Genomic DNA, 72,089 nt, shown 5'->3' with positions numbered 1-72,089 from the left:
ATCCACAAGTCCCACATGCCTAGCGGAATCGCTCAGTTTTAGCTCCTCTTTCAATCTCTCCAGCTGCTTTTGCAAAAGCATGATAAGGGGAATGACCAGGCTGGCAGTGTCTGAACTGACTTCACGTGTGGCAAGATCAAAGGGTTGCAGAACCTTGCACAACGTTGAAATCATTCTCCACTGCACTTGAGTCAGGTGCATTCCCCCTCCTTTGCCTATATCGTAGGCAGATGTATAGGCTTGAATGGCCTTTTGCTGCTCCTCCATCCTCTGAATCATATAGAGGGTTGAATTCCACCTCGTTACCACCTCTTGCTTCAGATGATGGCGGGGCATGTTCAGGAGTGTTTGCTGATGCTCCAGTCTTCGGCACGCGGTGGCTGAATGCCGAAAGTGGCCCGCAATTCTTCGGGCCACCGACAGCATCTCTTGCACACCCTGTCGTTTTTAAAAGAATTCTGCACCACCAAATTCATTGTATGTGCAAAACATGGGACGTGCTGGAATTTGCCCACATGTAATGCACGCACAATATTGGTGGCGTTGTCCGATGTCACAAATCCCCAGGAGAGTCCAATTGGGGTAAGCAAATCTGCGATGATCTTCCTCAGTTTCCGTAAGAGGTTGTCAGCTGTGTGCCTCTTATGGAAAGCGGTGATACAAAGCGTAGCCTGCCTAGGAACGAGTTGGCTTTTGCGAGATGCTGCTACTGGTGCCGCCGCTGTTGTTGCTGCGGGAGGCAATACATCTACCCAGTGGGCTGTCACAGTCATATAGTCTTTAGTATGCCCTACTCCACTTGTCCACATGTCCGTGGTTAAGTGGACATTGGGTACAACTGCATTTTTTAGGACACTGGTGACTCTTTTTCTGATGTCTGTGTACATTCTCGGTATCGCCTGCCTAGAGAAGTGGAACCTAGATGGTATTTGGTACCGGGGTCACACTACCTCAAGAAAGTCCCTGTGAACTAACGGTGGATACCGGACGCACATCTAACACCAACACAGTTGTCAAGGCCTGAGTTATCCGCTTTGCAACAGGATGACTACTGTGATATTTCATCTTCCTCGTAATGGACTGTTGGACAGTCAATTGCTTACTGGAAGTAGTACAAGTGGTCTTCCAACTTCCCCTCTGGGATGACGATCGACTCCCAGCAGCAACAACAGCAGCAGCGCCAGCAGCAGTAGGCGTTACACTCAAGGATCCATCGGAGGAATCCCAGTTAGGAGAGGACTCGTCAGACTTGCCAGTGACATGGCCTGCAGGACTATTGGCGTTCCTGTCTAAGGAGAAAATTGACACTGAGGGAGTTGGTGGTGTGGTTTGCAGGATCTTGGGTACAAGAGGAAGAAGGGATTTAGTTGTCACTGTCAGTGGACTGCTTCCGCTGTCACCCAAAGTTTTTGAACTTGTCAATGACTTCTGATGAATGCGCTCCAGGTGACGTATAAGGGAAGATGTTCCTAGGTGGTTAATGTCCTTACCCCTACTTATTACAGATGACAAAGGTAACACACGGCTTGACACCAGTTGTCCGCATTTCTGTCGAAATAATTCCACACCGAAGAGGTGATTTTTTGGGTATTTTGACCAGGCATGTCAATGGCCTTATTCATTCCACGGACAACAGGTGTCTTCCCGGTGCCTGACTTAAACAAACCACCTCTCCATCAGAATCCTCCTTGTCAATTTCCTCCTCAGCGCCAGCAACACCCATATCCTCATCCTGGTGTACTTCAACAGTGACATCTTCAATTTGAGTATCAGGAACTGTATTGTGGGTGCTCCTTCCAGCACTTGCAGGGGGCGTGCAAATGGTGGAAGGAGCCACCTCTTCCCATCCAGTGTTGGGAAGGTCAGGCATCACAACCGACACAATTGGACTCTCCTTGTGGATTTGTGATTTAGAAGAACGCACAGTTCTTTGCTGTGCTTTTGCCAGCTTAACTCTTTTCATTTTTCTAGCGGGAGGATGAGTGCTTCCATCCTCATGTGAATCTGACCCACTAGTCATGAGGAACATATGAGAGGGCCTTAGCCGTTCCTTGCCACTCCGTGTCGTAAATGGCATATTGGCAAGTTTACGCTTCTCCTAAAATGCTTTTAATTTAGATTTTTGGGTCATTTTACTGAACTTTTGTTTTTTGGATTTTACATGCTCTCTACTATGACATTGGGCATCGGCCTTGGCAGACGACGTTGATGACATTTCATTGTCTCTGCCATGACTAGTGGCAGTAGCTTCAGCACTAAGTGGAAGTGGATCTTGATCTTTCCCTATTTTACACTCCACATTTTTGTTCTCCATTTTTTAATGTGTGGAATTATATGCCAGTAATATATCTGAAATTAGACGGCAGTAATGTCTGGAATTAGATACCACTAGATAGATACCAGATACCACTGTGACTGGAATGATGATGACCTATGCACAGTAGAGATGAGCGGATTCGGTTTTACTCGGTTTTACTCGGTTCTCAAAACCGAATCTTATTGGCTATCCAAAACACGTGACATCCGTGAGCCAATGAGATTCGGTTTTGAGAACCGAGTAAAACCGAGTAAAACCGAATCCGCTCATCTCTAATGCACAGTGACAGGACACTACCACAGCACCCTACAGCAGCAAGATGCAGCACAAGACACTGGACTTTTAGTCACCACAATGTAGCACTGATAATAATGAGCACAGATACACTGTGCACTGTTCAGGATAATAGAACTGAGTGACACTGGGCAGCGAGAACAGCACTGGACTACTGTACTGTACTACCATATACTGGTCAGTGGTCACCACAATGCAGCAATGATAATAATGAGCACAGATACACTGTGCACTGTTCAGGATAATAGAACTGAGTGACACTGGGCAGCGAGAACAGCACTGGACTACTGTACTGTACTACCATATACTGGTCAGTGGTCACCACAATGCAGCAATGATAATAATGAGCACAGATACACTGTGCACTGTTCAGGATAATAGAACTGAGTGACACTGGGCAGCGAGAACAGCACTGGACTACTGTACTGTACTACCATATACTGGTCAGTGGTCACCACAATGCAGCAATGATAATAATGAGCACAGATACACTGTGCACTGTTCAGGATAATAGAACTGAGTGACACTGGGCAGCGAGAACAGCACTGGACTACTGTACTGTACTACCATATACTGGTCAGTGGTCACCACAATGCAGCAATGATAATAATGAGCACAGATACACTGTGCACTGTTCAGGTTAACAGGATTTTAATACCTACCGGTAAATACTTTTCTCCTAGTCCGTAAAGGATGCTGGGGTCCACTTCAGTACCATGGGGGTATAGACGGTTCCGCAGGAGCCATGGGCACTTTAAGACTTTTTCAGGGTGTGAACTGGCTCCTCCCTCTATGCCCCTCCTCCAGACCTCAGTATAGGAACTGTGCCCAGGGAGACGGACATTTCGAGGAAAGGATTTACTTTTAATTTAATGGTGAGATTCATACCAGCTCACACATCAACCATGCCACACAACATGGCATTCAACATAATCCATGCCAACGCGCATGAACAATTGCAGCAACATGCTGAAAATAATTGTAACACAACACTTGTGTAACTACAAAACTAACCACTGCAGGTAAAGTACGCACTGGGTCGGGAGCCCAGCATCCTCTACGGACTAGGAGAAAAGGATTTACCGGTAGGTATTAAAATCCTGTTTTCTCATACGTCCTAGAGGATGCTGGGGTCCACTTCAGTACCATGGGGTTATACCAAAGCTCCAGTACGGGCGGGAGAGTGCGGATGACCCTGCAGCACCGATTGACCAAACTTGAGGTCCTCATCGGCCAAGGTGTCAAACCTGTAAAACTTTGCAAACGTGTTTGCCCCTGACCAAGTAGCTGCTCGGCAAAGTTGTAATGCCGAGGCCCCCCGGGCAGCCGCCCAGGATGAGCCCACCTTTCTAGTAGAATGGGCATTTACCGAATTCGGTATCGGCAATCCTGTCGTGGAATGAGCGTGCTGAATCGTCCCTCTGATCCAGTGCACAATGGTTTGCTTAGAAGCAGGACACCCAATCTTGTTGGGAGCATACAGGACAAACAGAGCCTCTGTTTTCTGTATCCGAGCTGTTCTAGCGACATAAATTTTCAAAGCTCTGACCACATCAAGAGACTTTGACGCAGTGAAGGTGTCAGTAGCCACTGACACCACAATAGGTTGGTTTATATGGAAAGACGAAACCACCTTCGGAAGAAATTGCTGACGAGTTCTTAACTCTGCCCTATCTTCATGGAAGATCAGGTAAGGGCTCTTGTGAGACAAGGCCCCCAACTCAGACACCCACCTTGTGGATGCCAAGGCCAACAGCATGACCACTTTTCAGGTGAGAAACTTCAATTCTATCTCCTGTAGAGGTTCAAAGCAATCCGAATGAAGGAACTGCAACACCACATTAAGGTCCCATGGTGCCACCGGAGGCACAAATGAAGGTTGAATGTGCAGCACCCCTTTCACGAATGTCTGAACTTCTGGAAAGGAGGCCAATTGTTTTTGAAAGAAAACAGATAAGGCCGAAATCTGGACCTTGCTTGAACCCAATTTTAGGCCCGCATCCACACCCGCCTGCAGAAAATGGAGAAAATGTCCCAACTGAAACTCTTCCGTAGGAGCCTTCTTGGATTCACACCAAGACACAAACTTTCTCCATATATGGTGGTAATGTCTAGACGTTACTCCTTTCCTGGCCTGAATAAGAGTGTGGGATGACGTCTTTGGGAATACCCTTTCGGGCTAGGATCCGGCGCTCAACAGCCATGCCGTCAAACGTAGCCGCGATAAGGCTTGATACACGCACGGCCCCTGCTGCAGCAGGTCCTCGCGAAGAGGAAGAGGCCGAGGATCTTCTATGAGCAACTCCTGAAGATCTGAATACCAAACCCTCCTTGGCCAGTCTGGGACAATGAGGATCGCTCGAACCCTTGTTCTTCTTATGAGCTTGAGAACTTTTGGTATTAGTGGAAGTGGAGGGAAGACATACACCGACCAAAACACCCACTGTGACACCAGTGCATCCACTGCTATTGCTTGAGGGGCTCTTGACCTGGAACAATATCTCTGAAGCTTCTTGTTGAGACGAGACGCCATTATGTCTACTTGAGGAACTCCCCAAAGACTTGTCACCTCTGCGAAGACTTCTTGGTGGAGGCCCCACTCTCCTGGATGGAGATTGTGTCTGCTGAGGAAGTCTGCTTCCCAGTTGTCCACTCCCGGAATGAAAATTGCCGACAGAGCTTCTGCATGTCTTTCTGCCCAGAGGAGGATCTTTGTCACCTCTGCCATTGCCACTCCGCTTTTCGTTCCGCCCTGACAGTTTATGTACGCGACTGCTGTTACATTGTCCGACTGGATCTGCATGGGTTGATCTTGAAGAAGATGCACCGCTTGCAGAAGGCCGCTGCAGAAGGCTCTCAGTTCCAGAACGTTTATGTGAAGACAGATTTCCTGACTTGACCATTTTCCTTGGAAGCTTTTTCCCTGTGTGACTGCTCCCCAGCCTCGGAGTCTTGCATCTGTGGTTACTAGGACCCAGTCCTGAATCCCGAACCTGCGTCCCTCTAGTAGGTGAGAACTGTGTAGCCTCCACAGGAGCGAAATCCTGGCTCTGGAAGACAGGATTATCTTCTGGTACATGTGTAGGTGGGATCCGGACCACTTGTCCAACAGATCCAACATACTGTATGGCCTTGTATGCCGCTACCATCTTTCCCAACAACCGAATGCATTGATGGATCGACACTCTTGTTGGTTTCAAAATTTGTTTGACCATTCTCTGGATTTCCAGAGCCTTTTCTACTGGAAGAAATACCCTCTGTACTTCTGTGTCCAGTATTATCCCCAGAAAGGACAATCTTGTCGTCGGTTCCAACTGCAACTTTGGAAAATTCATGATCCAACCGTGTTGTTGGAGTATGGACAGGGAGAGTGCAATGTTCTGCACCAACCGTTCCCCGGATCTCGCTTTTATCAGGAGATCGTCTAGGTAAGGGATTATATTGACTCCTTGCTGTCGAAGGAGGACCATCATCTCCGCCATCACTTTGGTGAATACCCACGGTGCCGCGGAGAGTCCGAATGGCAACGTCTGGAAATGGTAATGGCAATCCTGTACTGCGAATCTCAGATAAGCTTGATGAGGAGGATAAATGGGAACATGTAAGTAGGAATCTTTTATGTCCACTAACACCATGAAGTCCCCTCAGAGATTCCATCTTGAACTTGAACCTTTTCAGGTAGAGATTCAGAGATTTCAGGTTTAAAATTGGTGTGACCGAGCCGTCCGGTTTCAGAACCACGAAGAGGCTTGAATAAAACCTTCTCCCTGTTGTGACAAGGGCACCAGGACCATGACTTGATCCTGACATAATTTTTGAATTGCAGCTGTTACTACTGCTCTGTCCGGGAGAGAAGCTGGCAAGGTCGATTTGAAAAATCGGCATGGGGAGACGTCTTGAAACTCCAGTTTGTATCCATGGGACACTATTTGTAAGACCCATGGGTCCAGGCCAGATTGAACCCAGAGCTGCTGAAAAGTTTCAGACGTGCTCCCACCCGAGCGGACTCCCGCAAGGGAGCCCAAGCATCATGCTGCAGATTTGGCAGAAGCAGGGGTTGATTTCTGCTCCTATGATCCTGGGGACGCTGTAGACTTTTTTCATCTTCCCCTCCCTCTACCTGCAAAGAAAGGGGAGCCTTTACCCTTTTTGCAGCTAGTGTTCAGTACCCTTCAGGATCTCCTAGACAAGTGTACGGGGGTCTCATCTACATATGCACCAGAGGATACGTCTATCGCCGAAAGCAAGGATTTCACTCCTCTGGTGGCTGCAAATGTCTCACCTTCTGGAGGGCCGCAGGTTCAGGATTCAGGACTGGATCCTTCTGACCAAGGATGCGAGTCTCCGAGGTTGGGGTGCAGTCACTCAAGGGGAAACCTTCCAAGTATGGTGGTCAAGTCTGGAATCCAGTCTTACAATAAACATTCTGGAACTAAGAGCCGTGTACAACGGTCTTCTTCAAGCGGCACATCTTCTGCGAGATCGTGCCATTCAAGTCCAGTCGGACAATGTAACAACGGTGGCCTACATCAACCGACAGGGCAGAACGAAGAGCAGAGCTGCAATGTCAGAGGTAACAAAAATCATCCTCTGGGCAGAAAAACACGCGTTGGCGCTGTCAGCAATCTTCATTCTGGGAGTGGACAACTGGGAAGCGGACTTCCTCAGCAGACACAATCTCCATCCAAGAGAGTGGGGACTCCATCTAGAGGAGTTCATGCAAGTGACACATCTTTGGGGGGTTCCTCAGATAGACATTATGGCCTCCCGCCTCAACAAGAAGCTTCAGAGGTATTGTTCCAGGTGAAGAGACCCACAAGCAGTGACGGTGGATGCTCTGGTGTCTCTGTGGGTGTTCCAGTCGGTGTACGTGTTTCCTCCACTTCCACTCATTCCAAGGATTCTAAAGCTCATAAGGAGAACAAGAGTTCAGGCAATCCTCATTGGGCCGATCACTTATCAAGACTTACCACAGCTACGTTTGACGGCATGGAGGTAGAATGCCAGATATTAGCTCGGAAAGGCATTCTGAACAAGATTATTCCTACCCTGATACAGGCTAAGAAAGGAGTGACGTCTAAACATTACCATCGCATTTGGAAAAAGTATGTATCTTGGTGTGAATCCAAGAAGTTTCCTTTGATGGAGTTTCAACTGGGACGGTTTCTCCTCTTCCTGCAAGCAAGTGTGGATATGGGCCTGAGGTTGGGTTCCGTAATGGTCTAGATTTCGGCCTTATCCATTTTCTTCTAGAAACAGCTGGCTTCCCTTCCTGAGGTTCAGACTTTTTTGAAAGGGGTTCTGCACATCCAGACTCCCTTTGTGCCGCCTACAGTGTTACAGTTCCTCCAATCGAAGTGGTTTGAGCCTCTACAGGAGGTTGAAGTCAAGTTTCTCACGTGGAAGGCTGTCACTTTGTTGGCCTTAGCTTGTGCTCGACATGTGTCGGAGTTGGGGGCTTTGTCTTAAAAAAGCCCCTATTTGATCTTCCATGAAGATAGAGCTGAGCTCCGGACTCGTCAGCAGTTCCTTTCCGAAGATTGTGTTGGCTTTTCATATCAACCAACCTATTGTGGTGCCAGTTGCTACTGACTCCTCAATTCCGGCAAAGTCCTTGATGTTTTAAGGGCTCTGAAGATCTATGTGAAGAGGACTGCTCGTCAAAGAAAATCGGACTCTCTATTTGTCCTGTATGATCCAAAGAAACTTGGGTGTCCTGCTTCTAAGCAGACGATATCTCGCTGGATCAGATTCACTATCCAGCATGCGTATTCTACAGCAGGACTGACGTGTCCAAAATCTGTTAAAGCCCACTCTACTCGTAAGGTGGGTTCTTTCTGGGCGGCTGCTCAGGGTGTCTCGGCTTTACAGCTTTGCCGAACGGCTACTTGGTCTGGGTTGAACACGTTTGCAAAATTCTATAGGTTCGATACTTTGGCCTCTGAGGACCTTAAGTTTGGTCAATCAGTTCTGCAGGAGCCTCCGCGCTTTCCCTCACGTTCTGGGAGCTGTGGTTCATCCCCATGGTACTACTGTGGACCCCAACATCCTCTAGGACGTAAAAGAAAATAGGATTTTAATTACCTACCGGTAAATCCTTTCTCGTAGTCCGTAGAGGATGCTGGGCGCCGCCCAGCACTTTGTTATCCTGCAAGTGGTTACATGATTCATTACAGCTTTGTTCTTAGTTAAGTACTGCGTTATTACTGGGTTCAGTAATGTTATTCAGCTGTTGCTGAGTCTTGAAGCTAGTTAGCTTGGTTTGCCTTGTTGGTGTGAGCTGGTGTGAATCTCGCCACTATGTGTGTTAAATCTTTCTCTCAAAGTTGTCCGTCTCCTCGGTCACAGTTTCTAGACTGAGTCTGGTAGGAGGGGCATAGAGGGAGGAGCCAGCCCACACTGTTAAACTCTTAAAGTGCCAATAGCTCCTAGTGGACCCGTCTATATCCCATGGTACTAATGTGGACCCCAGCATCCTCTACAGACTACGAGAAAAGGATTTACCGGTAGGTCATTAAAATCCAATTTTACATTACCTTGGAGCAATACAAGTAACGCCTCAGATTGACCTTTATCTAGGTATGATCTACTCACATCTCATACAATGATGTCTTCCTATGAATTATAGCATGTACAAGCATATACAGGTTGCCTATAGAATCAGAATCAGCTTTACTGGCCAGGTGTACTCATGTACACTAGGAATTTTTTTTGGTACAATGCATTGCCAAGCAGCAACATGAAGGAGTAATACATACATTACACACATGAGTTCATACTGCACATTGCAACTGTACGATAGACTCGACATATTAGACATATTATACATGTAAGACTAAAAATGAAAGCAGCTTGGCAGAGCAGCACAGAGGCAGCCATCCGCGGCGCCAACTAGAACTCAAACAATGCACATAATACAGAAGATTAAAGTAATAAATCAAAAGAAAAACCACACAGACAATAAAAAAAAAAAAAAAAAGTTGAGCACACAGAAAGCATAATGCATGATTAGTGTAGGCATTTTGGGTAATAACCTCCAAGGGTTGTGCATTCCACCCTCACAAGGTACCAGGTGTGGCAGCCATCTTAGGCACACTGCGTAGGATTACCCAGGGTGGAATAGTCCACCCCTAGAAGAGAACACAAAATGGGGAGCTTGCAGGGTCCTAAAGTTCAGAGTAGGGTTCCAACAAAACCATCAGGTCCATGTATTTTTCATCCCATCCTCAAGCACACCAGATAAAGCAGCCATATTGGGCGCACTACGAAGGTTTCACAGTGGGAGATGAACCATACAAGGGCCAAATGCATGTATGGGAAACTGACACGTGTGTAGGAGTATGCTATACCCTGCATGGAAAGATACAAATGAAGCACACCCTGCCCACGGAGGAGCTGTCCGAGGCAGCCATGTGGGGCACACTGCGTAGGTTACTGCTGGAAGGGTGTGCAACCAATGGAGGTAAACATTACAGGAGTAGCACACAGTAGGGTGGAAGTACGCTGTAAGGAGAAAGAGAAGAGAAAAGCACATTTGCAGGAAAACTGTACTAACATTATTATAAATGTCCTGGTCTCATGAGAGCAGTGCGGGTGGGTGTGAGAATGTGGGGTGCACATTAATGTCCAATGGAAATGACCCAGCAAAGTCTGGTCCTGGTGCGCACGTCCCTCAGTTCCCTGCTCAGCTTGAGGGGTAGTCCCGGGGGCAGTCATGATGTTCTTGGACAGAGGAGTAGTAGGCATCGGTCCTGGTGTTCTCAAGGCAGAGGTGAGGAGAGGCCACATAGTAGTCCTGAGTTGCAGTGTTTGGGGAACTAGTTTAATTAGAGATTTTAGCGTAGTCCAAATCCAGTTCAAACTCCGGTTCTAACTTCATCCTTAAAATACATACTTAACAAATGCATTCTTCACAGATGCAAGTAGGCCAAGTCCTGCAGTCCTTGATAATATTGCTCTCAAATGCTACAACTATGGGGGTTATTCTGAGTTGATCCCTAGCTGCCGTTGTTCGCTGCGTAGCGATCAGTGAAAATGCCGGCTAATCTGTGCATGCATATGCGCTGCAATGCGCACGTGCGTCGTACGGGTACAAAGTCCATTGTGGTTGTCACGATCCGGGTATCTGGACGCCATTTCTTACCTATCAGATGCCTCCTAAGGCTGGCTCAGCGCTCCAGGACCGGATCCCATCTGTTATCCTGAGGTGCACATTCCCGCATCCTCTCCTGTCTCTCTGGACGCAGTCACAGTAACGCCTTATACATCTGGCATGGCGTCTCCCGCGGCCTCCGCCGCCGTCCCTGAGCTTCTGCATTCAGAGTGGCGATTACGTCAGCCGCGGCCTCCGCTGTGTCCGCGTGGTCGGATGTGCATCTGTCAGTCTGACGTCTCCTGTCTCCGGTGGCCGGCGCCGCCATTACTGTTTTCCAGACCACATGGATTACAATCCAAACTTCCCTCCAAGTGTCTGCATGGGCGCAGCCATCTTGGATTCTGTCAGCTGATCTTTCCTACCAATCCGTTGTCAGTATTATTAATTTGCATAATTGCCTAGCCAATGCCTTCCTTGCTGCAGGTATAAATACGTTGTGCCTGAGCAAGGAAGGCATCAGTGCTTTGGTTGTCAAACCTAGTTCCAGTTTGTCTCTCTTCTGTGAATGTCTTCCAGGTTCCAGCTCCTGTCTCCAGACTTCTGCTATAGAGACCCGCACCAGCATTCCATCTGCGGTGTAGCCTGACTCTCCGATCCGTTCTGGACTCACCTGTTTCTAGCTACAACATCACCTGCTTCCAGCTCAGCTTCCAGCAGTGTACAGCTTCTCTTAAAGGGCCGGTGTCCTTTCTGCAGTTTACCACTCTCCACCGGTATTATTATTTCTCCGCTCTCAAATTCTACATTTCATCTACATTGCATCGCTCTCAAGCTTTATTTATTATTTAACTGGTTCCAGCCAGTATCCACTCCGTGCCAACACCTGTCAGGTTCTAACCAGTACCCACAGCAGCATTTTATCTACAGAAGTCCAGCTTTCCCTGGAACACCAGCTGGTACGACCCTGGGCTTTCCTCATCGCTACAGTTGAGCCTGGTAAGGACTTTCCAACTTGCAGATAATAAGAACTGTCTCATACCACCAGAGCTCTGTGGCCCCTGCCACCCTGTAGTACCCAGGAACTGTATTATTATTTCTCTGCTGATTTTTATGTTACTTTTTACTGCTACTGTGATGTATGGAGTTTGTCATAAATAAATATCATTGACTTTTACTCAAGTTGCCGTGGTCACGCCTTCGGGCGGTTTCTCTTCATGTTACTTACATGTCCAGGGGTCTGATACAACCTTCCAGGTTCCGGTACATCTCAGCCCCTACAACTGAGGCTGCCTTCCGTCAGCTCAGGCCCTCAGTTGTGACAGTAAGCACTGACCTAATGAATCCAGCCGGAGACCAGGATCAAGCGGCCAGGCCGATGCAAGAACTGGCAGCCCGACTTGAACATCAGGAGGCTGCACAGGGCCACATCATCCGCTGTCTCCAGGATCTCTCTACTCGGCTGGATGGGATTCAGACAACTCTCCGTGGATCAGACGCATCTGGGGCGTCAACCACAGTGACTCCAACTATAACCCCACCCACCTTACCCGTTTCTGCTCCACGTCTTCATCTTCCAACGCCAGCAAAATTTGACGGATCTCCAAGATTCTGCAGGGGATTTCTCAACCAGTGTGAGATTCAGTTTGAGCTACAACCTGGCAATTTTCCCAGTGACCGTACAAAAATTGCCTACATCATCTCTCTTCTCAGTGGCTCCGCCCTTGACTGGGCATCACCGTTATGGGAGAGGTCAGACACCCTGCTATCTTCTTACACTGCATTCGTGTCAACATTCAGGCGCATCTTCGACGAGCCAGGCCGGGTAACTTCAGCTTCGTCTGAGATTCTCCGTTTACGCCAGGGATCACTTACTGTAGGACAATATCTTATACAGTTCCAGATCCTGGCATCTGAACTGGCATGGAACGACGAGGCCCTGTATGCTGCATTCTGGCATGGTTTATCCGAGCGTATTAAAGATGAGTTAGCTACCAGAGACTTACCCTCCAAGTTAGATGAGCTAATCTCACTTTGTACGAAAGTTGACTTACGTTTCAGAGAGAGAGCAATTGAGAGTGGAAGATCATCTGCTCCAAAATCTTCTGCTCCTCCTCCTCGCCAACTGTCACCAACTAAAGATGAACCCATGCAAATTGGCCGTTCCCGTTTAACTCCTGCTGAGCGCCGAAGACGTCTCTCTGAGTCTCTTTGTCTTTACTGTGCAGCTCCGTCTCACACCATCAATGCCTGTCCCGAACGTCCGGGAAAACTCCAAACCCTAGCTCGCCCAGGAGAGGGCCAGCTAGGAGTAATGATCTCCTCTCCATCTCCTCATGATTGTAATCTCCCAGTCTCGCTTCAAGTTGCTCAACGTTATCGGAACGTCATTGCCCTCCTTGATTCCGGAGCAGCTGGGAACTTTATTACTGAAGCCTATGTTAAACGGTGGTCCCTACCCACCGAGAGACTTCCTTCCTCCTTTTCCTTAACTGCCGTGGATGGCAGTAAAATTTTTGATACTGTTATTGCTCTAAGGACTCTACCAGTTCGTCTGAGAGTGGGAGTTCTTCATTCCGAACTTATTTCACTTTTAGTGATTCCAAGAGCCACACATCCTGTGGTCCTGGGCCTTCCATGGCTCCGTCTTCACAATCCTACAATTGATTGGACGACTACGCAAATTCTGGCATGGGGTCCCTCCTGTGCTGAGACATGTTTGTTTAAAGTGTTGCCTGTCTGTTCTTCCTCCCCCAGGTCGTCTGATGTTCCACCTCCTCCATATCAAGATTTCACGGATGTGTTCAGTAAAGCTTCTGCTGATATCCTTCCTCCTCATAGAGAATGGGACTGCCCGATTGATCTCGTTCCAGGGAAGGTTCCACCTCGAGGCCGAACTTATCCGTTGTCTCTGCCTGAGACGCATTCTATGGAGGAATACATTAAAGAGAACCTAGCAAAGGGGTTCATTCGACCTTCTTCTTCTCCAGCCGGCGCAGGCTTCTTTTTTGTAAAAAAGAAAGATGGTGGTCTGCGGCCGTGCATCGACTACAGAGGTTTGAACGACATTACCATCAAGAACCGTTATCCTTTACCCCTGATTACTGAGCTCTTTGACAGAGTTAGCGGAGCTACCATCTTTACAAAGCTGGACTTGAGAGGTGCATACAATCTCATCCGGATCCGTGAGGGTGACGAGTGGAAGACCGCATTTAACACCCGTGACGGACATTATGAGTACCTCGTCATGCCCTTCGGATTGAGCAATGCTCCAGCTGTCTTCCAGCATTTCGTCAATGAGATCTTCAGAGACATTCTATACCGTCATGTCGTGGTCTATCTAGATGATATCCTCATTTTTGCCAACAATTTAGAGGAACATCGTTTTTGGGTAAAGGAGGTTCTGTCCCGTCTCCGTGTCAATCATCTCTATTGCAAATTAGAGAAATGCGTCTTTGAAGTCAACTCCATTCCGTTTCTAGGGTACATTGTGTCCGGTTCCGGACTAGAGATGGATCCTGAGAAACTACAAGCAATCCAGAATTGGCCGGTACCCTTAACCCTCAAAGGGGTCCAGAGGTTCTTAGGGTTCGCCAATTATTACCGAAAGTTTATACGAGACTTTTCCACCATTGTGGCGCCTATTACTGCTTTCACCAAGAAGGGTGCTAACCCGTCCAAGTGGTCTGAAGAAGCCATGCAAGCTTTTCATCTTTTAAAACAGAGGTTTATCTCTGCGCCTGTCCTGAAACAGCCTGACATCGACTCTCCTTTCATCTTAGAGGTGGATGCCTCCTCCGTTGGAGTAGGAGCGGTGTTATCTCAGAGGGCTAAAGATGGCCATTTACATCCTTGCAGTTTCTTTTCACGGAAGTTCTCCCCAGCGGAGCGCAACTATGCCATTGGCGACCAGGAGTTGCTAGCCATCAAGCTCGCTCTAGAGGAGTGGAGATATCTGTTGGAGGGAGCTTCTCATTCTATCACAATCCTTACAGACCACAAGAACCTTCTATATCTGAAAGGCGCACAATGTCTCAACCCTCGTCAGGCCAGATGGGCACTTTTCTTTTCCAGGTTCGACTTTAAACTCCAGTTCTGTCCGGGCTCTCAGAATCGCAAGGCCGATGCCCTTTCCCGCTCATGGGAGCAAGAAAATGAGTCAGAGTCTTCAGACAAGCATCCAATTATAAATCCGTTGGCATTCTCCACGGTAGGGATGGACTCTACGCCCCCATCAGGGAAAAGTTTTGTGAAGCCGACACTAAGGAAGAAGCTCTTGCATTGGGCCCATGCTTCCCGCTTTGCCGGACATACAGGTATCCAAAAAACCCTGGAGTTTATCTCTAGGTCCTATTGGTGGCCAACTCTGAAAAAGGACGTTTTGGAGTTTATTGCATCTTGCCCAAAGTGTGCTCAACATAAAGTATCCCGCCAGTCGCCTGCGGGGCAACTGGTTCCACTATCTGTTCCCCGTCGACCATGGACCCATTTGTCGATGGATTTTATTACAGATTTGCCCATGTGCAACAAGTTTAATACCATCTGGGTGGTAGTTGACCGGTTCACCAAGATGGCACACTTCATTCCTCTCACCGGTCTTCCGTCAGCTTCCAAGTTGGCTCAAGTATTCATACAGGAGATCGTTCGACTCCACGGTCTTCCAGAAGAAATTATCTCAGATCGAGGAGTTCAATTCACAGCCAAATTCTGCCGAAGTTTATGTCAAGTCCTCCAAGTCAAGCTTAAGTTTTCCACGGCTTACCATCCTCAGACCAATGGTCAAACTGAGAGGGTGAATCAGGACTTGGAGTCCTTCCTCCGCATCTATGTGTCCTCCTCTCAAGATGACTGGGTTCAATTACTTCCCTGGGCCGAGTTCTGTCATAACAACCAGTATCATTCTTCATCTTCTTCAACACCATTCTTCACCAACTTTGGATTCAACCCTAAAGTCCCTGAGTTCCAACCGCTTCCAGCAACTTCTGTTCCCGCAGTGGATATCACCTTGCATCAGTTTGCCAATATCTGGAAGAGCGTACGATCTGCTCTGCTCAAGGCATCGTTCAGGTACAAGAAGTTTGCGGATAAGAAGCGTCGGGCAGTTCCTGCTCTCAAGGTGGGTGATCGGGTATGGTTATCCACGAAGAATTTGAGGTTAAGAGTTCCCAGTATGAAGTTTGCACCTCGCTACATCGGTCCTTTTAAAATTGATCAAGTCATCAATCCTGTTGCTTACAGACTCCAGTTGCCTCCCTTCTTAAAAATACCCAGGACATTCCATGTTTCCCTGTTGAAACCGCTAATCTTGAATCGGTTTCATTCCTCACTTCCTCCAACTCCGAAAGTCCAAACTCAACGAGGCGTTGAGTATGAAGTAGCCAAGATCCTGGACTCACGTCACCGTTACGGTCAACTTCAGTATCTTATTGACTGGAAGGGTTATGGCCCTGAGGAACGTTCTTGGACCAATGCTTCTGATGTCCATGCTCCTGCCTTGGTCCGGAGATTCCATTCCAAGTTTCCTCAAAAGCCAAAGAAGTGTCCTGGGGCCACTCCTAAAGGGGGGGGTGCTGTCACGATCCGGGTATCTGGACGCCATTTCTTACCTATCAGATGCCTCCTAAGGCTGGCTCAGCGCTCCAGGACCGGATCCCATCTGTTATCCTGAGGTGCACATTCCCACATCCTCTCCTGTCTCTCTGGACGCAGTCACAGTAACGCCTTATACATCTGGCATGGCGTCTCCCGCGGCCTCCGCCGCCGTCCCTGAGCTTCTGCATTCAGAGTGGCGATTACGTCAGCCGCGGCCTCCGCTGTGTCCGCGTGGTCGGATGTGCATCTGTCAGTCTGACGTCTCCTGTCTCCGGTGGCCGGCGCCGCCATTACTGTTTTCCAGACCACATGGATTACAATCCAAACTTCCCTCCAAGTGTCTGCATGGGCGCAGCCATCTTGGATTCTGTCAGCTGATCTTTCCTACCAATCCGTTGTCAGTATTATTAATTTGCATAATTGCCTAGCCAATGCCTTCCTTGCTGCAGGTATAAATACGTTGTGCCTGAGCAAGGAAGGCGTCAGTGCTTTGGTTGTCAAACCTAGTTCCAGTTTGCCTCTCTTCTGTGAATGTCTTCCAGGTTCCAGCTCCTGTCTCCAGACTTCTGCTATAGAGACCCGCACCAGCATTCCATCTGCGGTGTAGCCTGACTCTCCGATCCGTTCTGGACTCACCTGTTTCTAGCTACAACATCACCTGCTTCCAGCTCAGCTTCCAGCAGTGTACAGCTTCTCTTAAAGGGCCGGTGTCCTTTCTGCAGTTTACCACTCTCCACCGGTATTATTATTTCTCCGCTCTCAAATTCTACATTTCATCTACATTGCATCGCTCTCAAGCTTTATTTATTATTTAACTGGTTCCAGCCAGTATCCACTCCGTGCCAACACCTGTCTGGTTCTAACCAGTACCCACAGCAGCATTTTATCTACAGCAGTCCAGCTTTCCCTGGAACACCAGCTGGTACGACCCTGGGCTTTCCTCATCGCTACAGTTGAGCCTGGTAAGGACTTTCCAACTTGCAGATAATAAGAACTGTCTCATACCACCAGAGCTCTGTGGCCCCTGCCACCCTGTAGTACCCAGGAACTGTATTATTATTTCTCTGCTGATTTTTATGTTACTTTTTACTGCTACTGTGATGCATGGAGTTTGTCATAAATAAATATCATTGACTTTTACTCAAGTTGTCGTGGTCACGCCTTCGGGCGGTTTCTCTTCATGTTACTTACATGTCCAGGGGTCTGATACAACCTTCCAGGTTCCGGTACATCTCAGCCCCTACAACTGAGGCTGCCTTCCGTCAGCTCAGGCCCTCAGTTGTGACAGTGGTTTTGCACTGGTTCTAGCGACGATTCCAATCGCACAGACGGCCGCAAGGTGATTGACAGAAAGAGGGCATTTCTGGGTGTCAACTAACCGTTTTCAGGGAGTGCTTAGAAAAACGCAGGCGTGTTGGGGAAAATGCAGGCGTGGCTGGGAGTTTGCTGGGCGGGTGTGTAACGTCAAAAGCCGTCCCTCCGTTGTTAGAATCAATGCACAGGATAAGTAACTACAGGGCTGGTCTTGTTTTGCTCAAAATGTTATAACAGGTGCTCTGCTGCACAGGCGTTCGCACTTCTGCAAAGCGAAAATTCACTCCCCGGTGGGCGGCGACAATGCATTTGCACAGCTGCTAAAAATTGCTCTATGTTTGTCTATATAGCTCTATGTTTGTGGATTGTCCCCAGCAGTGGCGGAACAAGCAAGCGGTGGGCCCAGGTGCGACAAAATGCTTTGGGCCCCCCCCCCCATCCAAGTCCACCCCGGGGGCAGTGCGCGCCGTAGGCGCGCGCAAAAATACATAGTGGCGTGGCTTCGTGGGGAAGGGGTGTGGCCACAAAATAATACCAACACAGTAGTCTCCATTATTCAAATTACGCCGCACAGTAGCACCACTACACCAGGTAGAGACCCTTTTACACCTTACAGCGAACAGATTCCTCTTTTTACACATTACAGCAGACAGCGTGCCCTTTTTACACATAACGGCAGACAGCGTGCCCTTTTTACACATAACGGCAGACCGCGTGCCCTTGTTACACATTACGGCAGACAGCGTGCCCTTGTTACACATTACGGCAGACAGCGTCCCCATTTTTACACATTACGGCAGGCAGATTCCTCCTTTTTACACATAGCAGCAGGCAGATTCCCCATTTTTACACATAGCGTCAGGCAGCCCCCCTTTTTTACACATTACGGCAGGCAGATTCCCCATTTTTACACATAGCGTCGGGCAGATTACCCCTTTTTACACATAACGGCAGACCGCGTGCCCTTGTTACACATTACTGCAGACAGCGTGCCCTTTTTACACATTACGGCAGACAGCGTGCCCTTGTTACACATTACGGCAGACAGCGTCCCCATTTTTACACATTACGGCAGGCAGATTCCCCTTTTTACACATAGTGGCAGGCAGTCCCCCATTTTTACACATTGCGTCGGGCAGATTACCCCTTTTTACACATAGCGGCAGGCAGTCCCCCATTTTTACACATTGCGGCAGGTAGTCCCCCCTTTTTACACATTGCGGCAGGTAGTCCCCCCTTTTTACACAGTGCCGCAGGCAGTCCCCCCTTTTTACACATTGCGGCAGGTAGTCCCCCCTTTTTACACATTGCGGCAGGCAGTCCCCCCTTTTTACACAGTGCGGCAGGCAGTCCCCCCTTTTTACACAGTGCGGCAGGCAGTCCCCCCTTTTTACACATTGCGGCAGGCAGTCCCCCCTTTTTACACATTGCGGCAGGCAGTCCCCCCTTTTTACACATTGCGGCAGGTAGTCCCCCCTTTTTACACATTGCGGCAGGCAGGCACAAGAAAGAAAGAAGGAAAGAAAAAGAAAGAAAGAAAGAAAGAAAGAAAGAAAGAAAGAAAGAAAGAAAGAAAGAAAGAAAGAAAGAAAGAAAGAAGAATTATACTTACCCTCAGGCTCCTCGGTGCAGCTGCGTCAGACGACGATTCCCGGGCAGTAGAGAATGAGGAGGAGGGAGCCGAAGGACGGAGCCGCAGCAGCGCTTTGTTACTGGTGGAGGCGCTGCTGCTGCTGCCCCTCTGCTTCCCTATAGGCTGTTCTCGGAAGACAGCCTATAGGGAAGCAGAGGAGCAGTAGCAGCAGCGCCTCCACCAGTAACAAAGCGCTGCTGCGGCTCCGTCCTCCGGCTCCCTCCTCCTTCCCCCGTCTGTACCGCTGCTCAGCTCCTATCTCCGGGCGGCTGTGCGCTGCGGGCAGCGGTTGCCTGCAGCGCACAGCAGCATGTAATGAGTCAGTTTGACTCATTACATGCTTGGGCCCCTGGACAGAGGCGGGCCCCAGTGCAGTGCACTGCCTGCACTGCCGGTAGTTCCGCCTCTGCAGTACATTCTTATTCTGTATAGATGGACAACAGCACAGTGCAGCTTCCCGTATGCAGGATGTAATTCTCTCTATACAGTACATTCTTATTCTGTATAGATGGACAACAGCACAGTGCAGCTTCCCGTATGCAGGATGTAATTCTCTCTATACAGTACATTCTTATTCTGTATAGATGGACAGCAGCACAGTGCAGCTTCCCGTATGCAGGATGTAATTCTCTCTATACAGTACATTCTTATTCTGTATAGATGGACAACAGCACAGTGCAGCTTCCAGTATGCAGGATGTAATTCTCTCTATACAGTACATTCTTATTCTGTATAGATGGACAACAGCACAGTGCAGCTTCCCGTATGCAGGATGTAATTCTCTCTATACAGTACATTCTTATTCTGTATAGATGGACAACAGCACAGTGCAGCTTCCCGTATGCTGAATGTAATTCTCTCTATACAGTACATTCTTATTCTGTATAGATGGACAACAGCACAGTGCAGCTTCCCGTATGCTGAATGTAATTCTCTCTATACAGTACATTCTTATTCTGTATAGATGGACAACGGCACAGTGCAGCTTCCCGTATGCAGGATGTAATTCTCTCTATACAGTACTTTCTTATTCTGTATAGATGGACAACAGCACAGTGCAGATTCCTGTATGCAGGATGTAATTCTCTCTATACAGTACATTCTTATTCTGTATAGATGGACAACAGCACAGTGCAGCTTCCCGTATGCAGGATGTAATTCTCTCTATACAGTACATTCTTATTCTGTATAGATGGACAACAGCACAGTGCAGCTTCCCGTATGCAGGATGTAATTCTCTCTATACAGTACATTCTTATTCTGTATAGATGGACAGCAGCACAGTGCAGCTTCCCGTATGCAGGATGTAATTCTCTCTATACAGTACATTCTTATTCTGTATAGATGGACAACAGCACAGTGCAGCTTCCCGTATGCAGGATGTAATTATCTCTATACAGTACATTCTTATACTGTATAGATGGACAACGGCACAGTGCAGCTTCCCGTATGCAGGATGTAATTATCTCTATACAGTACATTCTTATTCTGTATAGATGGACAACAGCACAGTGCAGCTTCCCGTATGCTGAATGTAATTCTAAGGATAAGCAAACTGAGAACCTCTGCACAAGATCTTCTCCATAATTCAATGCAAAATATAATACTGTGCAAAGGGTTTTATTAAGGAGAAAGCTTATATGTAAATGCTCAACTACCTACATTTATTAGAACAGGATCATTATAAATGGTAGCTGCTGTACATTTCTTTAAGGCGGATTGGTGGTGCTGCCCAGAGTCAGGTACATAGGGGTATATGCAATTCACGGCAAATCGCGGCAAATTATCGCCGTTTTTTAATTCGACACAATTCGACAGGTGAATTCCGGCAGGTGGCTGCCGGAATTCACCATATTCAATGAAAAACGGATTCGACAGTCCCGCGGGCGAAAAACGGCCGATTTGCCGGATTTTGCCGCGAATTAAAAAAACGGGAAAAACCCGGAAAAAAATGGCGTGGGGTCCCCCCTCCAAAGCATAACCAGCCTCGGGCTCTTCGAGCTGGTCCTGGTTCTAAAAATGCGAGGTAAAAATTGACAGGGGATCCCCCGTATTTTTAAAACCAGCACCGGGCTCTGCACCTGATGCTGGTGCAAAAAATACGGGGGACAAAAAGAGTAGGGGACCCCCGTATTTTATACAACAGCATCGGGCTCCACTAGCTGGACAGATAATGCCACAGCCGGGGGTCACTTTTATACAGCGCCCTGCAGCCGTGGCATTAAATATCCAACTAGTCACCCCTGGCCGGGGTACCCTGGGGGAGTGGGGACCCCTTCAATCAAGGGGTCCCCCCCCAGCCACCCAAGGGCCAGGGGTGAAGCCCGAGGCTGTCCCCCCCATCCAATGGCTGCGGATGGGAGGCTGATAGCCTTGAGTAAAATGACAAGAATATTGTTTTTTCCAGTAGTACTACAAGTCCCAGCAAGCCTCCCCCGCAAGCTGGTACTTGGAGAACCACAAGTACCAGCATGCGGGAGAAAAACGGGCCCGCTGGTACCTGTAGTACTACTGGAAAAAAAATACCCAAATAAAAACAGGACACACACACCTTGAGAGTAAAACTTTATTACACACTGCCGACACACACATACTTACCTATGTTGACACGCCGACTGCCACAGTCTCCGACGATCCGGGGTACCTGTGAAAAAAATTATACTCACCTCAATCCAGTGTCCGGGAGATAATCCACGTACTTGTTAACAAAAAAAAAACGAACACCCGTGCCATACCGGACTGAAAGGGGTCCCATGCTTACACATCAGACCCCTTTCCCCGAATGCCGGGACACCACGTGACTCCTGTCACTGAGGTCCCTTCAGCCAATCAGGAAGCGCTAGTTCCGTGGCGCTCACCTGATTGGCTGTGCGCTGTCTGAGCTGTCAGACAGCGCATCGCAAAGCCTCTCCATTACTTTCAATGGTGAGAACTTTGCCGTCTGCGGGGGTTACCCGCGGTCAGCCGCTGACCGGCGGGTGACCTCACCGCTAGCCGCTAACTTCCCACCATTGAAAGTAATGGACGGAGCTGTGCGATGCGCTGTCTGAGTTCAGACAGCGCACAGCCAATCAGGTGAGCGCAACGAAGTTGCGCTTCCTGATTGGCTTTAGAGACCTTTCTGTGACAGCTGTCACTCTGAGAGGTCTCTCTGCATTCGGGGATAGGGGTCCCATGTGTGAGCATGGGACCCCTTTCAGTCCGTTGGTCGGGTGTCCGGTTTGTTTTTTTTAACAAGTACGTGGATTTATCTCTGGACCATGGCTGAGGTGAGTATATTGATCTTTTCTTTTCAGGTATCCGTGGATTCTACTTGGAGAAGAGGACCGATGTCGGCGTGTGAACATAGGTAAGTATGTGTGTGTCGGCAGTGTGTAATAAAGTTTTACTGTCACGGTGTCTGTGTCCTGTTTTTATTTGGGTATTTTTTTCCCAGTAGAACTACAGGTACCAGCGGGCCCGTTTTTCTCCCGCATGCTGGTACTTGTGGTTCTCCAAGTACCAGCTTGCGGGGGAGGCTTGCTGGGACTTGTAGTTCTTCTGGAAAAAACAATATTCTTGACATTTTACCAAGGCTATCAGCCTCCCATCCGCAGCCCTTGGATGGGGGGGACAGCCTCGGGCTTCACCGAAGGGGTCCCCACTCCCCCAGGATACCCCGGCCAGGGGTGACTAGTTGGATATTTAATGCCACGGCCGCAGGGCACTGTATAAAAGTGACCCCCGGCTGTGGCATTATCTGTCCAGCTAGTGGAGCCCGATGCTGGTGTAAAAAATACGGGGGACCCCTACTCGTTTTGTCCCCCGTATTTTTTGCACCAGCACCAGGCGCAGAGCCCGGTGCTGGTTTTAAAAATACGGGGGATCCCCTGTCAATTTTCCCCCCGCATTTTTAGAACCAGGACCAGCTCGAAGAGCCCGAGGCTGGTTATGCTTTGGAGGGGGGACCCCACGCCATTTTTTTCAGGGATTTCACCATTCCATCTATATAAAAAAAAAAAATATATATATATATATATATATATATTATTTTTAAAAATATATAAATAATACTTGTGCCTCCAAAAAAGACAAATCAAGTACCTAATCCCTTCTAATATAAATAGATCTGATATTCCCACGAAAAAAACCCACAAAAAAACATGTTTTAAATTTTTTTTATTGGTTTCACCCTCCAAAGTGTGGCGGATTGAAAATGACGAATTTGCTGTCTAAAAGCACTGCTGTCGAATTTCCAAACTTGAATTGAATATGCTTTTGTCGAATTGCAGCACTTGTATCATTGCAGAAAAGTCGAATTTGCAAAAAGTCGAATTTCAAAAAGTCGAATTTTGAAAGTCCGTTTTTTTGACGGAAAGCACTGAATTGCATTGACGATTTTTTTTTTTTGGCGAAAATGACCCGAAATTCGACAATTTCGGGAATTCGACCGCAATTGCATATACCCCATAGATGGAAAAAGAGAAAAATAAGACTCTTTTTTGGCACACCCATTAACTGAAAAATTGTTATTTTCTGTGTACAGAAAGTAACAATTAAAATATGAACTTAGGTATGTATGTATGTATTCAAATTTGTAATAGGGGTCACAAATAACTAGCATAAAAAAATCTTATCATTTGGTAGTATAATATGTTAAACACAGGGTTGGACTGGCCCACAGGGATACAGGCGGAAAACCCCAGTGGTCCCCACCGCCTGCGGCCCCTCCTGCTCTAAGGATCTGGTTCCAGACTGTGCACTTGAATTATACATTATACATATTAGAGATGTGCACTTGAAATTTTTTCGGGTTTTGTGTTTTGGTTTTGGGTTCGGTTCCGCGGCCGTGTTTTGGGTTCGACCGCGTTTTGGCAAAACCTCACCGAATTTTTTTTGTCGGATTCGGGTGTGTTTTGGATTCGGGTGTTTTTTTCAAAAAAACCCTAAAAAACAGCTTAAATCATAGAATTTGGGGGTCATTTTGATCCCAAAGTATTATTAACCTCAATAACCATTATTTCCACTCATTTTCAGTCTATTCTGAATACCTCACACCTCACAATATTATTTTTAGTCCTAAAATTTGCACCGAGGTCGCTGGATGACTAAGCTAAGCGACCCTAGTGGCCGACACAAACACCGGGCCCATCTAGGAGTGGCACTGCAGTGTCACGCAGGATGGCCCTTCCAAAAAACACTCCCCAAACAGCACATGACGCAAAGAAAAAAAGAGGCGCAATGAGGTAGCTGTGTGAGTAAGATAAGCGACCCTAGTGGCCGACACAAACACCGGGCCCATCTAGGAGTGGCACTGCAGTGTCACGCAGGATGGCCCTTCCAAAAAACACTCCCCAAACAGCACATGACGCAAAGAAAAAAAGAGGCGCAATGAGGTAGCTGTGTGAGTAAGATAAGCGACCCTAGTGGCCGACACAAACACCGGGCCCATCTAGGAGTGGCACTGCAGTGTCACGCAGGATGGCCCTTCCAAAAAACACTCCCCAAACAGCACATGACGCAAAGAAAATAAGAGGCGCAATGAGGTAGCTGTGTGAGTAAGATAAGCGACCCTAGTGGCCGACACAAACACCGGGCCCATCTAGGAGTGGCACTGCAGTGTCACGCAGGATGGCCCTTCCAAAAAACACTCCCCAAACAGCACATGACGCAAAGAAAAAAAGAGGCGCAATGAGGTAGCTGTGTGAGTAAGATAAGCGACCCTAGTGGCCGACACAAACACCTGGCCCATCTAGGAGTGGCACTGCAGTGTCACGCAGGATGGCCCTTCCAAAAAACACTCCCCAAACAGCACATGACGCAAAGAAAAAAAGAGGCGCAATGAGGTAGCTGTGTGAGTAAGATAAGCGACCCTAGTGGCCGACACAAACACCGGCCCCATCTAGGAGTGGCACTGCAGTGTCACGCAGGATGGCCCTTCCAAAAAACACTCCCCAAACAGCACATGACGCAAAGAAAAATTAAAGAAAAAAGAGGTGCAAGATGGAATTGTCCTTGGGCCCTCCCACCCACCCTTATGTTGTATAAACAGGACATGCACACTTTAACCAACCCATCATTTCAGTGACAGGGTCTGCCACACGACTGTGACTGAAATGACGGGTTGGTTTGGACCCCCACCAAAAAAGAAGCAATTAATCTCTCCTTGCACAAACTGGCTCTACAGAGGCAAGATGTCCACCTCATCATCATCCTCCGATATATCACCGTGTACATCCCCCTCCTCACAGATTATCAATTCGTCCCCACTGGAATCCACCATCTCAGCTCCCTGTGTACTTTGTGGAGGCAATTGCTGCTGGTCAATGTCTCCACGGAGGAATTGATTATAATTCATTTTAATGAACATCATCTTCTCCACATTTTCTGGAAGTAACCTCGTACGCCGATTGCTGACAAGGTGAGCGGCGGCACTAAACACTCTTTCGGAGTACACACTTGTGGGAGGGCAACTTAGGTAGAATAAAGCCAGTTTGTGCAAGGGCCTCCAAATTGCCTCTTTTTCCTGTCAGTATAAGTACGGACTGTGTGACGTGCCTACTTGGATGCGGTCACTCATATAATCCTCCACCATTCTTTCAATGGGGAGAGAATCATATGCAGTGACAGTAGACGACATGTCCGTAATCGTTGACAGGTCCTTCAGTCCGGACCAGATGTCAGCATCAGCAGTCGCTCCAGACTGCCCTGCATCACCGCCAGCGGGTGGGCTCGGAATTCTGAGCCTTTTCCTCGCACCCCCAGTTGCGGGAGAATGTGAAGGAGGAGATGTTGACAGGTCGCGTTCCGCTTGACTTGACAATTTTCTCACCAGCAGGTCTTTGAACCCCAGCAGACTTGTGTCTGCCGGAAAGAGAGATCCAAGGTAGGTTTTAAATCTAGGATCGAGCACGGTGGCCAAAATGTAGTGCTCTGATTTCAACAGATTGACCACCCGTGAATCCTTGTTAAGCGAATTAAGGGCTCCATCCACAAGTCCCACATGCCTAGCGGAATCGCTCCGTGTTAGCTCCTCCTTCAATGTCTCCAGCTTCTTCTGCAAAAGCCTGATGAGGGGAATGACCTGACTCAGGCTGGCAGTGTCTGAACTGACTTCACGTGTGGCAAGTTCAAAGGGCAGCAGAACCTTGCACAACGTTGAAATCATTCTCCACTGCGCTTGAGACAGGTGCATTCCACCTCCTATATCGTGCTGAATTGTATAGGCTTGAATGGCCTTTTGCTGCTCCTCCAACCTCTGAAGCATATATAGGGTTGAATTCCACCTCGTTACCACTTCTTGCTTCAGATGATGGCAGGGCAGGTTCAGGCGTTTTTGGTGTTGCTCCAGTCTTCTGTACGTGGTGCCTGTACGCCGAAAGTGTCCCGCAATTCTTCTGGCCACCGACAGCATCTCTTGCACGCCCCTGTCGTTTTTTAAAAAATTCTGCACCACCAAATTCAAGGTATGTGCAAAACATGGGACGTGCTGGAATTTGCCCAGATTTAATGCGCACACAATATTGCTGGCGTTGTCCAATGCCACAAATCCACAGGAGAGTCCAATTGGGGTAAGCCATTCCGCGATGATCTTCCTCAGTTGCCGTAAGAGGTTTTCAGCTGTGTGCGTATTCTGGAAACCGGTGATACAAAGCGTAGCCTGCCTAGGAAAGAGTTGGTGTTTGCGAAATGCTGCTACTGGTGCCGCCGCTGCTGTTCTTGCGGCGGGAGTCCATACATCTACCCAGTGGGCTGTCACAGTCATATAGTCCTGACCCTGCCCTGCTCCACTTGTCCACATGTCCGTGGTTAAGTGGACATTGGGTACAGCTGCATTTTTTAGGACACTGGTGACTCTTTTTCTGAGGTCTGTGCACATTTTCGGTATCGCCTGCCTAGAGAAATGGAACCTAGATGGTATTTGGTACCGGGGACACAGTACCTCCAACAAGTCTCTAGTTGGCTCTGCAGTAATGATGGATACCGGAACCACGTTTCTCACCACCCAGGATGCCAAGGCCTCAGTTATCCGCTTTGCAGCAGGATGACTGCTGTGATATTTCATCTTCCTCGCAAAGGACTGTTGGACAGTTAAATGCTTGGTGGAAGTAGTAAAAGTGGGCTTACGAGTACGACTTCCCCTCTGGGATGACCATCGACTCCCAGCAGCAACAACAGCAGCGCCAGCAGCAGTAGGCGTTACACGCAAGGATGCATCGGAGGAATCCCAGGCAGGAGAGGACTCGTCAGAATTGCCAGTGACATGGCCTGCAGGACTATTGGCATTCCTGGGGAAGGAGGAAATAGACACTGAGGGAGTTGGTGGGGTGGTTTGCGTGAGCTTGGTTACAAGAGGAAGGGATTTACTGGTCAGTGGACTGCTTCCGCTGTCGCCCAAAGTTTTTGAACTTGTCACTGACTTATTATGAATGCGCTGCAGGTGACGTATAAGGGAGGATGTTCCGAGGTGGTTAACGTCCTTACCCCTACTTATTACAGCTTGACAAAGGCAACACACGGCTTGACAAATGTTGTCCGCATTTCTGTTGAAATACTTCCACACCGAAGAGCTGATTTTTTTGGTATTTTCACCAGGCATGTCAACGGCCATATTCCTCCCACGGACAACAGGTGTCTCCCCGGGTGCCTGACTTAAACAAACCACCTCACCATCAGAATCCTCCTTGTCAATTTCCTCCCCAGCGCCAGCAACACCCATATCCTCCTCATCCTGGTGTACTTCAACACTGACATCTTCAATCTGACTATCAGGAACTGGACTGCGGGTGCTCCTTCCAGCACTTGCAGGGGGCGTGCAAATGGTGGAAGGCGCATGCTCTTCACGTCCAGTGTTGGGAAGGTCAGGCATCGCAACCGACACAATTGGACTCTCCTTGTGGATTTTGGATTTCGAAGAACGCACAGTTCTTTGCGGTGCTTTTGCCAGCTTGAGTCTTTTCATTTTTCTAGCAAGAGGCTGAGTGCTTCCATCCTCATGTGAAGCTGAACCACTAGCCATGAACATAGGCCAGGGCCTCAGCCGTTCCTTGCCACTCCGTGTGGTAAATGGCATATTGGCAAGTTTACGCTTCTCCTCCGACAATTTTATTTTAGATTTTGGAGTCCTTTTTTTACTGATATTTGGTGTTTTGGATTTTACATGCTCTGTACTATGACATTGGGCATCGGCCTTGGCAGACGACGTTGCTGGCATTTCATCGTCTCGGCCATGACTAGTGGCAGCAGCTTCAGCACGAGGTGGAAGTGGATCTTGATCTTTCCCTAATTTTGGAACCTCAACATTTTTGTTCTCCATATTTTAATAGGCACAACTAAAAGGCACCTTAGGTAAACAATGGAGATGGATGGATACTAGTATACTTATGGATGGACGAGCGACTGCCGACACAGAGGTAGCTACAGCCGTGGACTACCGTACTGTGTCTGCTGCTAATATAGACTGGATGATAATGAGATGAAATCAATATATATATAATATCACTAGTACTGCAGCCGGACAGGTATATAATATATATTTATTATGTAATGACTGATGACGGACCTGCTGGACACTGTCAGCTCAGCAGCACCGCAGACTGCTACAGTAAGCTACTATAGTAGTATGTATAAAGAAGAAAAAAAAAACCACGGGTAGGTGGTATACAATTATGGATGGACCAGCGACTGCCGACACAGAGGTAGCTACAGCCGTGGACTACCGTACTGTGTCTGCTGCTAATATAGACTGGATGATAATGAGATGAAATCAATATATATATATATAATATCACACTAGTACTGCAGCCGGACAGGTAGATATATTTATTATGTAATGACTGATGACGGACCTGCTGGACACTGTCAGCTCAGCAGCACCGCAGACTGCTACAGTAAGCTACTATAGTAGTATGTATAAAGAAGAAAGAAAAAAAAACACGGGTAGGTGGTATACAATTATGGATGGACCAGCGACTGCCGACACAGAGGTAGCTACAGCCGTGGACTACCGTACTGTGTCTGCTGCTAATATAGACTGGATGATAATGAGATGAAATCAATATATATATATATATAATATCACACTAGTACTGCAGCCGGACAGGTAGATATATTTATTATGTAATGACTGATGACGGACCTGCTGGACACTGTCAGCTCAGCAGCACCGCAGACTGCTACAGTAAGCTACTATAGTAGTATGTATAAAGAAGAAAGAAAAAAAAAACCACGGGTAGGTGGTATACAATTATGGATGGACCAGCGACTGCCGACACAGAGGTAGCTACAGCCGTGGACTACCGTACTGTGTCTGCTGCTAATATAGACTGGATGATAATGAGATGAAATCAATATATATATATATATATATATAATATCACACTAGTACTGCAGCCGGACAGGTAGATATATTTATTATGCAATGACTGATGACGGACCTGCTGGACACTGTCAGCTCAGCAGCACCGCAGACTGCTACAGTAAGCTACTATAGTAGTATGTATAAAGAAGAAAGAAAAAAAAAACACGGGTAGGTGGTATACAATTATGGATGGACCAGCGACTGCCGACACAGAGGTAGCTACAGCCGTGGACTACCGTACTGTGTCTGCTGCTAATATAGACTGGATGATAATGAGATGAAATCAATATATATATATATAATATCACTAGTACTGCAGCCGGACAGGTATATAATATATATTTATTATGTAATGACTGATGACGGACCTGCTGGACACTGTCAGCTCAGCAGCACCGCAGACTGCTACAGTAAGCTACTATAGTAGTATGTATAAAGAAGAAGAAAGAAAAAAAAAAAAAACGGGTAGGTGGTATACAATATTATATATATATTATATACAATTATATATATATATTATATATATTAAACTGGTGGTGATTATTAAACTGGTGGTCAGGTCACTGGTCACACTATCAGCAACTTGCAAGTAGTACTCCTAAGCAGACAATCACAATATATATTATACTGGTGGTCAGTGTGGTCACAATGGCAGTGTGGCACTCTGGCAGCAAGTCCTGCTCTCAGACTCTAACTGCTCCCCACTGTCAGTGTCTCCCCCACAAGTCAGATATACATTATACAGTCACACTATCTATCTATCACTTCAGCAAGTAGTAGTACTCCTCCTAAAGTACTCCTCCTAATGCTCCCCAAAATTACTACTGTGTCTCTCTCTACTCTAGTCTCACTCTCTTCTCTATAAACGGAGAGGACGCCAGCCACGTCCTCTCCCTATGAATCTCAATGCACGTGTGAAAATGGCGGCGACGCGCGGCTCCTTATATAGAATCCGAGTCTCGCGATAGAATCCGAGCCTCGCGAGAATCCGACAGCGGGATGATGACGTTCGGGCGCGCTCGGGTTAACCGAGCAAGGCGGGAAGATCCGAGTCGCTCGGCCCCGTGTAAAAAAAACTGAAGTTCGGGCGGGTTCGGATTCCGAGGAACCGAACCCGCTCATCTCTAATACATATGTTACCTTATACTACACAGGTCTATGGTGTATTCTTTACAGTGCAGTCCTGCCATTAATCTGTACATTATCATGCATGCACTACCAGTATTTACTACATATATTTATCAAGGGGCCCAGACAATGCACCCTCTAATGGTTAGTCAAGCCTTTGTGGCAGCTGACCACACCCTTGGTGACTGGACACACCCCTAAACATAGGCCTTTGTCACTGCATTACCCCGGTGGGCCCTTTGTGCCCCAGTCCAACACTGGTTAAATATTCTCACAAAATAGGTAGAATACAATTAATGATAATTCTAGTTACATTTCACTGTGGGCTGTATTAGCAGATAAGCTGGCAGACATTAGTTATGTGATTTATAATGAATATATTAATTCATAAGGCCTAATTCAGAGTTGATCACAGCAGCAAATTTGTTAGCAGTTGGGCAAAACCATGTGCACTGCACAGGGGGTCAGATATAACATGTGCAGAGAGAGTTAGATTTGGGTGGGGTGTGTTCAAACTAAAATCTAAATTGCAGTGTAAAAATAAAGCAGCCAGTGTTTACCCTGCACAGAAACAAAATAACCCACCCAAATCTAACTCTCTCTGCAAATGTTATATCTGCCACACCTGCAGTAAACATGGGTGGTCATTCCGACCTGATCGCACGCTGCCGTTTTTCACAGTAATACCATATGTGATTTGTATCAAATGTTAGTAAATAGTTGTACGCTGATGCAGGTTGAGTATCCCATATCCAAATATTCCAAAATATGGAATATTCCGAAATACGGAATTTTTTGAGTGAGAGTGAGATAGTGACACCTTTGTTTTCTAATTGCTTAGTGTACACAAACTCTAATTAATACACAAAGTTATTAAAAATATTGTATTAAATGACCTTCAGGCTGTCTGTATAAGGTGTATATGAAACATAAATGAATTGTGTTTATGGGGGTCATTCCGAGTTGATCGCTCGCTAGCAGTTTTTAGCAGCCGTGCAAACGCTATGCCGCCGCCCACTAGGAGTGTTTTTTAGCTTAGCAGAAGTGCAAACGTTTTTATCGCAGAGCGGCTGCAAAAAATTTTTGTGTAGTTTCAGAGTAGCTCAAAATCTACTCAGCGCTTGCGATCACTTTCACCATTCAGTTCCTGTTTTGACGTCACACACCCACCCAGCGTTCGCCCAGCCATGCCTGCGTTTTCCCTGGCATACCTGCATTTTTCCAAACACTCCCTGAAAACGGTCAGTTGCCACCCAGAAACGCCCACTTCATGTCAATCACTCTGCGGCAACCAGTGCGACTGAAATGCATCGCTAGAACTAGTGATGTGCACCGGAAATTTTTCGGGTTTTGTGTTTTGGTTTTGGATTCGGTTCCACGGCCGTGTTTTGGATTCGGACGCGTTTTGGCAAAACCTCCCTGAAAAGTTTTTGTCGGATTCGGGTGTGTTTTGGATTCGGGTGTTTTTTTACAAAAAACCCTCAAAAACAGCTTAAATCATGGAATTTGGGGGTCATTTTGATCCCATAGTATTATTAACCTCAATAACCATAATTTCCACTCATTTCCAGTCTATTCTGAACACCTCACTCCTCACAATATTATTTTTAGACCTAAAATTTGCACCAAGGTCGCTGGATGGCTAAGCTAAGCGACCCAAGTGGCCGACACAAACACCTGGCCCATCTAGGAGTGGCACTGCAGTGTCAGACAGGATGGCAGATTTAAAAAATAGTCCCCAAACAGCACATGATGCAAAGAAAAAAAGAGGTGCAATGAGGTAGCTGTGTGACTAAGCTAAGCGACCCAAGTGGCCGACACAAACACCTGGCCAATCTAGGAGTGGCACTGCAGTGTCAGACAGGATGGCCGATTTAAAAAATAGTCCCCAAACAGCACATGATGCAAAGAAAAAAAGAGGTGCACCAAGGTCGCTGGATGGCTAAGCTAAGCGACCCAAGTGGCCGACACAAACACCTGGCCCATCTAGGAGTGGCACTGCAGTGTCAGACAGGATGGCAGATTTAAAAAGTAGTCCCCAAACAGCACATGATGCAAAGAAAAAAAGAGGTGCAATGAGGTAGCTGTGTGACTAAGCTAAGCGACCCAAGTGGCCGACATAAACACCTAGCCCATTTAGGAGTGGCACTGCAGTGTCAGACAGGACGGCAGATTTAAAAAATAGTCCCCAAACAGCACATGATGCAAAGAAAAAAAGAGGTGCAATGAGGTAGCTGTGTGGCTAAGATAAGCTACCCATGTGGCCGACATAAACACCTGGCCCATCTAGGAGTGGCACTGCAGTTTTCTAGCGAGAGGATGAGTGCTTCCATCCGTCTTGTGAATCTGAACCACTAGCCATGAACATAGGCCAGGGCCTCAGCCATTCCTTGCCACTCCGTGTCGTAAATGGTATATTGGCAAGTTTACGCTTCTAATCAGACGCTTTTAATTTTGATTTTTGGGTCATTTTACTGAACTTCTGTAGTATACTTGACGACACAGAGGTAGAGCAATGCACTACTGTACCGTACTGATATATATATACTGGTGGTCACAGCAACATTCTGCACTGTCCCCTCCTACTATATACTGCGCACAACTAAAATGCAGCACAGGTATGGATGCATAGTATACTTGACGACACAGAGGTAGAGCAGTGGACTACTGTACCGTACTGCTATATATATACTGGTGGTCACAGCAACATGCTGCACTGTCCTCCTACTATATACTACAATGCAGCACAGATATGGAGCGTTTTTCAGGCAGAGAACGTAGATATTTTCAGAACACTGAGCACAGATATTTGCAAGCACACTGAGCACAGATATTTGCAGCACACTGAGCAGATATTTGCAGCACACTGAACACAGAAACTGAAAGAACGCAGCCACGTCCTCTCGCTATCATCTCCAAAGCACGAGTGAAAATGGCAGCGACGCGCGGCTCCTTATATAGAATACGAATCTCGCAAGAATCCGACAGCGGGATGATGACGTTCGGGCGTGCTCGGGTTAACCGCCACATACGCATGCACAGAACTGCCGTTTTTTAACCTGATCGCTGCGCTGCGAACAAATGCAGCTAGCGATCAACTCGGAATGACGACCTATGTACACAGACTTTGTTTAGTGCATAAAGTTATTAAAATATTGGCTAAAATGACCTTTCCGGCTGTGTGTATAAGGCGTATATGAAACATAAAAGCATTCTGTGCTTAGACTTGGCTTCCATCACCATGACGTCTCATTTTGGTATGCAATTATTCAAAAATACGGAAAAAATCCGATATCCAAAATACTTCTGGTCCCAAGCAGTTTGGATATGGGATACTCAACCTGTATGTGATGAGTCTGTCTGTGTAGTATGACTGCAGCAGTTTCACAAACTATAAATACACAATTAACCCTAGCAGTACATAATAATGTCAAATTGCTAGTGCGGTACTTGTAAATCCTATTTAAATAATGACATATAACAGAAAGCAGGTTGACTATTTTAAAAGTGAGAAATTATCAAGATATGGCAAATTGTGCATGTGGATTTTAAATAACCAAAGAAAGCATAAACACATCATTTATAACCAGATGGAGTAATGTTGTTATACAAAGGTGAGGATTTTTCAAAATAATCTATCAATAAGACATTGAAGCAGTTTACATGTGTAACTCACAGAGTACAGCTAGGTACACACTATACAATTATTGAGCTAATCTGCTAATAATTGGCTTCTCGGACAAATTTATTTCATAGTGGTACGAAGGATCATTTTGTCGTTTCATTGATAATTCTGGAAAATCTTGGCCACACACACGAGCGATCGATTTTGCGATCTGTCATTCCAAACCAAAAATCTCGGACACAATCTCCCGATATCGTGCAGTGGGGGTAATTCCAAGTTGATCGCAGCAGGATTTTTGATAGCAATTGGGCAAAACCATGTGCACTGCAGGGGAGGCAGATATAACATGTGCAGAGAGAGTTAGATTTGGGTGGGTTATTTTATTTCTGTGCAGGGTAAATACTGGCTGCTTTATTTTTACACTGCAAATTAGATTGCAGATTGAACACACCCCACCCAAATCTAACTCTCTCTGCACATGTTATATCTGCCTCCCCTGCAGTGCACATAGTTTTGCCCAATTGCTAACAAAAATCCTGCTGCGATCAACTTTGAATTACCCCCAGTGTGTTTGCATTCTAAATAATCTGCCCATATTTGCTATGTTTTCCTGTCACTTTGTCATCTTTCTTGTGGGCGGACATATGCAAATGCAGCGTTATGTGGCAGAAAATTGGTAATTAAAAATAAAATCTTTTAGCATGTAGCTCAGATATTGGTGCCTACAATTTTCCCAAAAAATCGTCCGATTGTCAGGCCGACCCAAAAAAATCTGACAGTGTGTACCTAGCTTAACATTACTAAGAGATGGCGTAAATGTAATGGTACCCATACACTTGTGCGATGCCCCGTGATGCGACATCTCGGGGCATCGCACCAGCAGTTCAGGTACGATGAAATCACACCTGAACTGCCAAAGTGATTACCATGCGATCAGGCGATAGATCTCATGGTAATCACGTGATCGGCACGTCACCGCCGAGTGGGAGCGGCCTCTGGCTGCTCCCGGCGGGTGCCCATCGCACATCGCAGTGCGATATATCGCATGGGGTTTAAAAACCACATGCGATCGCACTGCGATGTGAGAAATATTAAGTGCAACACATACTATCTTGAGACGCGACATTCGAGCGGCGTGCCCGTGCATCGCTTCTCAAGGTACCTAAAATGTGCATACAATCCTTCAATTTCTCTCACAGATGAGGTCAAAATCGAAGGATAGCTCCTAATATTTCACAAGTGTATGGGCACCATAAGACAGGCCGGCTCATCTGATTCGGCTCCTTCTACTATCCTATCATCATGGATATCCAGAGGATAATGGATGAGAGCACAGGCTCATCTGATTCGGCTCCTTCTACTATCCTATCATCATGGATATCCAGAGGATGATGGATGAGAGCACAGGCTCATCTGATTCGGCTCCTACTATCTTATCATCATGGTTATCCAGAGGATGATGGATGAGAGCACAGGCTCATCTGATTCGGCTCCTTCTACTATCCTATAGTAGATAAAGACAACCTTTCTGTCAAACTTGACAGGTGGTAACACCCCTTTCTCCTAGGCTCCACCCCCTTTAATATTAAATGATAGTGTTTTATATCGCTTTAATATAAAATTTTATATTAAATTTTATATAAATTTATAGTGTTCGATATTAAACCGTATTAAAAATTGTCACGTAACACCAGTCACAGAGTGTCACGCAACACCAGTCGCAGAGTGTCACGCAACACCAGGCGCAGAATGCGCAATAAAGATCACAAGCCAATTTGTGATGAAAAAATTCACTATTTTGACTAGTCTGTACACTTTGTTATAGTTCACACATTCCAACAATTTAAACATCACGCTTGGTACACATGGCGCAGTTTTAAAAGTCATAATGACTAATGACCATGTCCATTTTCTTAGATGTACGGAAGCATCACACATGGCACTAATTTAAAAACATATTGCTTTTAATGGCCATGAGTGATGAATGATGATCTGACATCTTTTAATGGCCATGAGTGATGAATGATGATCTGACCATGTCCATTTTCTTAGATGTACGGAAGCATCACACATGGCACTAATTTAAAAACATATTGCTTTTAATGGCCGTGAGTGATAAATGATGACAGCACATTTAAAAAAAAAAAAAGCAGTTTGTTATCTCTGTAGAAGAACATTAGCGCCGCCTACAGGTTTATGTGTTGACTCAAATCGGATTTTTCCGTATTTTGGATTAATTAGATATCATAATGAGATATCATGGTGATGAGTCCTAAATCTAAGCACAGAATGCTTTTATGTTACATGTACACATTATACACACATGGATATTTATGGAATCATAAAATAATTTGTATTCATGTACATTAGTTCATAAGTACTTCTGTATAATGCTTTTTATGAATTATTTTTGTTATTAAATAATTTTATTCTAAATTGGGAGGACAGCCATTCAATCTATACAAGCACTTCAAACACATACCAAATACTTATATATATGCATATATAAGTATTTGGTATGTGCTTGAAGAGCTGAGTATGGCATGTACGTTACCGCTAACAGATTATATCTTTATTGTAACTGAAAAGCATGATTACATTTACTAATGTATAAACCAAAGATTATATGTTTAAAAACCCATTTTCCGTATTTTGGATTAATTAGATATCATAATGAGATATCATGGTGATGAGACCTAAATCTAAGCACAGAATGCATTTATGTTACATGTACACATTATACACACATGGATATTTATGGAATCATAAAATAATTTGTATTCATGTACATTAGTTCATAAGTACTTCTGTATAATGCTTTTTATGAATTATTTTTGTTATTAAATAATTTTATTCTAAATTGGGAGGACAGCCATTCAATCTATACAAGCACTTCAAACACATACCAAATACTTATATATATGCATATATAAGTATTTGGTATGTGCTTGAAGTGCTGAGTATGGCATGTAAGGTACCGCTAACAGATTATATCTTTATTGTAACTGAAAAGCATGATTACATTTACTAATGTATAAACCAAAGATTATATGTTTAAAAACCCCGCCCCAGCATCTTGGAAATGTGGGACGGCATACCACAGGTTGGTGGGGGCCATATGGCTCACAGCCATGGCTATAAGAATAGGACACAGCACTGAATTGGGACAGAGCACTGAGAAGAAATTTCAAACGAACTTGCACCGCTATACACACGTGAAGACATTATGGTAAGTGTTATTATTATTATTATTATTATTATTATTATTATCATTATGGATCTAGCATGTTATTTTTTTATTTTTTTATTTTTTTATTTTACAAATATGGCTGTGAAATAAGTATAATTGTCACCCACTGAAGGTTGTTTAAATATGTTGTAATAGCGACATCTAGTGGTTCATTTTAGGAATGCACCGACATTTTTTTATTTTTTTTATTTTACAAATATAGCTGTGAATCAATGTGTGTAAAGTGCAGAAATGATATATGAAATAATAGGAAGCGCTTCCTAATATTTCATATATCATTTCTGCACTTTAATCTACAATTGGTATTTAGTAAGTACCATTGGGAGCCGCTTAGTATTGTTAGTAAGTACCATTGGGAGCCGTTTAGTATTGATTAAATTAATTAATATTGTGTATGATAAAACGCGCAGGCTAGTTGATCACACGAACAACAGTCATTTATTTTGGTTTTTAATTAATATGATTGCCTGAATGTTGTTTAAATATGTGTCGAGCACCAGGCATTTCTTTTGGTTTTTAATTAATGTGACTGCCTGAAGGTTATTTAAATATGTGGTAATAGCGCCATCTAGTGGTTAATTTTGGGAATGCACCGACACAGTATTTCATCTAAATCGTTTGACAGATATTAATCGTATCTCATTTTCATTATTGAAGACAGACAATGCAGAACATCAACAGCAAAGATGCTTTCATGTGTAGATCCGGTTCTGATGATGATGATTTGCCAAGTTATCAAACGCCCCATGGTAAGCTATGTCTATAAATGCCATTGACACGTTTTTATTTATATTTAAAGTTTAAATAGTATGAAATTATAGTCAAGGGCTACAATTTGTTCATTTTTACTTATTTTTAAAAGTTTAAATAGTATGAACGTACAACAGTCTGGATACATTGATAAGTAATTATTAAATAATTATTATTTTCTCATTTTTATTTCCCCCGATTTGACAGTAATCACAAATACAGAGAATTTCGATTCGGTTGAAGATAGCCCATTTGGTTTAGATTTCAGCATTATACCCGATTTTACTAATATTTTGGAATTGGCTCCAGCCTGTGAGTAACATGATATTTTTATTTATTTTTTATTTATTTATTTTTTATTATTAGTTTTATTTATTTATTTATTTTTCCACGGCTAAAGAATTAAAAATAAACCTTGTACAGTTGTGCTGATTTGTTGTCAACTGTACACACTTTATATTCTCAATAATGCATCTCTTTTTCATGTTATTCTAATTTTATACCGTATGTAATATTTATTTTTTCATTTTTCACCGGCTAAAGATTCCACAAAAATGGATGATGCGACGGCTGACGGTATTCTACGGGACATATTGAACAAACCTGAATATTGTCACAACGCCGCTATACAGACCAGCAATGTTGTTGATGAGCGACCGTTTTCCCCCCACGCGACAGGGGGTCGGGCTAAAACATTCGAATATAAAGCAGGTGTGTAATCAAACACTGTTATATGGTATATTGTTATGCTGTGATTTAAATGCTGATTTACGTGCATCGGCGCTTATATTTATTTTATAATATATGTATTACAGATGATGCTGTAGCAAGGCGATATGATCCTACGATACCAGCAGGCCGTGATACCGTCGTGCAAATACACAGGCCCAGTACAAGCGGGAAAACATCAAAACGCACAACCGCCGCTGAAACGGGGAACCATCATTTCGCAACAGCAGGTGTGTAATCAAACACTGTTATATGGTATATTGTTATGCTGTGATTTAAATGCTGATTTACGTGCATCGGCGCTTATATTTATTTTATAATATATGTATTACAGATGATGCTGTAGCAAGGCGATATGATCCTACGATACCAGCAGGCCGTGATACCGTCGCGCAAATACACAGGCCCAGTACAAGCGGGAAAACATCAAAACGCACAACCGCCGCTGAAATGGGGAACCATCATTTCGCAACAGCAGGTGTGTAATCAAACACTGTTATATGGTATATTGTTATGCTGTGATTTAAATGCTGATTTACGTGCATCGACGTTTATATTTATTTTATAATATATGTATTACAGATGATGCTGTAGCAAGGCGCTATGATCCTACGATACCAACAGGCCGTGATACCGGCGCGCAAATACACAGGCCTAGTACAAGCGGGAAAACATCAAAACGCACAGCCGCCGCTGAAACGGAGAACCATTAATTCGTAACGCCGTCAATTGTACATAACAGCCTAAAGGACGTTGCTAGGTCATCGGTTATGGTGGAGCATAACGGTTGTATCAACCCGAACAAACGAAGGCCTGCTCGACCAAGAACGAATGAGAGAAGTCATAATTCAGCATTTACAGATCTGAAAAGAAAATTGTCATATTCCGAAAATGATAAGCTGCAACGGAGAAGGATCGCGTTACAAACTGTATCATGCGTAAGTAATGATGTTGCTGTAACATCAAATCACACAGCGTTTAACACTGCAGACCGGGATGTCGCTGGTAATACAAAGACTGTAAAGGTTAAGAGGGCATCGCGTCTCTCAAGAAGTAATGTTAAGCAATTGCAGCAATCAGCGGTAATCACAATTCCAGATACACAGGTTTGTTCTGAAACAGAAACAAGGCACATAGCAGGCATTGGTTTGTTATCAAATATTAACTCAAGAAGTAATGTTAAGCAGTTGTCACAATCCGATGTCATCACTATTCCCGATACACAGGATTGCTCTGAAACAAGACACATAGCTGGTAATCCTGTGATATCAGATATTGATTACATAAATGGGCAAGAGCTTATTACAAACTGTGTAGAGTCAACGACACAAGAACCGCAGAATAGTTCTGATGAAGTATTATCAGCCGTTGCAGGAATACCTAGTAATACTACAACGGTTGATTGTGTAACATCAATGCCCAATATTTTTACAACGACAGCCATGGTACACGCATCGGCTGATGCTTGTGCACCGGAGCGAGGGATAGAGCCCGACATAGTTGATGAATGTCAAAATTCAGAACAATTAGGCCAAGACGCTGAAATACAATTTTACGCGTTGTTGGGTAAGATACGGGAAGATGTTGAGAACATGGGCGTAAAAGCCGGATATTTGTTAAAACACATTAAAGGTGTGAGCCACGGTAGTAAATGTAAACAAGACATTGTTAAAGAAGTTGTTGAGACGTATATGAATGTCATGTCAAAATACATAGATCGGTCGGTTAAGACAACTGAATTTATTAAAGCCAACATACATCATTTTGCAGAAATAAATGAAACTGAGCCGTGACTAGGCATGCTAGGCAATGGTTTGAAACGTGTTTTAAATTTAAATGCCTGTAAAAAAAAAAACACGAATTAAACCTTGTTTAACATACAAGATCTCACAGTTATTCCGACGTGCAAAGGTGAAACAGGCTGTAACAACATTAACCAGATTGAGAAAGCGCAAGCGGCACAGGGAACATGTGGTAGGCGGGAAGCAGAGTGCGATGTATGTAGATTTAGATCAATCGCCACCCCAAGCATTACCGAATGACGAATCACAGACTGACAATATTGAGCGCATTGCAAGCCCCATATATGATGATGCAGGCAGTGTTGAGTCACCCGGTAATGACGAAGGTCGGCAACATGTATACTTGGAGGCGATTAACTGTTATGAACGACAACGACCGTATTTCAGAGCCGTTGAGTACCACAATCACTATCGGTTTGTTAATTTGGACAGGGTTACATCATTTGTAGAGGGGGTTCGAGCCATTCATACGGCTATACAGGCCATGCTCGATGGTGTCCTTGCGTGCGTGGATCCTGCCGACCGCGTTCAGCTTAGATTGGAGGGGGGTGGGTTACACAACGCCATCTATTCGCATCGTAAGCCGCAAGAAACATTAGACGCTGCCAGTTTTTTGAATCAGATTACAAACACGCTTCAAAGTAACGCTGAATTCTTATTATCCGCAGGCTTAAGATTTGTGATCAGTATTTTTAAAAACAGGTCCGGAAGTGGTTTGACTGGTAGGAGTTTACAACGCCTGCCCCAAAGTTTAATAATAAATAAAAGAAAGAGATATCTCTATGACTTCAGACGCATAGGTAATAACCTGTGTTTGGCCGCTAGCGTCTGTAAACTTCTGGATAAAGGTAACAATGCCAATGATCATGTAATACAGGAGAGAGCGATCCAACTACATAAAGCTTTGAATCTGCCGCTTGATAAAGCGGTCAGCTTTAGCGATGTTGCAATTTTTGAAAATTATTTGAATGTTTCGATCAATCTCCTCTATTACAGTCAAGGGGCTTGGAAATACTACTGTACGGACAGCCGTTACAAAGACACGATGTTTGTGCTATATCACGATTGTCACTTTTATGGGATACTCGATATCAAAGCGTTTCTTGGAGCCCGATATTATTGCATCCGTTGTCATAGCGCTTACCATCATAGAAATAATCACGATTGTCTTTTCTTTTGTAAGGCTTGTCACAGGCCGGATTGTATTGACGATGGTGTGACGGCTTTAAGGTGTTCGGTGTGTAGGGTATTTTGTCGATCAAACGAGTGTTTAGAGCTACACAAAGCTTTAGCTCTTGATCACAAAATATCCTGTCTTGAACATGTATATTGTGACAAGTGTTGTCTCTACAGGCGAACAGATCATAACTGCCGAGGCCTAAAGTGCCCCATTTGTAAGGTGTTCGTTGATGGGTTTTTGAACCATTTGTGCTATATACAAACCATCAAGCCGGAAGAGCCCACAAAGAAATACATCTTTTATGATTTTGAGTGTATGCAGGAGACAGGTGTGCACATACCAAACTACTGTTACGCTTTAACATTAACGGGGGAGAAAGACTGGGAGTTTAAGGGTGTTGCGTGTATCGAAGACTTTGTAAAGACGTTCATGAAACCAAAATTTGAGCATTACACATTCATAGCCCATAATGCAGGTCGCTATGATGCGTATTTTGTGCTGCGCCAGCTGATTAAGGAGAAATTAAAGATGGAATTATTATCTAGAGGCGGCAACATAATGTGCATCACGGTAAAAGATTTGAAGATAAGATTTATCGACTCTTTAAATTTTTTACCCATGCGGCTTAGCAAGTTACCAATGGCGATGGGGTTTGAAGGTACCAAAGGTTATTTCCCACATTTTTTTTAACACAGCTGATAACCAAAATTACATAGGCGCTATGCCATCAATAGAGTATTTTGGTCCACAATACATGATGCCTGATGAATTATCTGAGTTTACAGCCTGGTATAAACAGCATGTACACAAACCGTTTAACTTTCAAAAAGAGCTCGTACGATATTGTAAAGAAGATGTGAAAATATTACAAAAAGCTTGTGATGCTTTCAGATCGGCTATTATAGCCATGACAGAACAGGAATTTCTAATAACAAAGAAAAAAAAAAGGTTGTGGTTAAACGTCACATCGAAGCTTTTCAATTAGTCACGTTGGCTTCCGTATGCATGGCCATGTACCGTTGTAAATTTTTACAGGAAAAGACACTGGCCCTTGTACCGGGTGATAACTATCACAAGACTCAGAAGCGTTACTCAACGCCAGCCATACAGTGGTTAATGTACATAGAACACAAAGAAGGTGTGAGTATAAGACACGCTTTACAAGGGGGCGAGAAGAAAGTTGGTAAATACAGCCTGGATGGTTACGCCGTGATTAACGGAACACCCACTGCATTTGAATTCCAAGGTTGTTTTTATCACGGCTGTGGTGCTTGTTACAACGCCGATGATAAAAACAAACTGACTAAAACGACCTACGGTCAATTACACCACAAGACGCAGGTAAAGTTGCACTACCTTAAACGTTGTGGATTTCAGATACGTGAAATCTGGGGTTGTGAATGGAAGTCTATGCTAGATTCTGATGCGGATCTACAGGCTTTTCTGAAGGGCAAAGAATTACCCGAACCCTTGGAGCCGCGTGATGCTCTTTATGGCGGGCGCACAAACGCCATAAAGCTGTATCACAAAACAGGCTGTGATGAAAAAATTCACTATTTTGATTTCACCAGCTTGTACCCATATGTTAACAAAACCAAAACGTATCCTATACAGCACCCACGCATTATTTATAAGGACTTTGGTGATGTCACAAAGTATTTTGGTTTTGCCAGGGCTAAAGTTTACCCGCCTCGTGGCCTATTTTTTCCGGTTCTGCCGGTTAAAATGGGTGGCAAGTTAATGTTTCCATTATGTCGCACATGCGCTGAGTCTGGACAGACTGAGCCGTGCGTTCATGATTCAGAAAAACGTGCACTCATCGGTACATGGTGTACCGTGGAACTAAACTTGGCTGTAGAAATGGGGTACATGGTGTGTAAAATCTATGAGGTGTGGCATTTTGATGAGAGCTCTGACAAATTGTTTTCAGGCTACATTAAAACGCACCTCAGGGATAAACAAGAGGCCTCTGGTTATCCCGAATGGTGTACAGACGCCGAGAAACGCCAAGAGTATATAGACGCCTATCAAAAAAATGAAGGCGTGTCTTTACGACCCGATCACATAGAAATCAATCCCGCTAAAAGACAAATTTCAAAATTGTTTTTAAATTCCTTATGGGGTAAATTTGGTCAACGTAGCAACATGCCCAATACGTGTCTAGTGACCGATCCCGACAAACTTTTTGAATACGCGTTCTTACCGTACTATGACGTGTCCGCTTTGGACTTTGTTGACGATGATACAGTTATGGTAAATTGGAAGTATGCCAAAGATCATTACACCAGAGGCGCAATTTCAAATGTAACTATAGCCATCTTTACAACGGCTTATGCACGTGTTGAACTGTACAAACTACTGTATAGATTACAAGATAGATGTCTTTATCACGACACAGATTCTGTAATTTTTGTCAGTAGAACCGGTGACTGGTGCCCGCCATTGGGTGATTATTTAGGCGAGTTGACCAGCGAACTACCCACAGGCACCCATATAACAGAATTTGTCTCAGCCGGTCCCAAGTCATACGGCTATCGACTAAACAACGGAAAGACCTGTTTAAAAGTTAAAGGTATAACGCTCAATGTTGATAATGCGCAGCACGTTAACTTTGACAGCCTGAAAGAACTGGTCTTAGATTATCCTTTAAATCCCGAAGGCGATGACCAGAAAAAGGTTGTGATCCGTCAACCCGGTATAGTACGTGTGAAAAAGTGCTGGCAGATAGAGACGCGTACTTTGCAGAAGACGCAAAGGTGTGTTTATACTAAACGGTCTCTTACGGACAACTTCACAACACTGCCGTTCGGCTATTAAGATGGACACCAGATTTCAGCACCCTTTCTCATGTATTTTAGCGGGTCCGTCCAATTCGGGTAAAAGTTATTTTGTGAAAACGCTGTTGCAACACGCTGCAACACATATGACTCATGTACCTGATAATGTTGTTTGGTTTTACACCTGTTGGCAGCCTATATACGACCAACTTCTGTGTGATTACCCCGGTACGCGTTTTATAGAGGGATTACCAGAGTCTTTTAGCGATGATCAACTTTTTCCCCCTGATAAGATTAATTTAACAGTGATTGATGATTTGATGGACGCGGCAAGTAATAATTCTGAGGTTGAGAAAGCTTTCACAAAGTATGTACACCATCGTAATCTCAGTATCCTGTACCTTGTCCAAAACATATTTTGTCAAGGTAAAAAGAGCAGAACTATACATTTAAACACAAAATATATGGTCCTGTTCAAAAATCCCAGGGATAAAATGCAGGTGGGCATTCTGGCTAGACAAATGTACCCATCAAAACATCGTTTTTTTCTCGAAGCCTATGAATCCGCGACGGCTGCCCCTTATGGTTATTTACTGGTTGATTTAAGAAACAACGCTCTTGACGATTATCATTTACGAAGCGGCTTATTCCCACCAGACACGCCTGTCGCTTTTGTCATTAAGAAACGTGGTTCAATAAAGCTATAACCGTACAACCTTTAGTCATTTGTTGTCATTCTAACAACGGTGAACATGTCGGGGCAAATAAGACGTAATTGGGTGCTTTTAAAAACGTTAATTAAAGCAACACCAATCCAAAGAAATGCTATTTTATCCAACGCTTCAAACGATTTAGTCACGGCTATTTGTGAGATAGCACTCAACACGCTTAAAGGTAAAATACCGCTGTCTCAACGACAGTTGAACTACCTTAAAAAGAAGCGAGCGCTTATAAAATCACTTTGTAATAAGAAATGTGCCATTGGAAAAAAGAAGAGGCTGGTTAAACAGTCGGGTGGTTTTATCGGTTCGCTGCTTGGTTTTGCTATACCACTAATTACAGGACTATTGTCTAATCGCTGATGGAGTACGCTGAGAAAATGTATCTGGTACCTCAGAATCAGATAGACCGTTTACATAATAAACCGAACAGCGACGACATACGTAAAACAGCAGCGCATGGTCTAGATGTAGAGATCGTGAAAATACTACAGAATAATGATTTATCAGAATATGAAAAAGCAAAGCGATATACAATGTTGTTGCAGAGATACCTGGTGTTGAGTAAACAGGCTGATAGTGAAATGTCAACTTTAGCTCTTTTATCACCCGTTGCAAAATCTGTCGATGAATCAAATAATACGACACAGCCTATTGCACCCGATGCTGTTTATCATGAGCTTTTGAGCTGTGTTAATGACCGGTATAAGAAAAACTGTGAAATACTATTGAGTAAAATGACACGCTCTAAACACATCACAGACTGGAACAGTAAAGGGGAGTTTCTGTACAAAGGCGTCACTGTGCCTGGTTCCAACATGTTAGATTTAATAAGAAGCATCACGCAAAGTAACGGTGTGTCGATCCGTAATATACCGAATGGGTGGCCTGAATTTATGCGGGCAATGTCTGAATTGAATATTCCCTCAACCGTCATAGCCAATGCGGCAAATAGAATGTGTTTAGAACGATTAAAAGCTGAGAAGCAGGATGACTCTGATGGCGCTGTGACATCGCCCATGTCGTTACAAACCCTTAACAAAGGTCGAATAAATGTTTTAAGTCCCCCAGGTTTAACAACACCGCACGGTTACTTACTGCCTAGGAAAAGATCCGTAAATCTATTTCAGGATTCACAGTGGCTGAAACTATAACATATAACTAATTTATAATATTTTTATACACTGTATTTTGTGTTGGTATTTTGCGCCACAATGTTTAACTTATGTCAATAATATTTTATGTAATGTTTTAAATGCTTCTTTACCGTGTTATATATATATATATATATATATATATATATATCAATAAAATATGCTTATGCGTTATAAAACAACGTTTTGTTCTTTGTTTCTATTGCTGTAAACGGAAGAAATTTCAAGCACGCGATATAAAGTTTAATAAACAACATTGTTTATTAGAAAAACATCATAGATATGATGCGTTGTACATAAAACGTATCAAACAGAATGTTGATTACAAGTTACACAAACAATACAACGTTGTGCGTAACACGCTTCACACACAGCGTTGTGCGTGAAACGTTTTATGTACAACGTGCCATAGTTATGACACGTTGTACATAAAACGCTTCACGCACAGCGTTGGTTACAAGTTACACAATTCTGTATATATCTATATGCATAATGACTCAGACAATGGCTTCTTGGGAGTCGTCTTACAAAATTTGAAACAAAACAATCATTACGTTTTGTGTCATCACTAAAACGGTCCAGTATATCCACATATTTGTATTTTTTACACATGTAAAATATAAAGTATATGCAATATTGACCGCAAACGGTACTGTTAAAATTTTGCAACTGCTTATTTTGGTGATAAACACTTTTTGAATTCAAGTTTAAAAAATGTATTATTGCTTTTGGGAATAGGGGGCTGTCAGGGGCTAACCCGTAAGAATCAAAAAAGTAACATTCACGCTGTTCGTTAAAATAAGCGGCCAACCAGTGCTCACCCGGCTGCCCGCTGCTATGCGTATTGATTACAAACGCGCAGGGATATTGCGACAGTTTACTGACCGGTAACATATCGCACGGATACGTTCCTTTAAAAATATGCCTTGTGCTTTGCACGGCGTACAGAATACAGTTTATCTGTAATGTGTTCATTTTTTCAGCCGCGTAGTGTTAGTTTATTTCATTTATAGATAATCGTACAGCACATCGCGCCTTTGATTAATCTCGATGATGTTATCAAATAGAGCGTATATTATCACATTGACTGTCCGGTCCAACGCTTCTGCAAAGCGGAATTCTGCACGTAGATTGCCTGTTCTTATCAGGGAAAGGTGTTCTCCACACTCCTGTTCTGGTGAAAGGTCAAAAGCAAATAGCGTGTAGCCCCTGAGGTACTCTTCGCGGTCAATCAGTATACCATTGTCAGATTTCTGCTTATTTGTGATCTGTATGAGTGACATATACTCTCTTACAGCATTACCGCTTTCAAAGTCGGGTTGAAATGGCTTGGCGGGGTGCGGCGTTCCATCCAGATAAAGGGACGCAAAAATTACATTTTTATGTTCAAAGCAAAGGGGGTTCCGGTTATGGATTCCTGAAAATGATTCGTTATCCACAAAACCGGCTATAACTGTTTTCGGCACTTGTCCTAAAAATAAATTTTCTAGATTAAATACTCTACTGCCTGTTGGTACGCTGTAGATTTTCATCCCAACGCGGTCAATCGCGTATTTCGCGTTACCGTTTAACAGAGCCTGCGCGTGCCCAATCCGCACGGCCGGTGAGACCTGAACTCTTTTCACGAACAGGGATGCAGCTGTGATCTGTATTTTAAAGGCATCCGCCTCAGACGACATTAAGCAGAATGCGTCTTTGTTTCTGGTTAGTTTAATCTTCAGATCAACGGCGTTTAAAATTAGTTTATGTTGATGGAAAAGGTCGCAGTGAAGCGGGCCTAGCAGTTCAACAGTGCGACTCTGCGCTGTTGCGCCTGCTCGTTTTTTGAAACCCGTATTCGGCCCGTCCAGCGCCGTGTTGTTAAATTCACCATCCGCATCTTTGTAAAATAATCCTGTTGTGTGTTTTGTTGACAATGCATCCGAGCTGTAATTCAATATAGTCTCAATGTACGCGCGGTATGCGTAAAGATTGTTGGATTGTGATATGAGCCTGTCGCCCAAAGTTACATCCACTTGGTTGAATAAAGTCGCTATTGGGTAATTAATAAGTGCGACCCGCGCACCTTGCGGTATCGGCGTGTTATCGGTTCGTACGATCTTGCATGTCACGTACAACAGCGTGTTGTTCAGATCGTAGTAGTGTTCACCGCTGGCTGCTATATAAAATTCAAGCGGAGCTGTGTCGGATAACGCCGCTAAAGGTTGAACTTCGACGTATAGACTTTTCTCTATGCTAGTTTGTGTCGGGGGCACGTCAAAAAGATCCAGCTCTGTTTTTGCACATTCAACGGATTCGTGGTGTATGAAAGACATGTTTAAAAAATATCACCAACGGCACTCTTCGGCTTTCTCTTCTTCTTTGAGTAGCGTCGTCTCTGTTTTTTATTTAAAAAGGGTATGTCTCAAGGCGGAAGCGTTATCATACGCTTCCGTTTTCTTTTAGACACGCCTTTTCTTGTATATATTAGTCCTGAACCGTCTTGCTTTGCTTGGTTCGCCTCGTGTATCTTATTCACAACGGCCGTTGTGGCTTGCCCGATAACATCTTTCGCTATATTACGAACCGCTGTCTTCATATGCGGTTTAGCCAACTCTAAACCTCTCCGGAAAAGAGGAACAGCTTTTCTGAAAAGACTTCGAAAAATACCGCCTAAACCGCAGCCGTACATGTATGCTCTGCCGTGAAAACCTGGTAATCCATTACCGGCTTGAGATTTATAATATTGCGCATAGAGGCCCGGGTCGCCATAATTTTTAACAGCGACCATTCTGCTTAGTTAATAAAATTCAGTTTTGCGGCGTCTGAAGTGTAGCTTCACGATCGCTTTCCCAAACTTAAATGCCATGTTCTCATTTTGGTCGTTCTTTATCTCTATGGCTATCGTGTCAAAATGTGTTTTGCACAATGGTACGTAATCGGGTTTCTCGTATCGTATTGTGACAACCTCATTGTTATAACCCTTCATTTCAACAGTGCGAAGTAGCGGTACATAACTATCCCCGACCCGTTGGTGTTCGATAATGTCTGTGTACACGTACATCGTATATTGGCCGCCTTTGATGTCGGCGCATGGTTTAGAAATATTAGTTTTAGGCTGTAAACCCAGTATCCATGTCAGCTTAGAACCGGCGTGGATTTGATACAACAGTTTACTGTCACATGTTACAACGCGTGCAAATGGATCATACGTTAGTCTTAATCCAACGTCCAGTTTCAGTTGTACAATTTCAGCGTTGATTACGTTCAGTAACGCCTCGATTGTTTCATAAAAACCGGGTTTAATGCACAAACTCGCGACTCTCGCCACCGGCTGTTCCGCCGTTCCATCCCATGATAATTGCAGTCTACAATCTTGTAAATCCAATGTATTCCACGTATGCGGGTATTGTATCTCAGTAAGTGCCACTTCCCATTCGCCATTAAAGTCTATCGGTTTAGCCAACTTTGTCGTATAGTTAGAAATCTTATTTTGCGGGAAGGTAACAGCCGATGCGTTGCTGGGTAAGGTTATGTAGAACGACTTGTCATCCATCCACGTCTTGTTTAGATACTGATGATCTTTATATGTCTTTTATCACCGATGCTGCGACCCAACTGTTAAATTTTGCGGGGTACCCGCGCCACTTGACTAACGCGTATTTACGGCCTCTGACCGTCTTATTTTTTAAAATCTTTTCCACTTTGTAAACTCTGTTATAGTTTTTTGGTATGCTTTGAAGCTCTTCGGGGTAAAAACTACCTGTTATAACTTCACCATACAGATCTGCCAACTTATAAAGCGGTTTAATCCCTTTAGTGTTCACACTATGTACAACAAAAATCTCCTCAGAAAAGCTCTGTTCGTAACCTTTCTGAAATATGTCCTTATATTTAGAAATACGGACGTGGTCACCGATTCCTAAACAAACTGGGGCTTTCTTACTTCTAAAGTAATCACCGTAGGTCGTTTTGAAGACACTCAATGCGTTAGAGTCATTCACATCGTTTGGAGCGCACTTAATCGTTCTATGGTATGTGTTATTATAGCTGCGTATGAAGTCTTGTAAAACGTCTATATATCTGTAGGTATTCTTTGCCGTGAAATAGCGCCACATGCGTGTTTTTAAAGTCCTATTGAACCGCTCTATAACAGCCGCTTTCACATCGTTATTGGTCGTGAAATGATTTATACCGTATTTTTCTAACACCTTTTTTAGGTTTCTGTTTAGAAACTCTTTACCATTATCGGTTTGTAGCTTCATCGGCACATCACCGCGCTGGAATATTTTTTCAAAAGCATTAGCGACCGTTGCTGCATTCTTAGCGGTCAGACTTTCACCCCACACCCTCTTACTGAATATATCGATGATTGTTAATATGTATTTAACGCCATCGTTGTATTTTGACAAATCTATCAGCGAGACCAAATCGCATTGCCACTGTTGATTTATACCCGATACACAAATCATGTTCCTTTTATAGTTTTTTCTTGCTGGCTTGTGCAGCGTGTATGCGTCTTGTTCTTGTAACCACTTTCTTACGTCGGATCTTTTAAATTTATTTTTAACCGACCCATAATATTTATCAATGCCGCTAAAACTACCTGGTTTTAACACTGTGTAATATGCATCTTTCATCCGCCTGATTTGACGCGCTGCGTTGCGTGACATTCTGCGACTGGTGTTGCGTGACACTCTGTGACTGGTGTTACGTGACAATTTTTAATACGGTTTAATATCGAACACTATAAATTTATATAAAATTTTATATAAAATTTTATATTAAAGCGATATAAAACACTATCATTTAATATTAAAGGGGGTGGAGCCTAGGAGAAAAAGGTGTTACCACCTGTCAAGTTTGACAGAAAGGTTGTCTTTATCTACTTCCTATCATCATGGATATACAGAGGATGATGGATGAGAGCACAGGCTCATCTGATTTGGCTCCTTCTACTATCCTATCATCATGGTTATCCAGAGGATGATGGATGAGAGCACAGGCTCATCTGATTCGGCTCCTTCTACTATCCTATCATCATGGATATACAGAGGATGATGGATGACAGCACAGGCTCATCTGATTCGGCTCCTTCTACTATCCTATCATCATGGATATCCAGAGGATGATGGATGAGAGCACAGGCTCATCTGATCGGCTCCTTCTACTATCCTATCATCATGGATATCCAGAGGATGATGGATGACAGCACAGGCTCATCTGATTCGGCTCCTACTATCTTATCATCATGGTTATCCAGAGGATGATGGATGAGAGCACAGGCTCATCTGATTCGGCTCCTTCTACTATCTTATCATCATGGATATACAGAGGATGATGGATGACAGCACAGGCTCATCTGATTCGGCTCCTTCTACTATCCTATCATCATGGATATCCAGAGGATGATGGATGAGAGCACAGGCTCATCTGATCGGCTCCTTCTACTATCCTATCATCATGGATATCCAGAGGATGATGGATGAGAGCACAGGCTCATCTGATCGGCTCCTTCTACTATCCTATCATCATGGATATCCAGAGGATGATGGATGAGAACACAGGCTCATCTGATCGGCTCCTTCTACTATCCTATCATCATCATGGATATCCAGAGGATGATGGATGAGAACACAGGGGAGACTTGCCGGTTTGAAAAAACAAAAAAGTGACCTTTCTGCTGTCAGCATTAGAATAGCCTCAGACCCTGATTTCAAATAGACATTGCAGAGACAGAGTGCCGCAATCACTGATGAGAGAAGGTCAGAGAGAGTGTATGTCTACTTGCATTGCCTGGGATACCAGATAGCAGGAAGTGTGTAGAAGATTTGGGCTGTTGGTTCAGGTCTGTTAGGGGCCTATTTACTAAGCCTTGGATGGAGATAAAGTTGCTGGAGATAAAGTACCAGCCAATCCGCTCCTAACTGTCATTTTTCAAACACAGCCTGTGTCATGGCAGTTAGGAGCCCATTGGCTGGTGCTTTATCTCCAGCAACTTTATCTCCACCCAAGGCTTAGTAAATAGACCCCTTAGTGTCCTGTGCGCCCAGGATCACTATGGATAATGCATTTCACCCCAGAGGGCTTGTCCACATCTATGCCATGACTGGCATAGATGTGAACAAGCCCTCTGGGGTGAAATGCATTATCCATAGTGAGTCATGGCATAGATGTGAACAAGCCCTCCAGTCTTTTTTTTATCCAATCATTTTTATTAAGTAGATCACAGCGTACAACAGGGACCAATACAATCAAAATTTTGAAAACATAGAAAGAAACTAAAATAAAGATCAGGTCCATACAAAATTAAACAAATTTGTGATCCATTTTTAACCGTAATACATGTAATAGAAAAAAAAAATTCTGACACAACAGAGAGGTACAGTAAGCCATAAGGATAGAGAGGAGACAAATTAAAGAAAAAGAAGTAGAAGAAAGGGAAGAAGAAAGAGGAGTGAACCTCTGGGATCGGTCTCCAGGCTAGACCTGGAAGAAAGTCAGTACATGTAGTTGGCTATTACATGTAAAAAGGGCAAGGGGCACTTTGGGAGGCCAGCCACGGGCTCCATATTTTGTCAAATTTGGTAGAATGATTTATGATGCTAGGGATCAGTCACAGTCTTAATAATAGATAGACATAACAATAGAAATAATACTGTGGGTTTAGAGTCTTAGCTTGCTAGAGTGCAAGTAAGGTACAGTAACAAAATAGTTGGATAAAGAGGGTGTTATCCAGCTTGTGCCGTTCACTGTGTATCTATTGGAAGTCAACGGTAAATGAAAGAGTTAAATACAACTATCCTATTGGAAAATAGTGTTTACATAAATGAATCCACTTCATCACTTTTGCTGTCAGCTGTTAACCTCTAGGGCAGTGAAATAATGAAAGTGGGGTATTCTTGCGAACTAGAGAGAACAGCAAAGAAATAGATCTGAGAAGTTACTGGTATTCTAATATACATGTATTAATAAGCTTCCATTAGTGTAATCACAGCGAAACAGAGATATACATATACCGGACAGTAAAACTTCCAATGTTTCTGGTACATGTAACAAATAGTTGGCCTGATTCATAGTTGTACACTAAGGGTTATATTCAATTGACGTCGAAAGCTGCCATCTGTCGAAAAGACGGCAGTTTTCGACTTTTTTAGGTCGGAAGGGGTTCCAACCTATTCAATATATTTGACAAGTCGAGGAATTCGACTTGTCGAAAAGCAGGTGGATCGGCGGAATAACTGCCGATCCACATGCTTGTGTCGGGTTTGGCACCCTTTTCGACCATATCACTTCGACTTTAAAAAAAGTTGAAGTGAGATGGGGAGAGCCAAGCGGGGACGGGTAGAGCCGAGCGGGGACGGGCAGAGCTGAGGCGGGGACGGCAGAGCCGAGGTGGGGACAGGGAGAGCCGAGGCTGGGACCGGGTGAGCAGCGCTGGAGGATGTCACAGCCGATGCTCACAGCAGCATCCACCCGGCTCCAGCAAGCGAGACCTCGCTTGCTGGAGCCGGGTGGACACTGCCGTAAGCGGCGGCTGTGATGTAGGGACAGAGAGGAGGGACTGGAGAGGCAGCGAGACGGGGGTGGGGTGGGGGGGGGAGAGCCGCTGGCAGATGGGGGAGAGCAGCGCTACAGCAGCAGCTATATTGCCGCTGCTGCAGTGCTGCTCTCCCCCATCTGCCCGCGGGTCTCTCCCACCTCCCCCCCCCCCCGCATTTCAATTTGACTTTTTTAAAAGTCGAATTGAGATGTCATTTGAATAGCCCAGGACGGATCCATTCCGTCAAATGAATGTCGGAATGGATCCGACTTCAATTGAATATACCCCTAAGGCTGCTGCATATACATTTATTGACTAAAAGGATGTGAAAAAATATGATTATGCAACAGCCACCATTGGAGCCTTCGCACCTGCCCACAACTGCATACACATTCACTGCATAGATGCAGATAAGGAAAACAATGACTTCCTAAGTGAGTCTATTGCATACTTACCTACTTTTGAAAAGCATTTCAGAGAGATTGTAAAAGTAACACCTATCAGCACGGAGGGGTACTGCTACATCTGAGAGACGTGTCATACAAAATGACTTACATCCAAATGTAAATGAGCCCTAAAGTAAGATCTACTTGTTGAAGGAAATACACTGATATTTTGCAGGATTATTTTGTGTATTGTGTTTTACAAGAGGTTCCATATACTATAAGTGGCCACGAGAATCCTTAATTAAAATGCTTGTAGCCACCATAGGGATCATTGTTCCTTATAACCAATGCAGGGAAATGGCACTGATGAGCCCATTTGAATATATGTATCTCTGATTTCTCTTTTTCCCCAAGAATGCAACAGCTGCATAATGGGGACAAGGTGCAATCAGGGAGACTGATGGACTATTCAGGGAGTCAGGGAGATTGCGTCTATTTCACGGAGTCTCCTGAAGAATGCAGAAGGGTAGGCACCTATGGTCTTTTTTCACTTAGATTGGCCGTCGCAACTGAGACAATGGAGATGTGTTTCCTACATACAGGATCGTAGTTAGTAGCTGGGGCTGCTTTGTCCTCCATGGGTTCTCTGTACGTGTTGTGTCCATCCAATTGTGCTGTTTGTCCATCCAGGGTTGCCAATGTTGTTCATCAAGGGGCTGGAGCTGCTTTGCACTCCAGTACTCTGTCCATACTATTTCCATCCAGAGATGCTGCAGTGTTGTCCATCAAGCAGGTGGCTTCTTTGTCCTCCAGGGGTGCTCTGTCCATGCTGTGTCAATCCAGGGATGCTCTGCTGTCCATCTAGGGGTGCTCTGTCCATGCTGTGTCAATCTAGGGATGCTCTGCTGTCCATCCAGGGGTGCTCTGTCCATGCTGTGTCAATCCAGGGATGCTCTGCTGTCCATCTAGGGGTGCTCTGTCCATGCTGTGTCAATCCAGGGATGCTCTGCTGTCCATCCAGGGGTGCTCTGTCAATCAAAGGTTAACTGCACCAGTGTAAAAAAAAAAAAACTAAAATATATATATATATATGTATAATTTTTTTGTGTGCTATATACCAGTGTACTATAGTATAATTTTTCTGTGATACTACTAGTCAGACCACAGTGTATAATTATTAGAGATGTGCGGCGGGCACTTTTCGTATTTTGTGTTTTGGTTTTGGCTCTAATTTCCCGCTCGTGTTTTGGTTTTGGATTGGTTTTGCCAAAACCACCCTTTCGAGTATTGGTTTTAGTTTTAGATCTGGATGATTTTTTTAAAACATAAAAACGTCTAAAATCACAGAATTTGGGGGTAATTTTGATCCTACCGTATTATTAATCTCAAAAACATTCATTTCCACTCATTTCCAGTCTTTTCTGAACACCTAACAATATTGTTTTTAGGTCAAAGGTTGCACCGAGGTGGCTGTATGACTAAGCTAAACGACACAAGTGTGCGGCACAAACACCTAGCCCATCTAGGAGTGGCACTGCAGTGTCAGACAGGAGGGCAGATATAGAAAAAAGGCCCAAAACTGCACATTATGCAAAGATGAAAAAGAGGTGCAATGAGGTCGCTGTATGACTAAGCTAAGTGACACAAGTGTGCGGCACAAACACCTGGCCCATCAAGGGTTGGCACTCCAGTCCCACTGCACTAATGACGGATACCGGACGCACGTCAAACACCAGCATAGTTGTTATGGACTCAGTAATCCGCTTTGCAACAGGGTATATATATATATATATATATACGTCAGTTTCACTGGAATTATATGGCAGTACCACTTGACATATATGGCAGTATAATTGGAATTATACGGCAGTATCACTGGATTTATACGCCAGTACCACTGGTATTATACGGCAGGATCACTGGAATTATTATACGGCAGGATCACTGGAATTATATGGCAGGATCACTGGATTTATACGGCAGGATCACTGAAATTATATGGCAGGATCACTGGAATTATACGGCAGGATCACTGGACTTATACGGCAGGATCACTGGAATTATACGGCAGGATCACTGGACTTACATGGCAGTACCACTGGACATATACGGCAGTATCACTGGAATGGATTTATACGCCAGTACCACTGTAATTATACAGCAGGGTCACTGGAATTATATGGCAGTATCACTGGAATTATATGGCAGGATCACTGGATTTATACGCCACTATGACTGGACTTATATGGCAGTACCACTGTACTGGATCTATACGTCAGTACCACTGGAATTATATGGCAGGATCACTGGAATTATACGGCAGGATCAGTGAACTTATACGCCAGTACCACTGGAATTATACGGCAGGATCACTGGACTTATATGGCAGGATCACTGGATTTATACGGCAGTTCCGCTGGACATATACGGCAGTATCAATGGACATATACGGCAGTACCGCTGGACATATATGGCAGTATTAATGGAAATATACGCAGTATCACTAGACATATACGGCAGTATCGCTGGACATATACGGCAGTACCGCTGGACATATACGGCAGTATCAATGGTCATATACGGCAGTATCAGTGGACATATACAGCAGTATCACTGGACTGGACTTGTACGCCAGTGCCACTGTAAATATACGGCAGGATCACTGGATTTATACGGCAGTACTGCTGGACATATACGGCAGTATCAATGGACATATACGACAGTACCGCTGGACATATACGGCAGTATCAATGGACATATACAGCAGTATCACTGGACATATATGGCAGTATCACTGGACTGGATTTATATGCCAGTACCACTGTAATTATACGTCAGGATCACTGGAATTATACGGCAGGATCACTGGAATTATACGGCAGGATCACTGGATTTATACGGCAGTACCGCTGGACATATATGGCAGTATCAATGGACATATATGGCAGGATCACTGGACATATATAGCAGTACCACTGGACGTATACGGCAGGAAGGCAGCACAGGGACACCACCACTGGACTGATGCAGGACAACACAGCACCACTGCAATGGACTGGACTTATACAGCAGCACTGGACATATGGCAGCAGAGGACACAACCACTGTGACTGGACTGATGCAGCACAATACACCACCACTGGACTGATGCAGCACAACACAGCACCACTGGACTGGACTTATACAGCAGCACTGGACATATGGCAGCAGAGGACACAACCACGTTGACTGGACAGATACAGCTCAAGACACGGACACTGAGGACACTGAGAACGGAGACACGTCCTCTCTCTACACTCTCCAATACCCGAGTGAAAATGGCGGCGACGTGCGGCTGTTTATATGGAATCCAAACCCCGCGAGAATCGAGTCCGAGTCAGGAGGGAAAACCCAAGCCTGACTCGGATCCGGGCTCGTGACGTGAAAGTCCGGTAGGGTTCAGTTCTCTGAGAACTGAACCCGCTCATCTCTAATAATTATACACTTACTGTGACACTGTAGGTGGTACCCCAACTCTAGGTGGTCCGTCCCCAGTACATAATGGGGTGCTGTATCCGACAAGGGACTGCTGTGTTCATCCAGGGGTGCTCTGTCAACCTAGGGGTGCTCTGCTCCAGTGTAAAAAAAAAAGAAAAGCAAAAAATATAATGGTAGAATGAAGTATTCCAGTAATATTCTGTCAAATGGCAACCACGACCAGCGTAACCCACTCAGCTGGGATGGGGAGGCGCTCTGCTACCCTGCTGTTGTTACTGGCTGCCAGTGCACATGTCAAACTGTATGACAGGCAGTGGTGCTAGCAGCGTGATGTACAGTTCCCTGTGTCAGATCCAGGGAGACCAATCCCGGGATCGGCAGGATCCCGGGATTTAGGGCCAAAAACGGCCCGATTGGAAGCTCCAATCCTGGGGATTGAGGGAACAGCATTGAGCATCCTCAGGACGCTCAGGACGCTCAGGACGCTCAGATGCTGCCCAGCTTCCTCTTCTCGGCTCCCCAGCACAGCGTGATGTGCAGTGAGAGGTCAGGCTGCGCTGTCACGTGCTGCTGGGAGCCTCCGGGAGAGAGCAGATGATGTGTCCCACCCGCCCGTCCCCAGTGTATGGTGAGTTATGTGTGCGGGGTGGAGCAAGGGGGGCGGCCACACAGAGAAACGCCAAACTGATACACGGGATTGAATAAATGGTCCGGGATTGTTCTCCCTAGTTAGGTCCCTCTGGCTCCCTCCTTCCTCTCTCCTCCCCGCTGCACCAATCAAGATATATGACACAGAGTGGTGCCTGAAGCTTGAAGCTGCAGATATGCAGTCTCCAATCCACCTGCCGCACTCCTCCCTCTATCCCCCCACTCCTGTGGGCATTATGTAAAGAAAGCAAAAATACTTTGGGCATTATGTGTAAAACGGCATTACTACTGTGTGCATTACGTGTATGTGTATAAGGAGCACTACTACTGTGGGTATTGTGTATAAGGGGCACTACTACTGTGGGCATTATGTGTATATGGGGCGCTACTGTGGGCATTGTGAATAAGTGTCACTACTGGGAGCATTGTGTTTAACAGGCACTTATGTGTAGCATAACATGAATAAAGGGCACTACTGTGTGTCGTAATGTGAATTAGCACTACTGTGTGGTGTAATTTGAATCAGGGGCACTATATGCGGTGTAATGTGAATAAGATTGTGCTACTGTGGGGTGGAATCTGAAATGTGGATAGTATTGTGTGGTCAAGGGACTGTTATGTTCATCCATGGATGCTCTGTCAATCTAAGGGTGCTCTGTCCCAGCGGAAAAAAATGAAAACAAAGAATATAATTTTAAATATATACATATATAAATTTATTTTTGTGCTATATCCCAGTGTACTATACTATTATTTTTCTGTGACACTGCTGATCACACCAAAGTGTATAATCATTCACATATTGTGACACTATAAGTGGTCTGTCCCCAGGGGTGCTGTGTTGTTGTCCATCAAGGGGCTGCTTTGTCCATCCAGGGGTTCTCTGTCAATCTAGGGGTACCCTGCCCCAGTGTAAAAAAAATAAAAGCTATAAATATAATTTAAAAAATATGGTTTTTGTGCTATAACCAGTGGCGTAACTAGTAATTTTTTCTCCCTCAAGCCAAAACATTCTCTGGCGCCCCCCCCCCCCCCCCCCCAATAATTGGTTCGCGTCACAAAAAGGGGTGTGGCCTTGCTGAAATGGGCATGGTTTTGCATAAAGGGGCGTGACATTGCAGGAAAAGACTACCTTATACCCCAGTTTTGCAACCTGCACGCCTAGACGTTGGCCACCACAGGAAAAAAAAATAATCCTGATTCATGCACTTTACATTATTTGTCATTGTTCCTCCTTATAGTAATGCCCAGTATACATTGTGCCACATACTGCAATGGCCCTTAGACTTTATGCCACACACAATAATGCCCATAACACAATATGCCACACACCATAATGCCCCCGACACATTATGCCACACACCGTAATGCCTGTGACACATTAGGACACGCATCGCAATGCCCGTTATACATTATGCTACACACTGCAATGTCCCTGACACATTATAGCACATACAATGCCTGTGACACATTATGACACACACCGCAATGTCCGTGATACATTATGCCACACACTGCAATGTCCGTGATACATTATGCCACACACTGCAGTGCCCCTGAGACATATGATATAGTATGCCACACACCGTAATGCCTGTTACACATTATGACACACACCGCAATGTCCGTGATACATTATGCCACACACCGCAATGCCCATTACACATTAAGTCCTACAGTAAGGCTTCTAATTACTTTTAAATTACCTGCTCGTTGCCAGGGATTTCCTGCTCTTGGTTCCATACACGGTGCCAGGGGTTTTCATGCTCAGGGTGTCATGCTCGTTGCCAGGGTTTTCATGCGGTAGGTGTTATGCTTGTTGCCATAGGTATCATGTGCTGGGTTTCAAGCTTGTTGCCAGAGGGTAATATTCGTTGCCAGGGCTTTCATGCACTGGGTTTCAAGCTCATTGCTAGGGGGTAATGCTTGTTGCCAGGGATGTCATGAGCTGGGTGTTGTGCTTGTAACCAGGGGGTAATGCTTGTTGCTAGGGCTGTGCTCCCAGTGCCACATATGCCCCCAGTGCCAGATATTCCCCCACAGTGCCAGGTATACATATGCCCCCAGTGCCCCATATGCCCCCCAGTGCCAGTTACACATATACCCCTAGTGCCAAATACTCCTCCCCCCCAGTGCCAGGTACACATATACCCCCCCAGTGCCAAATATGCTCCCCCAGTGCCAAATATGCCCCCCCCCCGTGCCAAACATGCTCCCCCAGTGCCAAATATGCCCCCCCCCCCGGTGCCAAATATGCTCCCCCAGTGCCAGGTACATCCCCCCCCCTTCCCTGGGCTCCCCCACGGCTGTGCATTTTGTGAAGGAGGACACAGAGGGCACAGCGTGTGCCTTTCCTGTGTGTCCCTCCCGGGTCTCCGGCGGCAGTGCCGGTTCATGAGCCAATCAGGGCTCATGAACGGGCACTTCATTTAATAGGCATGCCGCTGCCACCGGAGACCCAGGAGGGACACACAGGAGAGGGGAGCACCGTGCCCTCCTTGTCCTCCTTCACAAAACATCCTCAATCAGTGGTGGATGGGGCAGCCCTGCGCACCTCCAAGCGACCGCAGTGGCTGCAGTCCCCTAGTTACACCACTGCACTATATTATTATTTTCTGTGACACTGTAATCATACATGTACTTTGACACTGATGATGAGGTTGTTGATGTCGAGGATGTTGTTTGTGTAAATTAGGAACCAGTGGAAACAATTGTTGCCAATGATATGAAAAAGCTCATTGTCATGCCGGGGCAAAAGACAAAAAAAAAGCCACCTCTTGTGTGTGGAATTATTTCTACCCAAATCTGGACAACAACTGTCAAGCCATCTGTATCATTTGTAAAGCAAAAGTAGAGGTAGGGACCTTAACCATCAGGGAAACCTCCTCCCTGTTACAAAACAATATTGTGAGCTGTGAAGTGGTCAAAATTGACTGGGAATGAATGTTATTGAGGTTAATAATTAGAGATGAGCGGTTCTGATTCCATGGAATCAGAACAGCTCCGAACATGCCTGGCTTTTTAGTACGCGAGCACAGCCTGCGAACGTCATGACAAGCTTGGGAACGCACAAGAGGCCGAACGTCATCATCGCGCGTTGGATTTCTCGTGAGACTTCGAGTCTATAAAGGCTCGATGTCACGTGGCTCAGTACCATTTTCCTGCACGCTTCTACGCTGTGAGGAGTTCTGCTGTGGGGTGCTGTCAGTCTGTCCTTTTCAGGGCAGGCTGTCAGAGTCTCTGCTGTCACTGGCCATCAAGGTCTGTCAGGGTCAATCAGGGCTGTGTCAGAAGTGGAACGTCCATCACAGTGCTGTCAGTCAGTGGCCATCAGGGTCTGTCAGGGTCAATCAGGCTGTGTCAGTGCATCCGTCACATTGCTATCAGGGTGTGTCAGGGTCTATCAGGGCTGTGTCAGACGTCCATCACAGTGCTGTCAGTCAGTGGCTATCAGGGTCTGTCAGGGTCAATCAGTGCTGTGTCAGTGCGTCACCCCAAAAAATAAAACAGAAATCTTTTTTTTTGCAGTGTGGGACAAGCTGCGTCCCCCCAAAAATAAAAAAAAACAATTCTTTGCTCTTTACATTGTTTGTTGTGTGCAAAATAAATGCACACTAGTACACCATAGTTACTTGTATTTAGTACCGTGTGTTAAAGTGGTCTGACTCAACGCAGTGTGGCACAATCTGCGTCCCCCAAAAATTTAAAAAAATAAATAAATTTGTTTGCTCGTTGTGTGCACTGCAACCTTGATTTGTGAATTGTGATCTGTGAATTCAAAAAGGCTAACAATCAGTCTACAGAACCAAATACTAGTGTTCCAGCTGCTTCCACCAGTCATGATGCCGATTTAATGTCATCTAGTACTAAAGCTATGCTTTTCTCTATCTATACCACATCTCTTGGCAAACTAATCAACTCTTTCAGATTTCAGTACCATCTGTATGCGGATAATACTCAAATCCTCCCCAGATTTGTCACCATCTGTATTGGGCCGTGTCACTGAATGCCTTTCTGCCATTTCATCTTGGATGACATCTCGCCACCTCAAACTTAATATTTCCAAAACAGAATTCATTATATTTCCACCGGACAATAGTAGTTACCAACCTGATATCTCTATCACTGTTGAGAACTCGGCAATCATCCCTACCCCACAAGCTCGCTGCCTAGGTGTCATCCTTGACCCTGAACTGTCCTTTGTTCCCCGCATTCAATCTGTCTCAAGATCATGTTACATACATCTAAGAAACATATCCAAAATATGACCATTAGTGATGAGCGGGTTCGGTTCCTCGGGATCCGACCCCCCCCCCCCCCCCCCCACGAACTTCACCCATTTTATACGGGTCCGAGGCAGCCTCGGATCTTCCCGCCTTGCTCGGTTAACCCGAGCGCACCGGAACGTCATCATCCCACTTTCGGATTCTCGCGAGATTCGTATTCTATATATGGAGCCGCGCGTCGCCGACATTTTCACTCGTGCATTGGGGATGATAGCGAGAGGACGTACGACGTTCTCTCAGTTTCTGTGTTCAGTGTGCTGCAAATATCTGCTCAGTGTGCTGCAAATATCTGTGCTCAGTGTGCTTGCAAATATATGTGCTCAGTGTGCTGAAAATATCTACGTTCTCTGCCTGAAAAATGCTCCATATCTGTGCTGCATTGTAGTATATAGTAGGAGAACAGTGCAGAATTTTGCTGACCACCAGTATTATATAGCAGTACGGTACAGTAGTCCACTGCTCTACCTACCTCTGTGTCGTCAAGTATACTATCCATCCATACCTGTGCTGCATTTTAGTTGTGCGCAGTATATATAGTAGGAGACAGTGCAGAATTTTGCTGACCACCAGTATATATATATAGCAGTACGGTACAGTAGTGCGCTGCTCTACCTACCTCTGTGTTGTCAAGAATACTATGCATCCATACCTGTGCTGCATTTTAGTTGTGCGCAGTATATAGTAGGAGGGGACAGTGCAGAATGTTGCTGTGACCACCAGTATATCTATAGCAGTACAGTACAGTAGTCCACTGCTCTACCTACCTCTGTGTCATCAAGTATACTATGCATCCATACCTGTGCTGCATTTTAGTTGTGCACAGTATATAGTAGGAGGGGACAGTGCAGAATGTTGCTGTGACCACCAGTATATATATAGCAGTACGGTACAGTAGTCCACTGCTCTAGCTACCTCTGTGTCGTCAAGTATACTATCCATCCATACCTGTGCTGCATTTTAGTTGTGCGCAGTATATATAGTAGGAGGACAGTGCAGAATTTTGCTGACCACCTATATATATAGCAGTACGTTACAGTAGTCCACTGCTCTACCTCTGTGTCGTCAAGTATACTACAAAAGTTCAGTAAAATGACCCAAAAATCAAAATTAAAAGCGTCTGATGAGAAGCGTAAACTTGCCAATATGCCAAGCACTCATCCTCTTGCTAGAAAACTGCAGTGCCACTCCTAGATGGGCCAGGTGTTTGTGTCGTCCACTTGGGTCGCTTAGCTTAGCCATCCAGCGACCTCGGTGCACCTCTTTTTTTCTTTGCATCATGTGCTGTTTGGGGACTTTTTTTAAGTGCCATCCTGTCTGACACTGCAATGCCACTCCTAGATGGGCCAGGTGTTTGTGTCGTCCACTTGGGTCGCTTAGCTTAGTCATACAGCTACCTCTTTGCACCTCTTTTTTTCTTTGCATCATGTGCTGTTTGGGGACTATTTTTTAAATCTGCCATCCTGTCTGACACTGCAGTGCCACTCCTAGATGGGCCAGGTGTTTGTGTCGGCCACTTGGGTCGCTTAGCTTAGCCACACAGCTACCTCATTGCACTTCTTTCTTTCTTTGCATCATGTGCTGTTTGGGGACTATTTTTTTAAGTACCATCCTGTCTGACACTGCAGTGCCACTCCTAGGTGGGCCAGGTGTTTGTGTCGGCCACTTGGGTCGCTTAGCTTAGTCACACAGCTACCTCATTGAACCTCTTTTTTGCTTTGCATCATGTGCTGTCTGGGGACTATTTTTTAAATCTGCCATCCTGTCTGACACTACAGTGCCAGGTGTTTGTGTCGGCCACTTGGGTCGCTTAGCTTAGCCGTCCAGCAACCTCGGTGCAAATTTTAGGACTAAAAATAATATTGTGAGGTGTTAGGTGTTCAGAATAGACTGGAAATGAGTGGAAATTATGGTTATTGAGGTTAATAATACTATAGGATCAAAATGCCCCCCAAATTTGTAAAAAAAACACCCGAATCCAAAACGCACCCGAATCCGACAAAAAATTTTCAGGGAGGTTTTGCCAAAACGCGTCCGAATCCAAAACAGGGCCGCGGAACCGAATCCAAAACCAAAACACAAAACCCGAAAAATTTCAGGTGCACATCACTAACGACCATATCTTACACAAGACACAGCAAAAACTCTAATCCATGCTCTCATTATCCCCCGCATTGATTATTATAATAGTCTCCTGACTGGTCTTCCCAAACATAGCCTCTCACCACTACAATTCATTTTGAATGCAGCTGCAAGGCTAATCTTCCTCGCTAGACGTTCATCGTCTGCAGATCCGCTCTGTCAGTCCCTCAATTGGTTACCAGTACTCTACCGTATTATATCTAAAATACTTTTACTGACATACAAGGCTATTAACCAAACTACACCAACATACATCTCTTCACTCATCTCAAAATATCTCCCTACCCGACCTCTCCGCTCTGCACAAGATCTGCATCTCTCATCCACACACATTACTTGTTCACACTCAAACTTACATGACTTTATCCGGGCTTCACCCACTCTGTGGAAGCCCTCCCACGCACAATAAGATTTGCCTCTAGTCTCCAAACATTTAAACGTTCCCTGAAAACTCACCTCTTCAGACAAGCCTATCAAATTCCAGACCCGCCCACATAACCGTTAGTGCTTCCCTATCTAATTACATCCTCTCTGTATAGTACACATAACATTACAAATCTTGTCTTTCTTTACTCTCACACCATCCTGATACTTGGCCAACATTGCGGGGTGATCATATCAAACAACCCATTAAGAACCTAGCAATTTGGTGGACCATTATGCAATAGGTAGCATCTATCCTTGTGTATCTAAGCCTATTTCCCTATAGATTGTAAGCTTGTGAGCAGGGCCTTCCTACCTCTATGTCTGTCTGTTTTTACCTAGTTTTGTTCTATTACTGTTGTTCTAATTGTAAAGCGCAACGGAATATGCTGCGCTATATAAGAAACTGTTAATAAATAATTAATAAAATAAATAAAGCTGATGCTCAAGGGCATATAGTTTACACAACTGGTAAAGAAAAAAAAGACCTCAAGCAATAACAAAAAGAAAGTTGGTTCATGCAGAAAAACTTAAAATTGCCAACATGCCATTCACATCATGTAGTGGCAAGGAAAAACTCAGGGCTTGGCCTATATTTATTACTGATGAATCTGCAACTTCTGCCTCTCATGACAATAAAAGACCTTGTCACTCAAACTTTAGAGATGTAAAAAACTGAAAACTACTAAGGCAGCAAAACAAACTGCGCGACCTTCAGAAACAGAAATTTCAAAAATCCCAGAGGAGAGTCCTATTACGTCCCCAAATCCTATGTGTGAGCCTAACCTCTCAGAGAAGCTGCCTTCCACCGTTACTGCTCCCTCTGTATGTGTGGAGATGAGCAGCATAAGTATTGCTGGTGACCTAGCTGTTTAAGATGCCACCGTGGAGATACAAGAGGATGATGGGGGTATTTGTGTAGCAGACAATTGCACTAATGAGGATCTTGAGGATGAGAATGAGGATGTTGTGTGTATAAGTCAGGCACAAGGGGAAGCATTTGTTGGTCATGATAAGACAGCCATTGTCATGCCTGGGCATCGGACCAACAAATCCACCTCCTATGTGTAGAATTATTTTCACCCAAATCCTGACAACATTTGCCAAGCCATCTGTAGCCGTTGTGAAAACAAAATAAGTATAGGTAGGGACGTTAAGCATTTAGGAACCTTCACCCTATTACATCATCTGCAGCAAGCTCATGGCAGATGTAGGGTGTCAGAAACTGGTGCCTAGAAAATAACAACAAGCAGTCCAGCAGCAGATGTCTCCCTTCTCTCTACTAGAACCAAGCACCTGCGATCTCCACCACTAATACCTTCATCCTCAACCTCAGTATCCTCAGTTTATGACCAGGGATGGACGTGAAACCAATTAGTTAATACTAGGTGAATCCTCCCCTCTCCAGGATTCCGCAAAAGAATCCTTAAGCTCAAGGCCTGCTGATACTGGTTCTGCTGCTGCTGCTGCTGCTAGGGGTAGTTCATCATCCCAGAAGTGGGCCAAGAAAACTGTTAGTACTAGAAGTATTTCCCAAAAACAATTGACTGTTCAGCAATGCTTGGCAAGAAGAAAGAAGTATGTCAGTTCTCACCCAGTCGCACAGCATATCACTGACGCCATTACTGCTTGGATAGTAACAGATCTGCATCCAATATCTGCCATCAATTCAGTGGGCCTTACGCAGTTAATGGAGGCTGTGTGTCCACGGTACCAAATTCCATCTCTGTTCCATTTCACCAGAAAGGCCATTCCTCGGCTGTACCAGGACTTTAAGAAAAAACCTAATTCACAGCCTAAAAAATTTCATTGTAGCCAATGTCCATCTAACCACAGATATATGGATAAGCGGGAGTGGGCAAACTAAAGATTATATGAGTGACAGCCCACTGGGTGGTTGAATCACCTTTAGCAGCAGCAGCAGTACTATCTAGCAAACATCACCAGCTCATTCAAAGGCAGGCTACTCTGTGAATCACCGGCCTTTACTAAGAGGCATACCTCTGACAACCTCTTAGAGAAACTAAAGGATGTGATAGCGACATGGCTTAACCCACTTGGACTCTCCTCAGGATTTGTAATTTCGGATAATGCCAATAATATCGTAAAAGCATTACAGCTGGGTGAATTCCAACACATCCGCTGTTTTGCTCACATGATAAACCTGGTAGTTCAGCATTTTTTTTTAAATGACAAGAGCGTGCAAGAGATGCTGTCTGTGGCCCAAAAGATTTTGGGGCATTTTTGGCATTCCGCAACAGCATGCAGGAGATTACAGCAGCTGCAAGAAGAGTTGAATCTGCCCTTTCATCAACTGAAGCAAAAGGTGGTGACAAAGTGGAACTCCACCCTTCATTGCTTCAACAGATGGAGGAGCAACAGAAAGCCATTCATAGCTATACAACAAGCCATGACTTTGGGAGAGGAGTGGGTGGTATGTACCTCAGCCTAGCACACTGGACATTACTTTCTGTCTTGTGCAAGGTGCTCAAACCCTTTGAAGTAGCCACCTGTGAAGTCAGTTCCGACAATGCTAGCTTAAGCCATGTGGTTCCCCTAATTATGCTTTTGGAAAAACAACTGGAGAAATTGATAAAACAAGGCAAATCTGCAAAATATGCCGGACTTGTAGATTAAGCCCTTTTTAGCTAAGCGAGGATACAAGGGTTGACAATATCTTGAAATCGGATCACTACATTTTGGCAACCATGCTTGATCCTAGGTTCAAGTCGTATGTGTTGTCTTTCTTTGCAAATGACAAAGATCTTAAGAGATGTAAAGAGCTCCTGGTGAGCAAGTTGGCAGCTGAAGTGATGTCTCCTCCTTCAATTTCTTCCGAAACAGTTAGGAAAAAACAATGTTTTCCCAAAAGACCTAGTGGGGATGCAAAGCAGTCCAAAGACCATTTTGACATCTGGTCGGGTCTAGAGGAATTTCACAGAAGTGATACCTCTACCATAACTCCATCTGATACAGTCACCGTCCAAAGAATGGTGAAGGATTACTTTCACGACACCGTAAAAGTAGGCATGTCACAGAGTCCCTTGGCATTCTGGTAGGGAAAAAAATCAATATGGAGGCCCTTGTACAAACTGGCTTTGTATTACTTAAGCTGCCCGGTGTGTACTGGGAGAGAGTTTTCAGCACAGCTGGGAACCTTGTGAGTGAACGGCGTAGGAGGTTACTTCCTAAAAAAGTGGAAAAGATGATGTTCATCAAAATTAACTGGAAATTCCACTCAGAAGACCTGTCCCAGCAATTACATCGAAATACAGAGACATCTGTAATGTGGGATTCCAGCGGGAAGGAATTAAAATTGTATGATGATGAGGAGGATGTACACACTGATGAGGATGGCAGTGGCGATGACATCTTGTGGACACTGTAGAGCTGTTGCTTTAAGGCAATTGGTAGCTTGTTTTTTTTGGGCCCAAGCAAACCGATCCTTTCAGCTACAAGTGTGGCAGTCCTTGTCGCTGAAATGATTGGTTTGTTAAACTGTGCATGTCCTGTTTAATATCCAACATAAGGGTGGGTGGGAGGGCCCAAGGACAATTCCGTCTTGCACCACCGTTCATTTATCCCACTGCTGTGTGGCAGTGTTTCATATATATGCTACAAACTGCTGTCTGTTTGTGCCGCTGCTCTGTTGCCTAGTAATAAGTAATCAGTCAGCTCACTGCAGACTTTGACCTAAGGTGTCTGAAAACAACATTGTGAGCATTAAGGTGGTCAAAATTGTCTGCAAATGACTGAAAATTAATGTTATTGAGGTTAATAATACTCTAGGGCCAAAAACTGCAAAAATTATGTGATTTGGGCGTTTTTTGACAATTTTGGAAAAAAATCCAAATCCTGTCATGACTGTTTGGAAAATCCAAATCCCGTCAATGAATCCAAATCCAAATATTTAGGGCCGACACACATCTCTATTAATAATACTGTAGGAACAAAAACAGGTCAAAATTCAGTGATTTCAGCTGTTTTTATGATCTTTGTAAAAAAAAATGCAGATCCAAAACCAAAACCCGCATGGGCAGTTTTAGCAAAACCAATACAGATCCAAAACACGAAAGTGATACAGATACAAAACCAAAACCCATGGGCTGGCGCACATCCATAATATACATTAAGGATAACATTATACTGTATTATTAAATATTATGGGGGAAATTTACTAAGCTCCCGATTTTGACCGAGATGCCGTTTTTTCATCAAAGTGTCATCTCGGTAATTTACTAAACACTAATCACGGCAGAGATGAGGGCATTCGTAATTTTTTGCAAGTCCAAGTAAAAAATTACGAATGAATACACCATCGGTCAAAACGCGGCTGTTTAAGTATGAATCTCGGTCATTTACTAAGAAGTGCAAAGCAAAAAAAAAAAAAACACTGCCGTGAAAAATTACAACTCGTAAAAAAGTGCTAAAAAAAACCAGACCTTTTTTTTTTATTCGTGATTGGATAGGCATGCACGGATCCATGAGATCCGTGCATGTATATCAGTGGGAAGGGGTGGGAAAGTGCTTATTTTTTCATAAAAAATTGCGTGGGGTCCCCCCTCCTAAGCATAACCAGCCTCGGGCTCTTTGAGCCGATCCTGGTTGCAGAAATATGGGGAAAAAAATGACAGGGGTTCCCCCATATTTAAGCAACCAGCATCGGGCTCTGCGCCTGGTCCTGGTCCCAAAAATACGGGGGACAAAAAGAGTAGGGGTCCCCCGTATTTTTAAAACCAGCACCGGGCTCCACTAGCTGAACAGATAATGCCACAGCCGGGGGTAACTTTTATATAGTGCCCTGCGGCCGTGGCATCAAAAATCCAACTAGTCACTCCTGGCCGGGGTACCCTGGGGGAGTGGGGACCCCTTCAATCAAGGGGTCCCCCCCCCAGCCACCCAAGGGCCAGGGGTGAAGCCCGAGGCTGTCCCCCCCATCCAATGGGCTGCGGATGGGGAGGCTGATAGCCTTTGTTGTAAAAGAAAAGATATTGTTTTTAGTAGCAGTACTAACAAGGCCCAGCAAGCCTCCCCCGCATGCTGGTACTTGGAGAACCACAAGTACCAGCATGCGACGGAAAAACGGGCCCGCTGGTACCTGTAGTACTACTACTAAAAAAATACCCAAAAAAAGACAAGACACACACACCATGAAAGTATAATTTTATTACATACATACACACATACATACATACTTACCTTAAGTTCCCACGCAGGTCGGTCCTCTTCTCCAGTAGAATCCAAGGGGTACCTGTTGAAGAAATTATACTCACGAGATCCAGGGGTCCAGGCTCCTCGGGAAATCCAGGGGTAATCCACGTACTTGAAAAAAAAAAAAAACGGTGTCCCGACCACGAACTAAAAGGGGACCCATGTTTGCACATGGGTCACCTTTCCACGAATGCCAGAAACCCACTTTGACTTCTGTCTAAGTGGGTTTCTTCAGCCAATCAGGGAGCGCCACGTTGTAGCACTCTCCTCATCAGCTGTGTGCTCCTGTCCTCACTGACAGGCAGCACACGGCAGTGTTACAATGTAGCGCCTATGCGCTACATTGTAACCAATGATGGGAACTTTCTGCCCTGCGGTTGACCTAAAGTGACGTCACCCTGTGATTCAGGGGCAAACACAGGATTTTTACAGGGGGGTTTCCTATATAAATACATATATATATAAATAAATAAATACATACACTATAAATAAATATATATATATATATATATATATATATATATATATAGTGTATGTCCCACGATTCCAGACCAAGGAGTGCTGCCAGTGCTGACTGTGTGTGTGTGTGTGTGTGTGTGTGTGTGTGTGTGTGTGTGTGTATATATATATATATATATATACACTTGCAAAGCAGTCGGCACTCCACAGCTCTTGTCAGCAACTTGCTCCGTGCCAGGACAAAGTATTCACATGGATCCAAAGAAGAACGGCACTGGAGACAGCAATATGCAACAAAGATTTGTATTCACAGGCAACAGCCGTTTCAGGGCATCAGCCCCTTCCTCAGGCCCAATACAAAGTGGTAAAAACAAACATACATAGAACACTTACCCACCTATATACCTCCCGGGCACGCCAGCTGCCTCCTCTCCTCCTCGCGTTCCTGCTTCCGGGTGTCGAGCGCCACGTCACTTCCGCCCGGCGCGTCACTGTTGCCATGGAGACCCGACGCTTGCGTGTCAGCCAGGCCCAGCCGCACATCAGTTGGGTGTCACTGGCCACTTTCCCCGCTGTCAGGTGCTGTGTGGAGGTGGGCTGCTGAAACGCCCCCTGTGTAAAAAAAACAAGCAAACAGATACATAAAACTACTGACAATAACACAATAACATTAACACATGTAATTTAAAAACAATACCCATAGTAAAATGGAAACAACAGACTATGCTCTCAATACTGCAGGTGATTCATCATAGATAATTCATCATAAATAATTTGTCATAAATAATTTGTCATAAATAATTAACTGTACTCAAAGGGGTCATTTCCAAAAGGATCATCACC

Source organism: Pseudophryne corroboree, chromosome 1 (genome assembly GCF_028390025.1).
Source record: "Pseudophryne corroboree isolate aPseCor3 chromosome 1, aPseCor3.hap2, whole genome shotgun sequence".
NCBI classification, from domain to species: Eukaryota; Metazoa; Chordata; class Amphibia; order Anura; family Myobatrachidae; genus Pseudophryne; species Pseudophryne corroboree.
Note: the sequence above shows the minus strand (reverse complement) of the source record.